The following is a 70,438-nucleotide window of genomic DNA, read 5'->3' as shown; positions in this document are numbered from 1 at the left end:
GAGACAGAAACACTGCAGTAAGAGCTAAGCAGTAGGCATAAGATTTGTCAGCAAAAAAGTTATATAAGAAGTAGAAAAGTAAGGACAAATAGAACAATGGTTTGTGTATGTTACTGTAGAATCCGGGATGTTCGTATGTCTGAGATGTAACACACAACAAAACTCCCTTTGGTCATCAGCAAACAGCTTCGTTTATTGCCTCGGGCACCCATAGCCCATTTAGCCCATTCAAAACTCTCAGATCAAGACATCTCATTGGTCTATCTCTGTGCCCCCAGACTCTGAACCAATACAATGTCTGCATCTGAGGAGAGCTCCCATTGCCTGTGAGCTTCTGTCAGTCAGTCCAGAGGCTGCTCCGTGGAGCTGAGCTGGGCTGCTTATTCGAACTTGATTAATACTGACGCACCAGTGTATTAACGCTTGGCTAGAATGACTCCCTAAGCTACAGAAAAGTATCTCTAGCAAGATATGAGGAAGTTCTAAGCTTAATAATGGAGCTCTGTGCATTGTGTTTTAAGGCTTACAAGCAGGTATAGTATTTGAAAGAAGCAAGCAGTGTTTTAACAAAAGGTACGTGTGCTTATAGTAGTTGGATAGAACTACTGTCAATATGCTTTTGCTTTGTGTGATTGGTCAAAAGACTTTTCAAGTAAGTTGTACTATTAAGTCCATTGCCTGCTGCCAGGGATGTGAGCTGCTGGCATCTTCCCATAGTCATAACCATGTAATGAGACTGATCCTGGAAAACAAACAGCTCGAGGCACGTTCCTCAGCAGTCCCATCCCGTTCGTGATTTGTACAGAGACCCCCGGCCAGCAATGCTCAGCTGAGGACCAGAAGCGACCGGAATAGCCCGGGCACTCCAGCTTCAGTGCAAGGCATCCGGCAGCCTTGAAAGTACAAAGCGAGCACAGGTCGGAGCTCCTCGTGTCCGGAGCGAGGCCGGAGGAGCCCCCACATGCCGCAACCCCTCCCCAAGCACAGCCCCGGGCGCGGCCGGGGCCGCTCCGCCTGCGCGAGGCCGCTGCCGGGCGCTGTCGCGGCTCCTCCCGCGGGGCGGAGCTGACGCGGCCCCGGCCCGGCCCCGCTGCGCTCCGAGCGCGGCCCCGGGGCGGCCCGGCCGAGGCGGCGAGGGGCCGGGGGATGGGGCGCTCCGGGAACGGGCGGACATCCCGGCAGAGGGGAGAGAGACCTGGCAGAGGGAGGAGTGAGCGGGAGAGCGGAGAGATGCTGGGAGGACGGCAGAACTCTGGGAGAGGGGAGGAATCCTGCAAGAGGGAGAAGCCACCGCGGAGAAGGGGGAGATGCCGAGAGAGGCGGGAGAGTCCGAGAGAAGGGGGAGCTCTCGGGAGAGAGGGGAGGACCCAGGGAGACGGGATAGAGCTCGGGAGAGGAGAGACTCCGGGAGCGGGGAGCGCCCGGGAGCAGAGAGAGAGCGGGAGCCGGGGAGATCCCCGGGAAGGGGTGAGCCAGGGAGAGGGGGGACAGGCTGGGAGCGGGGAGAACCCAAGAGAAGGAGATGCCGGGAGCGAGGATAGAGCCCTGGCAGAAGGGCGAGAGTCCGGGGCACAGGGAGGAGAGCCCGGGTGAGGGGTTTGGAGAGAGGGCAGAAGCCGGGAACGGGCTGAGCCTTGGAAAGAGGGGGGAGATGACCGGCTCGGGGAGTCCTGCAGCCGGGCCGAGAATGGGCGCGGGTCAGTGCGGTTCAGGAGAGCGCGGCTGCGGGGCTGGCTCCGGAGCCGCAGGCGCGTGGAAAGCGCTGCTCGGCAGCCCCGGCGGCGATGAGAGCACAGCCCTGCCCGGGGAGGCAGCGCCACGGGCGCCGCTCGGCTTCCCAGCGAGGCCGCGGCACCGCTCGCCTTCGCCGCCGTATCCGCGGCAGCTCGGAGCATCGGTCCCTGCCCGGGCCCGAGGCTCACCTGCGCCAGGTGCACCAGAGCATCGCCTCTGCCTTGACAAGCCACAAGGAGCAGTGCCGGGCAGGGACTGCAGATCCCCATTGGTGGCAGAGAAAAAAGAGCAAGGAATCTTCCGTGGGAGAATATAGGCAATAGGATGAGGTGTCACTGTCAAATGTGTTCAGATGCACTCACAAGGATACTATTGCTCTTGGCTCAACTTGCTCTTAGTTTTTCAGAAGATGGAAAAGAAGTGGGCAGATATAAATCACAAGCTGGTGTTGTTGTGCTACTTCTAGAGTCCCATACTGTTATCAGATTTCTAAAGTCCCATACCTCCTCAGTGCATTCTTATGGCTGCAGATCTTTACAGCACAGACTCCTTCTTCTGCATATTGTTCTTTCTCAGTTCAGGGCTCCTTCAAGACTCTCTCTGACTGGCTAACCCGCCCCCTTTATCCCAGTTATCTTCATTAGTCACAGCTGCAGCCCAATTAAACACATCACAGCTGCAGCCCATCAAGGGCAACCAGGACCTCCCGGGGCAAAGCCTCTCTACAGATATTCAAGTACAATACCTCTATTTTGCTAGGACTCAAAGGCCACCTCTACTATAGCTGTTTGCAATGTCCAGGCACCAGTTATCTGGATAAAATGCTACACAACTGCTGGAAAGCTGGATGCATGACTAATTACCGCTTGCTAAGTAATCTGGACTTGTTAGGGGCAGCATAGTTATCTCCCAAAAGATACTAAGGAGCCATGATTGAGAAAATTCTGAAGAAAGGCTCATACAGCCACTTTTTAATGTAGTTATTGCGGGTTTGATAAATGGAATCTGCTTATATGCCATGAAGGTTTGTATTGTAGGGGTTTTTTTGCGTGCAGGCATGCATGCAAAATTTGGGGATCTAAGATAAAGTCCTTTTATAAGGGATATGGAAGAGATTAACCTTGGGTAAGCAATATGTCAGCTAGAGACAGCCAAGCCATTAGTACTGAGAGGAAGAACAGCCCTGCAACACAGGTGTGAGCTCTGGCTGATATTCAGTAGAAGCAGAACTTAGGTATGATCAGTTAGAAGGTCTTGAAGAGAGAAGGGTCTAATCCTTTGGGGCAGTATTGTATGGACTTTGGATCACTACTCCATTCCAAATGGCTTTCCTTCAGTCACAAGAGGCTTCCATCTCTTCCAGAAATTGCCTGCTGAAACTCTTCTGCTCCCTTCCAAATCAGTTCATTACTCCAGCATAACCCTTGAAGCATGGACAGATGACTCTTCAGCTAATTAGAAAAGAAGGGTATTTATTGCAGCGCTGGACACATGTGAACAAGTTTCCAAAGACACATGAAAGGAGTTGCAGACTCTTGGTCTCTATTTCTACAGAAAAGGTTTTACATTAGGTTTCTAAAGATGAACAATACATAATTATTACCCGCCTGCTTCGTATTTTTATCAGCTGAATATCTATTACAGCTGCACAATTGTATTCCCTTAACAGGGTAGGTGGGATTTTGAAATGAGGGAGTGGTCGTATGGGAGGAAGAAAGCCGTCTTCCTCATGGTGAACTCTTCTCCATGGCCAGTTGGCAAAAACTTTTGATCTGCCGGTCATGGTCCAAGCCTCTCCTAACTGTTCAATTATTCTTAAGTCAAGGTATTTCTATGGTCTCTGCTCCTTCACAATTGCTTCCTCTATCCCTGTCACTGCTAGCTTTACGTTCCTAATATATTTGGTACTCTTTACCTAAGGTGTGTGATTTCTGCTAGCTATATTACTAACTTAGCTTCTTACCTAATTTTAAAATCTTAACTAATATATATATGCAATCTCCTACTATCCCAGTTCTATTCCCAGCTAGCCCCTCGACTCATCTGCACTTTTCAATTATCCTAATTACATTTTCAGCTAAGCCCTTGACTCACCTCAGGCACATCCCTGACTCCCTCTCTCCCAGCAGCTCAGAGCTGCTTTGCACAGCACTTGCTGTGTGCCAGAGAACACAAAGCAGGCTGGCCTGGTGGGCCTGAATATTTCTGCCAAACACTCTGCATCTCACACCTTTGCTCTGGCTGAGTGCAGAACTGCAGGATTGCAGGCGCTTCCTGCCAGAGCTGCGTGAGGCGCTGGCTCCTGCAGACGTGCCCTGCCAAGCTGTCCCTGCCTCACGCTGGCCTCGCTTGCCCTGGCAGAAGTGCCGGGCCTGAAGGAGGCTGCCCTGTGCTCCAGCCTGCCGAGCAGCCCGGCTCCCTGCCCCGGTGCCCAGAGTGCTGCACACACTGCTGACCTTGGCCAGGAGTTGCAGGGCAGCCGGCAGAAGAGGAGGAATCCTCAGCCAGCCCAGCGGCCCTCGGCTGCCCTTGGCCTTTCTCTGCTCCTGGGCACACTCCAGACGGCCAATGCCTCCAGGCTGGGCTGTGCCCAGCACGGCTGCGCTTCCCCTCAGCAGCAGCCAGCTGCCACCTGGGCTCTGAGAGCGCAGGATTCGCCCGCTCCCAGGAACAGGCACCCAGGGCCTGGCTGCTGCCTCTGGCAGCTCCAAGGGCCTCCTTCCAGCCTGCCTCTGCCGGGGCTCAGCCTGCTCCGGCCTCTGCCGGGGCTCTGCTGGGGCTCCAGCCCGGGCAAGGCCGGGCCCGCTCTCACCTCACAGGCGCTGACAGCTCTGCACCACAGGAGACCTTGCTGAGCACCCTCTCTGATCTTTCTGCTTTCTCACTTGAGCAAGGCTCTCCTCCAGCCAAAGACATTGCATTTAGGGATCCAAATCCAAGTGGCAGGAGCCCCAGTGCTCTCCAGTCACAGCTGAAGGCCTGCATCTGCACAAGATGTTTGGGCTGCCCCATTCTTCCTTTGGTTTTTCCTGCAAATGCCATTGCCCTTTCTGCCTCATCTGGAAGTGTCACAGCTGTGCCAAAATGTGTCAGTGGGCCGTATTCCAAAGGCAGTGTGGTCTGGAGATGATGAATGAAGAAGAGTCTTCCCCACTTTCAAAGCACACCAAAGAAGCTATAAATGTCACTTTGCAGCTTTAAGAGCCAACTGACAGCTCAGAAGGAAATGCTGAGCTTATTCACAGGGTGAGAAAGAATGGAATCTTCCAGATGAGTTAAAATTTCAGAAAGTTTATTGATTTACAATACTACTCTATAATCCTGTAGGGTCATATTTACAGAAAAATGGACAGGTACTGAACAAACTAGCCTAACCTTCTGGAACTAAAGAACTAGGTCTTGTTTTTAATAAAGCTGCATCCATCTTTGTGGATAAAAAGTTGATGCTGTGAGGAGAAAGAAGAAGCAGAAGAGTTGCTGACAGACAAAGGAATAGCAACCCAAATCAAATGACCCTTACAGCATTTACCAATTAGATGAAGAAAAGATGCGTGCTTGCCTCAGGATAAAATAGAGCTACCAGTCAAGAGATGCATGGACAAAGCGCAGCAATCAACCAAACAGTGCATTACTATATAGACCTATAAGATAGGAAGTAAATATAAACTATGTTTAGAAGCACAATAAATGGCTTCTCCTTGATTCACATTGAATTGTGCAGAGTCCTTTGTCTTTTCTTCACATAATCCTACTCTAAATTCTACACTACGATCCTACTCTACAATCCTACTCAAAGATGGCTATGTAGTAAATAGTGCTGATGGGATGATCACAGTTTTCACATGTCTATCCTCCTCTTCACTGAGCTGATGAGTGGTGCCAGGGTGGACGCTGGCTTGGCTGATGTTACAAATGGATGCGGTCCACAGGAAAAATAACAACAAAAAACAATCATTACTTTCCCAGCTCAGTGCTTCACAGGCTCAATCAGGATTGCTCTGGTTCTCAGATCCAGAAAGAGGAGCGATGGGATCATCTCCCAGATGTCATGTGCCGGACCTTGCCATCCCAGATAAACCTGGTCCAGAATCCCACTCATCCATTTATTCAGGTTTCTTTATCTTGTTGGGATTTTTGCCCTGCCAGTGCTCTAGAAATGGTGCTTTCTGTCCCTGGGGTTTCTTCCTTGCAGAAACTCCAATGACTCACATAGGTCCCTGTCTTTGCAAGACAGGCACTGTGCTGATTCCCACAGGGAGACAGAGGAGTGTTTGCCTTTCCATGCCCTGCCCCTCGTGTGCTGGATGGCACCTTCCTTCCCAGCAGGGCCAGCCCAGTGGCACTGGGCCCTGCAGTTCCCCCTCTGCCACACAACCTGGCAGTAACCCTGGTGCAGTTCCCGTCTGCTTGGGCATGCCAGGCAGCAGATGGGGCTGGGACAAGTCCCTCCCAGCTGTCCCTGTTTGGGTGCCAGAAACCTCTAAGGGTGGGCTGGGGGGCACAAAGCAGGGCCCCTCAGAGGCTCCCAGTGAGCCCCCCACAGCCCCCCCTGCCCACAGCCAAATCTCTGACTGCTCAGCTGGGACTGGCTTCCTTGGGTTCCTCCACCACCATTTCATGTCTCTGTACCCTGCATTGCTCTGCTTCAATTCTTTTGCCATTAGATTAAACTGAACACCCCACCAAATTACAAAAGGGGGTGACAGAAACAGTCAGAGGACAGAGCACCTCTCCTCTCTGGAAATGCGGAGAGAGGAGGAGTTATTCAGTTTTGTGAAGAACAGGCCCCAGGGAGACTTTATTGCCACTTTCCAAGACTTCAGAGTGGCTCTGAAGAAAGTGAGGGACATCTTTTTTAACAGGGCCAGTTACAATAGGATGTGGGTGAATATTTTTAAACAAAATGGGGATCAAGTCAGAGTAGGCCTAAGGAAGAACTTGCTTACTCAGAGCATGGTGCAACCCTGGCACAGCTTGCCCCAAGAGCTTGTAGCTGCCCCATCCCCGCAACCATTCCGGCTCCGGTGGCAAAGGGCTCTGAGCAACCTGATCTCTGTAAAGATGTCCCTGCTCATTGCAGGACACTTGCACCACAGGACCTTTACAGGGCCCTGCCAGCCCAGCCCAGTCTGGGATTCCTCACGATTTTCATTTGAAGAGCAGCAAGAGTGGAGGTGAGGAGGAAGGGGGCTCATCTGATGCCTTGGACTTGAGTGGAGGAGGAGCCCATCCCTCAGAGCCTGTTTCACCTGCAGCCCCTTCACATTTTACCTGCAGGAGCTCCTTGGCTGACCAGCGCCGCTCCTGGTCTGTCTGCAGGCAGCAGCTCAGGAAGTCGTGCAAGAAAGGTGAAAATAGGTTGGGCTGCTGCAGCTTTTGTCTTCCTCCTGTGGCTATCATGAGTTTAGCCTGCGGAAAAAGGAGACACGAGGCTCCACCTGCTTCTTTCCCATCTGTAACTGCTCTCCCAGATCCCATTGATTAAGCTCCACTCTGCAGTGGCAGTTTCTGCCCTGGCAGAGACCCAGAGATGACTTTCCTTTACCAACCCAAAACCCCAAACTCCGATGCAGCCACAGCTTTTCCAACATCCTGCAGATCTTGGCAGCTGATTTCATTGACTGACCTAGGCAGTGGGAACCACATCAGCAAAAGCACATTTGCTTCTCTGAGGATTCACACCAACTTGAGAGGCTTTTTGGAAGAGAGTCTTTGCTATACTAACCAATTCCAAGGATTAGTACATGAAAGGCATCGCTGCAGTGCTTGTTGGTCCCTTAAGCACAGATGCCTGTGGTGGTTTTGATAGTAAAAGTTTTTAAAATTATTAAATTCGGGGAATTAGAAAGAAGCTAGACTTAGTGGGGCCCTGGAAAAATGTTAAAAACAGACTCTGAAAATGTTAGGCTTTGTGTTTGCCAGATCATGTGAAATTGCACCTGCGTAAGCAGTATATGATAAATGATATAATTGTTAGATGTGATGATTGTTTAGTAATTAAATATAATTATTGTTTAATCGTAAGAAGAATCATGAGAAACTATGTTAGAAGGTTGAGGCGGACCACGAGGAGGCCATGCTTGGATGAAATCTATGTATACAATAGAACAATATAAGTTTAATAATTAACATGAAAATTATATAAGGATAGAATATAAAAACACGTTCATCCCGAACCTATGTTGGAGTCAGATTTGGGTTTGTACCCCTGACACCCAGAGCTCTTCAATAAAAGCACCTGCATATAATCATTCTTGTGATTATGTGTTTCTGAACGCTAACAGTTTCAGTTCAAAACCAAGCAGAAACACTAATTTTGTCTAGTGGTTTTGGTTCACCAATTTAGGATTTCCCCAGTTCTTAGTTTTTCCCGGCTAATGTATTCAAGAGTGTGGTGGGTTTGGTGTTGGTCAATTATCACTATACTTACTTCCTGTTGTGAGCTAGGAAGATAGGATTAGGAGAAAGTAAAACAGACTTAAAACTTTCAAAGGGTATAAAGAAAATGTTATTAATAGCAACTAAAAGAAAGAGTAATAAGGATCAGAATAAACCCTTCAGAACATTTCTCCTCTCCCCACAACCTTTTCTTTCTCACTGATAATGTAAAGAAACAAAACCTAAACTTTCCAGTCCGTTGACTACTTTTAAAATAGTCTTTCTTCAGTTTACTTAGGGAGAGAAGTCCCTCTTGTTAATGTTATGGGGACTTCTCTACAAGAGGAAAAACCAGTTTTCTTGTGGTTCTTAATTTCTTCATCGATAACAGCTGCCTGGGGAACCCTGTTATCGTGAGTCTTCTCCCATTTTCTAAAAGGCTTCCCCCAACTTGTTTATGGGCCATGTTGATCTATGGGGTATTGTTTTAAAGATGAGTTGTTCAAAAGTAAAAGCTTTCATTATCTATTTTTAAAATCATTTTTATCCTTAGGAACAGAAAATCTTCTCCTGGGAGTACAGGACTACTCTTTCTCTGTTTCAACTTCTCATACAATTATAGTTACTTTAATATCTGCTTACTTTAACGTGAAAGCCTTTGTTCAATATCAATTTGTTTCATGTGTTATAAGACAAAAAACTTTTTCTTCATAGTTTCTAAGAGAATTTTAGCTCTAAAATTAAAATATTTCCTCATCCCTCCCATCTAGGACTTAACTTCTTGCTCACTGATGATAATGTTTTCATATTTATTCCTTCACATACTTATATCTTGTTCTTTTCTCTCATTCGAGGGAGGATCAAAGCACTAAAAGGATTCATATTTTACCTAGAGCCTATAAATGGTCAGCCTAACCCCAGTCAGACTAGGGGTTGCAAACAGGAGAAACTGGGGCTAGGGCTGCAGCTCAGATCCAATCAACCAGCCCAGGACTCAACAGTGTCACCCAGGATAATAGAGAGGAAGTTCCTCCTTCCTTCTGCCCGATGGTTGTGAGTAACTTCTGCGGAGGTCAAATCCCAGCCTGGAGCCGGGGCTACTCCCGGGGCCGGTGAGCTCAGCTGGGCCCCGGGCTGGGCGCAGTGTAACAAGTAACCAAATATTACCAAGGCCGGCTCCATCTGGCTGCGCAGCACCCCCCTCTCCCTGCCCAGAAACCGATGTTAGGGGGCCGGCAGGCAGCCTGGGAGAAGCGGGGCCTAACCCCGCGACAAGACCCGCCGGCCTGGCCCCGTAGCAGGGGCCACCTGGCCGTGTCACCTCTCTCCCAACCGGAAGGGAAAGAAAAAGTTTCTTTCATCTTTTAAAGTCTGTTTTTCACAGAGGTGTGTCCAGCTTTCCAGTGGTTAAAAGCTTTATGTCACTTCCCTAAATGTCCCTCATGTAAAACCGTAACAATGCCATAGAACAAACCTCATCAAGCTTTTTGTGCTGTTCTTGAAAACAATGGGAATTGGAAGGAAAGAAAGGAAATCCATCAGTTAATCCGCAGGTTAGGAAACAAACATTTGCAATCTCATATTCAACACAGACATATTAAGATGCCTGCACAAATGTATTGGGATGAAAATGCCTGCTTGGGCACACAGGAGCCACCTGCAGCTCTGTCTCTCAGCAGTCTGAAAATTTCAGCTTCCCATTTTGCAGCAAAAGAAAAATTGTCATGGTCAGAAGAAGGAGAGGTGCCAACCCTGTGGTCACCCTCTCCTCATTTGGCTACTCAAGTCAATGCATGAATGGTAGGCCCATCCCAGAAAGTGCCAGGTTTTGGCAGGCTCTCCACATCACCAGGCTCTGGCTTGGTGACACAGAGAACGTGGCTTGGGCTATGAAAGAAAAATGGTCACTAAATGCAGTGCAGCAGCACTGCACAAGAAGCAGAAGAGACTCTGTGGCCTTTACACCCTCATGCCCAGGTTTCAGGAATGTTTCCCAGTGAGAAGAAACTGCACAGGGGATGCAGTTCCTCTCTATAATCCACTGTTTTAGAAACTTTGTTGGATTTGGGTTTCCTTCCTTCATTTATGGAAAGATAACAGCAGTTCTAAGATGCTTGTTTCCTGTTACTGGGGCCATCTCCACAGACAAAAAAACTGGAGCCACTTATAACCCAAAGGAAAATGTTGCCTGAGAATGGAGTTTGTTTGCATGTGGTAAGGCTTGAGTTCCCTCACTGATGCAACCAGAACTAGAGCAGATGCTGATGTGCTGCAGAGACATTTTGAGGAGGGGACCTTGGTGGAAGTAGTTCCAGCAGATGGCAATGGGATTTTGTCCAATGGCACGCAGGACATGGGACAGGCGAGAAAGACAGTGGGATCAGTGAGTATTGCTCCTTACCATGCCGGGACTTTGGTCCCAGTAAGGAGGTTCTTGTTCAACTATTTCAATTCCCACAATTCCAAAAGACCATATGTCCACTTTGGGGCCATATGGTTGACCTGTCACCACTTCAGGCGCCCATCCACCAAGGAGTCCCGGCTAGTGAGCACTGTCTGCTCTGCTCAGGGGTGAGCTGAGTAGAGAGGCCAAAATCAGCTGAGGAGAAAGCAAAATACTGGTTTTATTTCAATTCTGTGCAATTAGGAAAGCAAGCAAAAGAATTCCCCAGTAGAAGTTTGAAAATGTGCTGTTGAATCTCCTGGCATTGGCGACTTAAAAAATCCCCACGTTTTTTACACTGCCTCCAGCAGCGGCTTTTGTTTTTTGGAAACTTTAGACTTGTAGCTCCCTCCCTCTGGAAGGGGGACACACACAGACCAACACCACTCTTGACTGCTTGTTCCTTGTCCTACCTCTGTGCACGTTGCAACTGTGCCCTCAGCTCACAGCGGGTGTCCCTGCACTGCCACCAGCACCATTTTTGGGGAGCTGGCTGTCACTCCAAGCAGCCCCATACCCACATCCCTGGAATGCTGCACATAACCAAGAATATACTGACCCAGCTTGACAGAACCGTCAGTTCTGAGAAGGATGTTGTCGTTCTTCACATCTCGATGGATCACATCGTTTGAATGAAGAAAATCCAGTCCTTGCAGGCACTGAGAGAGAAAACAGAAAGAGAAGGGCAAAAATAAGTGATGTGATTTCATCACACAAGAAAGAAAACAAAGAATCTAAAAGATTTCCTCTCCAGGGGAATGGGGAGTAATGGCAGAAGAGTAATGGCCACTGAGAGGAAGAGCTTGCTGCTCCAACACTTGCAGAGCAGGTCCTTTCTGAGGAAAGGCACGTCAGCTTTTGAAAGAGCAACAGCACCTGCTGTTGTAGGCTGTCCCCTGCAAACCAGCCAGGATGACTTCTGCTGCAGTGCATGTGCTCAGAAGCAAAGAGCATTTTGGCTGCACTCCTGTTTGTTTTAGCTGAGGACTGAGAGAAATGAGTCTCTCTCTTTTTTTCCTTTGCTGTTTGTTTCAAATCCTGCCACCAGCACCTTTGCTTTTACAGGCAAGGAATGCAGTGAAGACAGGCAAAAGTTTAGCGAGGCAAGATGGAGAACAGCAAATACAAGAGGCAGAGCAAGAGTACAACAGCAGGAGATAAGAGTACTGGCACTGAGTACAGGGAGTGCAGGGGCACTGGCAAGCCTTTCACTTGAGATGCTTTTACTTGCCCATAGCATACCAGCCACACAGAAACAAAGCTTGGCACAGGAAATCACTCCTGTTCTGAGCCCCTCTTTCCCAGAATCCTGCCCAAGGCCTTGGAAGCACATCTCTGACCTCCCAACTTATGGCTGCAATGTCTCCTTCAAAGATGTTAGACTCATTGATGACATCTCTCAGAGTGCCTCCATCCATGTACTCCATAACCAGCCAGAGTTCCTCGCCCAGAAGGTAGCTGAAAGAAGGAAACAAGGGTGTGGAGATGAACATGCATAGCTACCTTGATTTTTTGCTTCCAGGTTTCTTGTTTCAGGTCCCTTGGTGACAAGGGCAGAATAAAAGGAATAGAGATCCCCTCTTGGCTGTGCATTGTTTGCAATCTGTGCAGTCTCAAGGAGAAAGGCACAGCTGTAAAAAAGGAGATATCTTAGATGGCCAGCAAGCAAAAAGTGCAATTTAAAAGAGCCCACATAAAAAACCTGTCAGGCATGGTGTTTCTGGATATAAGCACCTAGTCCTCCTGGAATGCACAGCAATGGCAAAGAGGGGCAACAATCCAAGGGGAATCCACTTTAGGATGGTTCATCAGCACATAAGAAACTTTAAAAAATCAATCCCAAAAAAATGTGGAGGCACTGAGCTTCGAGGATATTGACTTAGGAAGATACAGCTGATCCAGGTTTTGAATAATTTTGGAATAATTTTCAAACTAGGTGTGCCAGAGAAGACTCATGCAGAAAAAATGCAATCTCTTCTCATCCATTCGAGATGAATAGAGAGATCCTAGTAAATAATAATTTACAGCCCTACTTTCTGCCAGTGACCAAGTGGGTTTTTAACCTCTCATGTTTGCCGTATATAAATGCACATTCATGGGATAAGGCCATAAGCACTCACCTGTCTAAATAATTCACAACACTGGGACTCCTGTACCTCTTCATGATCATGATTTCATTAATGGTTAGTTCCTTCCTCCTCAGTTCTTGGAGATTTATTTTCTTTATGGCCACCTAAAATGACATTGAAAATCAGTAACTTGAGAAGTTGGTGGCATGAGATCACAATGCAATTGAGCAAGTGATTTTGCAATGACACAGCTGAGCTGTGCCAAACTGCCTTGTGATGAGGCACTGCAGTCATGAGGAACTGACATTCCAACAGCCCATTTCTCTGCTCCCTTGGGGGCCAGTTACAGGACACGTGGGGCCACTGACATTTTGCCTTGACCACTTGGTAACAGTGGTGTCTCAGCTATCACCCACAAACCTCTGACCACACTCTCTGCTGCTCTTTCTAGGATTCAGAAGAAGTAATCCATGCCTTAATACTCTGTGGATACATCTTGGCCTATGGGCAGGGCTTTTAGGGCACCTTACAGATCTCTCCCTACGTGCAGTTCCCAAGTACAGCACTGCAGGTGGCTAAGGAATTACCAGTAACTTTCAGATGTATTTGCTGGCAGCCAGAAATGAGAATTTAGGACTCTGAAGCTGTAGCCCTAAAGAGCAGTGAGGTGCTCGAAGGCACCTGTGACTGCGGTCACAAGGGTTTTTAGGATGAAGAAGAGACGAGAATGTTGACTCTATGATTAGAAGGCTTGATTTATTATTTTATGATATATGTTACATTAGGATTATACTAAAAAGCAATAGAAAGGAAAGGTTTCTTCAGAAGCTAGCTAAGCTAAGAATAGAAAAGAATGAATAACAAAGATCTGTGTCTCAGACAGAGCAAGAGCTAGCTCTGCCATGAGTGGTCAAGAAATCTAAACACCCACAAGAGATCAATCACAAGTTTACCTGTTGCATTCTACAGCAGCAGATAATCATTGTTTACTTTAGTTGCTGAAACTGCAGCTTCTCACAAGGAAAAATCCTAAAAAAGGATTTTTCATGAAAGATGTCTGCGACAGGCACCACCTTTGTTTTAGCAATGGAGAGCGAGCGAGCGCGTCCTTCTCTGAAAGGAACCGCTGCCCTCCGTGCCTTCCTTCCGAGGAAGGCTGAGGAGGACAAAGTCCCAAATGTATTTTGCAGGCTGGCACCAGTCTGTGCTTCTTGTGCCTTTTCAGCACAGCTCTGCCCAAAGCTCCAGCCACAGCTCACACCAGAGGGGAAAGCCCCTCAAGAGCAGCAGAGTTTGCAGGGCCTGTTGACATTTACCTCTCTTCCTGTGGCATTGATAAGTGCTCTGCAAACATCTCCAAAAGTCCTAGAAACAAACCAGAAGCAGAGAAAGGAGAAGCCATTTAGATCTTGCAGTGAGAGCCAGCCCACACAGGAGATCTGTGCTGTAAATGCCTAAAACCTGCAGGATGCATCTGGTTCTGCCAGAAGGCAGATGATGCATTTTCCTCTCAAGTGCATGGACGCTGGGCCTGTTCCTGAAGTGTTGGGGTTTACTGCCTCAGCTCCTAAAGACAGCTTCCTCTTTTGTCTTGGATTTCAGTTTCTAAACTGTGCAGTTTCTGTCCTGACCACAGAGTATTTCCTTCTGCAAACCAGGGGAAAGAAATGTTCCTGAGAACTGTTATCTCACAGCTATCAGGGAGTAGGTTGCTCTTTCAGGCAAGCAAGATTCTTCTCCCTTTATTACTGTGGCCAGACAATTTAGAGACACCCAAAAATGCTAAAGAAATTAACACAGAAGTGTCCCACACTTGAGAGACAAGGAGACCTTCCAGTTCCTGTTCCTTGATGCAGGCACGACCTCGGCAGCACGGAGGTGTCTCTGACAATGCCTTCTGAGCCCACTCACAAATTCTGAGCAGCACTGAGAGATGGGACAATCTATCCCCAGTATGAACATCTTTGCAGCTTGCCTGACTTTACGCTGGATAGACATTCCACCAGAAAAACACCTGGCCCGTGGTTATGTTGAAGTAACTGTGGTTGGACTCACCCGCTGCCAATATGTTCCAGCTCAGTGTATTTCATCAGGGGATTTTCAATGGGGTTCACCATTCCCTCTGAGGGAAACAAAATGCAAGATGCTGACTTTAAAGCAGGGATCCCAGCTTCCAGGAGATACAAAAGGGCAGCGTCACTGTCTGGGGCTCTGAGCCCTTTGTGGTCAGCTGGGTAACAACAACAGCAACAATAACAGCAACAGGACAGGCAGCCCTGCAGTGCAGATGGCTGGCACAGAGACTGATTTTGTACAGTCCTTTGAAGAGTTCTCTTGTCAGGAAACAAAGCACAGGGAGATGCATTTCCAGGAGAGAAGGAAATCTTCCCCACCTTTCAGCAATTTGCCAAAAGAATGCCTTCCCATTTGTAAACCAGAGCAGCTCATGCTATAATCGATCCCTATGGATCGGTTTCAGCATCAGGACCCTCACCTGTTTATGAGCAGGCTGAGCTCAAAGATGCCCCTCTCCCAGCTAAGGGAGGCTCCAGCCTCTGCAGTCCCTCCAGCCCTCAGGGACAGGGCAGCAACCACAACAATGCTGACAAAGCCCAAGCATGAGCACTGACAGGCACTGATGGGAAGAAGCCAGAGTGAGCCTGAGCCCCGTACAAGCTGTTGCCTCCATTCAGGACACAACAGGATGGGCTTTGAGATCAGCCACACCAAGGCACAGATCAATGCCCTTTTTGTCCCAACAGGTGATGGTAGACACAGAATCCACTGGGCTCCGGTCTCAGCCCCACCAGGTCTTATCTGAGAGCACAGCACTGGCAGCGGTTCCGGGCAAGAAGCAGATTGATTGGGTTGTGCTGCAGAATTACAAAGGACTTGATGTGTTTTCCTAGAGACTGATCTGAGCAGGGCTTGGGCCAATGGGTAGGATGGAAAGAGTGGGAATCAGGTATGGAAAAGTGCCCATGGATCTGAAGAATATACCATGGCTGGGCTGGAGGCTTGTTGCCTTCTTGTGAAGGCCGCGATGACCTGGTTTCAGGGGTCCAGCACTTCGATCTCCTTTTGTGGGATCCCTTGTGGCCAATAACGGACGCTGACACCAATGTGGTGGACGGTTAAAGGCGTTTATTGAGGGGTCTTAAGGGTATTTATGGACTAAGGGGTCTCTCTACGTCAGACAGGGGTTTGGCTATACTTTCTAGGGTTAGTATGGAGTGGAAAGTTACTGGCATGCATAGGTTAGGGGGGCTACACGTCTGGCTACATTCCAAGGGTGATCCTTATCTATGGGGAGGGGGGTAGAAGGATTCCTGTAACTTTCCGTTACAGCCCGAAATCTTCCGAGCGCCTGTCCCTGGCCTACCGCACTTCCCCCCCCTCTTTCACAAATGAACGAGGTAGTCTTATACATAGGCACTGAAATGAGGTAGGAAGTTGAGATCTAACTAGGGAAAAGGGTCTTGGGAAACCTGAGTAAGTTTCTGCCAGGCAAGTCTCTCGTGACTGGCAGCGTTCCCTGTTGAATTCACAGGAATTGTGGCTGCCCCAGGAACAGGATGTTAGCCCGTTCTATGCGGGCCTGAACGAATGAGACCAGCTTGTTCAGCAGACATGGCCCGAAGGTAACAGCTAAAAGCAGTATTGCCAATGGACCTATTAGGGTAGAAATCAGGGTGGTTAGCCATGGTGATTGGTTGAACCAGGATTCGAATCAGTTCTGTTGGGCTTCCCTGTCTTTCTGTCTCTGAGCCAGTCTGTTTCGGAGTTCTGCCATGGAGTCTCTAACGACTCCTGTGTGGTCGGCATAGAAACAGCATTCTTCATTCAAGGCGGCACACAGGCCCCCTTGCTGCATGAACAGGAGATCCAGTCCTCGCCTGTTCTGCAGGACCACTTCTGAGAGTGAAGAGACTGACTTTTCTAGAAAGGAAATGGATTTCTCGATCTTCTGCAGGTCCTTATCGATGGTCATCTGCAGCTGGGACAGTCTTTGGTGTTGAGTTGCTAGGGCTGAGACCCCTGTTGCCGTTCCAGCTGCTCCTAGGCCGAGCAGCATTGCGATAGTTATACCTGTTAATATTTCTCTCTTGTGGAGCCGGTTGTTATTTTCGGAAAGGTGGTACACCTCTTCGTCTGAGTGGTACAGGATCCTAGGGATGATCAGAACTTGAACACAAAAGTCATTAGAGTTATCGAATTTGGCAAGAGACACGCAGGGACTTACTCCAGATCTCTGGCAAACCCACATCCCAGATGTGGATGGGACTACCCACTTATTATTTTTTCTGTCGGGCTCGACTACTTCGGTGCAGATGTCGCCTTTCCGCTTAGCTAGGGTTGCATTGCCGAAGCATCTGCCCTGACCCGTGACTTGACTCAGGGTAATTCCTTTGCGGGGTGTGTCCCATCTGCACTGGCGAGGGGCATCGGCTGTGGAATAGCTGAAAGGGGTATCTAAAGTGACTCCTTCGTAAAAGGGGGGTTTAACATCGTAACAAAGCCAGCAGGAATCGGTTAGGTTAGGGTTAGATTCATTCAGGGATAGAAAGGTGGCTTCTAACATGCGAAGGATTGGGTTCGAGCCTGAGCTGGCTGATTGGCCTATCTGGAAGGCTTCCTCATCGCCAGTCGGGACGTCGGTGACCCTTTTGGGCAGGGCTTTGGGGTAGGTCATGTTTCTCCCTTTCTGTGTGCTTTTGCCTGTGGGAGCATAGGGTATGAAGATCCCCTGCCCCACTATGGGTTGGCATAGATGGGCCGTCTCGCATCCATAGTGGGAGGGGGCTGAATCCCGCACGTCCCCTCCCTCTCAAAAAGCATACGGCTTATTTGCACTATATCAAAAGGGAGTAAATCATCATTGCTAAAAAGACCATCCACGAGAGTGGAAACCACCCCTGAGTTAATTCCTTTTTCTGAAATGGCTTTTACTATTGTTTGAACGTCTTTGGAATTAACGGGAGTATACGTTCTTTGCTGGTTCCCCTGGGGTCCCATAATTCTCACTGGGAAGGCATGCACCGATGCTGCGGATGCCCATTCCGCGCATTCGATTTTGATTTTACCCCAGTCGGTGAGTTCGTATTGGGGCTGGTTCCCGGTTGTGCTAAAAGTTTTAATTGGTTTCGTCCGAAACCGCACTGATTCTGTTTTCTCTGTTTCCGAGTCGCTGCTGGACTCGGTGGGCTCCGCAGAGCGATCTGGGGAGCTGTGGCTCCCTTCAGAGTCGGAAGTCGACTGCCAATATACTTCCGGTCTCTGCTGCCGTTTTGTCTGGCTACGGCCTCGCTCCTCTCTTCGGGGGCGGTGCTGATCTTGCTGGCGGTGCCGCCCCCTGGGCTCGCCCTGCCTCCCGCAGGGAGGGATCTCTCCCATATATGGTGGCATCAGTGGGCGCGGCTCCCGAGCGAGTGCCTGCCCTCTGTTGCACCCCCACGCATGCGCGTCTGCTGGGACCCACGGCTCTCGGCCGGGCATGGGCTCAGCGCTGGTTTCCGGCGCATGCGTGTTCGCGGCTGGCCGCGGTTCTGGGTTCGTCCCGCCGCGGACCGGCGGGCTCCACCCCTCTCCCTGGCCATCCGCGCCATATTCAAACGGGTAGGGCGGCGGATCCCCTCCGTCGCTCGCCCGTGCGCCAGCCCTCTCGATATTTCGGGCTTCTGCTGCCAGCCCCTCCCAAGAGGACCGTGCGAGTCCCTCCGCTTCTTGCGCTAAGTCGGCTAGCGGCGGGGAAGGGTTGGGCGAGGGGTCCGCGGGCACCCCGGGGGGCTCCGGAGGTGGTGTGGGCCCCGGCGGGTCCTCCGAAGGGGTCAGGGGGTCCCCCGGGGGCTCCGAGGGCTCCGGGGGCTTTGGGCTGGAGGAGGGATGGGTCGCGCCCGGCCCCCCCGTCTCCCCGCTCTCAATCGAGTCGCCACCAGGGGGGTTTCGCGTTCCCGCCCCCTCCCCCTGCTGTGGCGCGATTAACAAACAGGAGCGCGCAACGTTCCACGTCTCCTGTTCTTCTAATGCTTTGCGTAGGGCGGCTTCTGCCTTCCCCCACGCTTTCAGGCTTTTGCTGCTGCCTGTGGCTTTTGTGTCCTCTGCTAGCGTGACAGTACATTTCTGCCACACCCCAGGGTGTAATATATCTATGGGTCGAGAAAGGACCCCAATCTCTAGGAGTCTCGTCAAAGCGAGATTAAAATTCCTGAGTTCACATTTGATTCCCCATTGCATATGTATCAAACTTACGACCTTCGCTATCGCTTCCATACGAATCGCGGGTCTCTGGGGCGTCCCCCTTCTTCGTTATGGCCGTTCCGGCGTTGAGTGCTGTCCCCTGGCCAGGAGTACTCCCGTCGCCCGGACTCGTCCCGATCCCGGGTTTCGGCACCACTATGTTGCCTTCTTGTGAAGGCCGCGATGACCTGGTTTCAGGGTCCAGCACTTCGATCTCCTTTTGTGGGATCCCTTGTGGCCAATAACGGACGCTGACACCAATGTGGTGGACGGTTAAAGGCGTTTATTGAGGGGTCTTAAGGGTATTTATGGACTAAGGGGTCTCTCTACGTCAGACAGGGGTTTGGCTATACTTTCTAGGGTTAGTATGGAGTGGAAAGTTACTGGCATGCATAGGTTAGGGGGGCTACACGTCTGGCTACATTCCAAGGGTGATCCTTATCTATGGGGAGGGGGGTAGAAGGATTCCTGTAACTTTCCGTTACAGCCCGAAATCTTCCGAGCGCCTGTCCCTGGCCTACCGCAGAGGCTCTCTCCTGAGAAATGCCTGCAGTACAGTTTTATCTGATCACACCACTTGGATGTGTCTCTTGGACACATCTTGATTAGCATAAAACTAGAAGATTAAATAAAGGTTATTATAAAAGTATCTGTTTTTTTTCTTTGGGGGCACATGGAAAACACCTCGTGCTCTCTATTTGTCCTGTAACCTGATGTTCTTTCAAAGTAGTTCTTTTTGACAAAAAATAGCATTCTCATGAAAACAAACTGCAGATGTAGTAATGGTAACAGTAACAGTCATAAAAATGACATCGGCAAGACATGTGGGGCAGAAGGGCTCCTTCAGGATGGAGAAAAACAAACTCCACCAAAAACAGGCCACAAACCAACAAAAAAAAAGCAAAAAGAAAACCAAAAACACACCCTCCAAAAAACCAAAACCAAACCAAACCAAACCAAACCAAACCAAACCAAAAAAAAAAAAAAAAAACCAAAAACCAAACCAATAAAAAATCCCCAACCAAAAAGACAAACTCCAAAGCCAGTCCATTTCTGTGAAGATTTTTTGTTCTGATGACTGGTTAGAAGTCAGGAGTGTGAGGAAAATTTAGGAAGCTAAAAATTCTGTTCAGTTTGGCCATAAGCACACAGGACTTGCCTAGATCATTTGCTAGGTCACAGCCTTCTGCTGATCCAACAACAATCCCTGCTTCAGCATTTAGTGGAGAGGGAAGCTCAGGCAAACCCAAGCCAGTCCAAGGTGCCCTCAGAGGCAGCAGGAACACCCAGAGCGCTCTCTCGCTGCCTCGGAGCACAGCAATTCCTCTGGGGAGTCCTAAATGGCCCTGTGACACCAAACTCAGAGGGAGCATCTGGTACAGCTATGCTGACACCTGCACACAACACACTGTCCCTCAGACAAGAAACACCCCAGACGTACCCAGCATCTCCAGGTACTTCTCCTCAGTCTCCTGGTTTGGAGCAGCCATGCTGCTCTCAGCACTGGAGATGAACAAACTGCCCGAGCTCGAGTTCCCAGGTTTGACAATAGAGGTTCCTCGAGGTGATGCTGCTGTGGCAGCAGCTTTAGTGCCAAAGCCCGTGTAGATGTGCTCAACCTGGAGCATTTCTGGTGGGCACTGTTCCTGTGCCTCATGCCGACCTTGGGGCTCTTCATTGCCAGAAATTCGCTGGAAGTCTTCGCAGGCTGCTCGGTGAGATGTCAACACTCGCACCTCAAGTCAAACAGAACAAGGCAGTCAGAGACTCCAGCTTGTCCCTGTCAGCCAGGAGTCATCAGTTGTGAGGAACAGGCCTGTTCCTGCTCTCCTCGTTTCTTGAGGTGTTTTTACAGTGGAACATGGTGACCCAGATGAAGGATTGAAACAAGGTGTCTGTATCCCTTGTCAGTCTGTTCTTTGCCTTTCCTCAGAGTTGGATGACTGCTGGCCAAAAGGCCAAAGGACAAGTTTCACTGTCCAGGGCAGCAGTTGAGATTCAGCGCACCAGGAAATGTCCTTCAGAGTGACTGTGATACACACTACAGCAGGATGGCACTCAGAGGCATGGCCCCACTCCCTGCTGCTCTGCAGTGGAAAGGCAAGAAGGGCAGAAACCACCAGTTTGGTGATGGCAGTGGCTACCCCTCTTTCACTCACTTGCTTTTCTAGAGCCTGAGGGAGGTGATTAGATTTCTCTCTGATGATTTTCATGTCTTCCTCAAGCTTCTTCTCCCATGCCTTGATCCTAGTGTCAGTTTTCTGCAGCTCTGCCTGCAGGTATTCCTTGAAGTCCTGTAAACAAGGAGGGAGAGGACGCCTTATGAGTGGAGTGGCTGCCATTCTTTCACTCACCTGGTTTTGTTGATCGCCCCTCTGCTGATGGAGATTCTCCTCTTGAATTCTTCTCATGTCTTCCTTGTTCCTGCTCTTCACTGCCATGACGGCACTCTGAGCTTCGGGCAGCTCTGCTTGTGGCTCTGCCTTGATGTTCTGTACACACAAATGCAGAGCAAGTGACTGGGAGCTGCCATCAAGCTCAGCTTTTTCCTCTTTTAGCCTCAAAATCACATTTATTCAGCTCCTTCTTTCTGCTTCCCTCCCCACATCTGCTTCCAATGTAATTCTCCTGTCCCAGTGCTGATCTCTGCAGATTCCAAAGCTCTGTCCTTCCAGTGCCTGTGGGACTCCTGGCCTCCTCAGTCCCAAGAGCTCTGCTTTATGCCCCTCTCCCTGCTCTTCCCTCTGTCACCTGGCCAGTCAGGCTTACCTGGCCATTCTCCTGTGGCTCTTCCACCTGCTGCCTGAGCTGCTCTTCCTGCTCTCGGGCTGGGAACAGCTCTCCCTGAGTCTGCCATGGCATCTCTGATGAAGCAATCTGCTCCTGCTCTTTCTCTAGAAGCACCTGCACAGAAAGCAAGAGAAGATGGGTGTAGCATTGTGTGTCCTGTATGGGTTTATTGTAAAGTTGGTTATTTTTTATAATTAAGATTTTGATTCGACCCTTGGTTCCCTCCATGTTCGCCCTCATAATGGTTTGTTCCTCCTGCCAGTTAGCTATCTGTCATTGTAACCAACCCCCTTTCATTTCCAGAAATTTCTGTGTCAATCTTCCCTTACCTAACATATGATTTGTCCCCTGAGCCTTTTCCCTCCCCAGGCCATTCCTATTGGTTCAGTTGTGTCCCTCGCTCCTCCCCTGGGCTTTGTTCATTGGTCCCTCGTGTCTCTTTCCGTTACAGCTTTCCCCTTTATAAGTGCCTCCCTAACGGTTTTCCCCTGACACCGTTACTGGCCCCACCTGGGTCGATAAAGCGCCTCGGCATCCAAACGCGTGTCCACTCATTCCTTCCTTCGCCTCAGCACTTTGCAGTTCTGCTCTCGCCTGCGTCACCATGCCGCAGACGGAGCCACTACTCGGGGTTCTCGCAGAGAACCTGGGAGTGGCGGGATTCGTGATCTCCACCGGTCACTCTGGGAGTGGCTAGCCAGACCCATCAGCTCTTGTGGCCGTGGGACGAGACTGCAGATGGGTTTCAACTTCCCATACAACGTTTGTGGGCTAAGACTCAAAGACTGCTGGGCTCACAAGTTCCCAAAGCACTGTGCTGCTGCTCTCTTGGGTCATTCTCTGCCCGTGGGGAGGCACAGATTCCAAAGTGACCCTGGCCCTACAATCAGGGGCCATCTGGGACTGAAGCTCCAACAGCCTCTCAGGCAGCTGAGGTTGGGAAGGTGTGGCATTTCTCAGGGGTCTGCTGAGGGCCTCCCTCTGCTTCTGCCATGTCCTGTTTGTCTTTCAGTAGTGACTGACACCCTGCCCTGTCCCACAGCTCCATCCTGCCTCTGCAGGTGGCTTCCTGGGTGAGCTCACTCCTTGTGAGAGACACTTCTGAAGTTCATGTTCTCTTCAGGCCTGCACCAGCATTCCTGCCTTTCTGACATCTACACTCTTGTTAGAAAACCTGGTCATTCAGGAGATGAGGATGCATGCAAATATCTCTGATGGAGGTCACAGAGCCTCTATGGCCACCTCAGTATATGGAAGAGGACCAAGGTGTTTCTTCTCCCTCTTTTGTCAGCTGAGAATTCTGACCAGCAGAAACAGAGACTCTCCTAAGGCCCCATTAACGAATGCACTTACACAGCCCTGGGGATTCCAGTGAAGGAAACCATGTGTCACGTATGGCAGGGCATGTATGACCAGAGTCACCAAACACCACCTAAACATGGAATTGTTCCACCTCTCTAGGACAGGCAGAAATTTAAAGAATTAATTGGAGACTTCAGGGCAGAAGAGGCTGAAGGGGGAAAACAACTCAGAAGGGAAAAACCAACATATCTGGAGGGGGAAATATCTCTGCCTGCTCAGAATTGGTTGAGGGAACATGTCTTTAATCCTCTCCTGAAAGGGATGCTTTAGGTGAGCTTTGCACCTCCAACTGCCTTGGACCAGAGCCAGGAAGACTCAATTATGTAAATGTTACATAGATCGATAGGTAGGAAGATAGACAGATCTCACTACTATAATCTCTCTTTACTGTCCTCTCTCTGGCTACACACATCAAAACTTGGTAGCCATTGCCCTGATCAGCAGCAATCCTGAGACTGCTCTCCTGTTGCTAAAAAACCCACACTTTTGGGGAATCTGGAGTGTGCAGGTCCTTATGGAAAGTAATCACACCCAGAACATTACACTGGGAACTGCACTCTTTGCGCATCTGCGCTTGGCCAAGTTCCCTTAACTCAAGCACACTGATGGTGCTAAAGTGGCTGGAATCAGAAAGGCAGCCCAGTCCCCCAGAGCCCTCTGATCTCTGAGGAGCAGCTAGAATGCAAAGCATTGATCTCCTGCTCAACTCCCAAACACAACACACATGGATTCCCTGGGCTGTAGAAAGTCACAGGCACTGTTAAACTCCAAGTAATCTTTAGGGCCATGCATGAAAGCCTGGAAACACAAAAGTTCCATTTCCATTAAGGTCCAAAAAGGGTGCAGAATGCCTTCCAGAGCTTGATAAGAGCAGGAAACATTGTGCAGAAGCATCCCTGCTTGCTGGAAAAAGAGCAAATGAACTGGGCTTCTCCTCCTAGGAAACCAACAAACCACAAGATGCAAGTGTCACCCACTGCAGTGCCTAAAGCCCTTGGATGCAGTGAGGGGATGTTTGGTGGAGAAACAGCCCTTGTGCTGAGCACTGTCATGCAGGGACTGATGGAAGTTTGCCTGAAGGTCCCTCAAGAGCCTCCCATTGTCCAGGCTAAAGCTCCCTCAGCACCTCCTCACTGGCCTTGTGCTGCACCCCGTTGCCCAGCTCCCCAGTCCTTCTGTGCACACGCTGCAGCCCCTCAAGGACTTTCTGCTGCCCAGGGGCCCACAAGTGCACCCAGCACTGCAGCTGTGGCCGCAGCGCTGCCCAGCACAGGGCCACGCTCACTGCCCTGCTCCTGCTGCCCCACTGCTGCTGACACAGGCCACCATGCCCTGGGCCTTCTTGGCCACCTGGCCACGCGCTGCCTCATCTTCAGCTGCTCAAGGCCACCAGCAACCCTGGCTCCTTTTGGCCCACGCAGCTCCCCCGCCCCTATGGTGCCCATTTCACTTCAGATACAGCAGGCACCATTGCAAGATGTCTTTCTGGTTCTACAACCGCATCTTCTAAGGAGATGTCATTATATTGATCAGAATAGAATCCTCAGTCACTTTGACTAAATTGAAATGGGCTAATTCTACTCTATGGGAAATTGCTCTTAGTTCAGTATTCCCCTCTAGGTGCTGCCAGGATGCAATATTCTATCTGCCAAAGTGCGTTGGTAGTTTTTCAGGGCTCTGTGATGGAGGTTAGGAACTATCCACTTATGCCTTTGTTACTTTTGTTGAAGGTATGAAAATGGATTTTCTTTCGGTCTCCCAACTGGCCCTCTACACTTTACTGCTACTGGCCAAGCTGAAAGCTGGATCTACAATTCTCAAACACCAGGAACATGAAATCTCCCTTTCTGACTCACCTCAGGATCAGCATTGCTGAATACATGCTTCAGGTGACCTGTAGTGGGCAGGGGAAATTAACCAGATGCTGTGAGAAAACTGCTTGGGCTGCTGCATCCAACAGAACAAGTCAACCCAAACAGAGATGATTTCCCCTTTCACAACTTCCGTCCAGGAGACACGTTTCATTCGCACAGCCAGCAAGAGATCCGGACAATATTCTTGCTCGCGCCTACACTTTGGTCTGTTTAGCCAGTAAATGAATACAACATGACCCAGAAAATGCAGGTTCTTCTTTAACACCCAATTCTCCATCGAGGGCCAGGGCATGGAAAGGTAGACCATGCTTTCTGTCCTTCTGGAAATCAGCACAGTGCCTGTATTTCAAAGGCAGGGCCCTATGTGAGTCAAATGTTTCCTGAAAGGAAGAAACCCCAGGGACCGGAAGCACCATTTCTAGAGCACTGGCAGGGCAAACATCCCAGCAAAATGAAGACATCACAACAAACACATGAGTGGGACTCTGGGCCACATTTGCCTGTGATGGCAAGGTCTTGCACATTGGGGATGACTGGGGAGCAGATGGTCCCATTGCTCCTCTTTCGGGGTCTTTCCAGGAACTAGATGAATCCTGATTGAATCTCTGAAACACTAAGATTGGAAAGTAATGGTTCACTGTTCTTTGTTGTTGTATTTTTTTTCCCCGCTGGACAGCATCTGTTTCTAATTTCAGCCAAGACAGCATTCATCCTTGCACCACTCACCAATTCAGTCAAGAAGAAGAAGAACCCTAACCCTAACCCTAAACCCTAACCCTAACCTTAAATGCTAACCCACATTCCCATGCTAGCCCTAACCCTAACCCTAACCCAAACCCTTACCCTAACCCTAACCCTAACCCTTACCTTAGGAGACGAGAACATAAGGATAATGTCAAGATGTTATCTCTGTTACCAATTTAGAGTAGGATTGTAGACTAAAGTTCTTGAAGAGTTTTGTAAAATAGAATTATAGATTAGGGTTGTAATTAAATAAAGTTTCTGAAACATCAACTCATTTGGAAGATTCTCCTCCTTCTGGAGGAGAAATTCAACATTTCCTTCTGAATTACCAGTTGTTTTTTATTGGTGCTAAGTCACACTTATGGCTTCTTTTGTAAGGTTTCAAAAGTGAGGAAGGCTCTTCTTCAGTCATCCTCTCCAGACCACACTGCCTTTGGAACACCACCCACTGGCTGGTTATGGCACAGCTGTGGTTTTTCCAGTTGAGGCAGAAAGGGCAATGGTATTTGCAGGAAAAACCAAAGGAGGAGTGGGGCAGCAAGGACATCCTGTGCAGATTCAGGCATTGACCTGTGACTGGAGAGCATTTGGGCTCCTGCCACCTGGATTTGGATCCCTAAATGCAATCTCTTTGGCTGGAGGAGAGCCTTGCTCAAGTGAGAAAGCAGAAAGATCAGAGAGGGTGCTCAGCAAGGTCTCCTGTGGTGCAGAGCTGTCAGCGCCTGTGAGGTGAGAGCGGGCCCGGCCTTGCCCGGGCTGGAGCCCCAGCAGAGCCCCGGCAGAGGCCGGAGCAGGCTGAGCCCCGGCAGAGGCAGGCTGGAAGGAGGCCCTTGGAGCTGCAAGAGGCAGCAGCCGGGCCCTGGGTGCCTGTTCCTGGGAGCGGGCGAATCCTGCGCTCTCAGAGCCCAGGTGGCAGCTGGCTGCTGCCGAGGGGAAGCGCAGCCGTGCTGGGCACAGCCTGGCCTGGAGGCATTGGCCGTCTGGAGTGTGCCCAGGAGCAGAGAAAGGCCAAGGGCAGCCGAGGGCCACTGGGCTGGCTGAGGATTCCTCCTCTTCTGCCGGCTGCCCTGCAACTCCTGGCCAAGGTCAGCAGTGTGTGCAGCACTCTGGGCACCGGGGCAGGGAGCCGGGCTGCTCGGCAGGCTGGAGCACAGGGCAGCCTCCTTCAGGCCCGGCACTTCTGCCAGGGCAAGCGAGGCCAGCGTGAGGCAGGGACAGCTTGGCAGGGCACGTCTGCAGGAGCCAGCGCCTCACGCAGCTCTGGCAGGAAGCGCCTGCAATCCTGCAGTTCTGCACTCAGCCAGAGCAAAGGTGTGAGATGCAGAGTGTTTGGCAGAAATATTCAGGCCCACCAGGCCAGCCTGCTTTGTGTTCTCTGACACACAGCGAGCGCTGTGCAATGCAGCTCTGAGCTGCTGGGAGAGAGGGAGTCAGGGATGTGCCTGAGGTGAGTCAAGGGCTTAGCTGAAAATGTAATTAGGATAATTGGAAAGTGCAGATGAGTCGAGGGGCTAGCTGGGAAGAGAATTGGGATAGTAGAAGATTTCATGTTTTAGTTAAGATTTTAAAATTAGGTAAGAAGTTAAGTTAGTAATACAGCTAGCAGAAATCACACACCTTAGGTAAAGAGTACCAAATATATTAGGAACATAAAGCTAGCAGTGACAGGGATAGAGGAAGCAATTGTGAAGAAGCAGAGACCATAGAAATGCCTTGACTTAAGAATAATTGAACAGTTAGGAGAGGCTTGGACCATGACCAGCAGGTCAAAAGGTCTTGCCAACTGGCCATGGGAGAAGAGTTCACCATGAGGAAGACGGCTTTCTTCCTCCCATACAACCACTCCCTCATTTCAAAATCCCACCTACTCAGTTAAGGGAGTACAATTGTGCAGCTGTAATAGATATTCAGCTGATAAAAATACGAAGCAGGCGGGTAATAATTATGTATTGTTCATCTTTAGAAACCTAATGTAAAACCTTTTCTGTAGAAATAGAGACCAGGAGTCTGCAACTCCTTTCACGTGTCTTTGGAAACTTGTTCACGTATGTCCAGCACTGCAATAAAATCGCTTCTTTTCTACTTTTCTATTTAATTAGTTGAAGAGATGTCTGTCCGTGCTTCAAGGGTTATGCTGGAGTAGTTAACTGGTTTGGAAGGGAGCAGAAGAGTTTCAGCAGGCAGTTTTTGGAAGAGATGGAAGGCTCTTGTGACTGAAGGGAAAGCCATTTGGAATGGAGTAATGATCCCAAAGATGATACAATTGTATCTTTGTGACTGAATTTAAATCAGAATGATTATAGATAACTTCATGCAATCTGTCTACAAATGTATCAAAGTCTTCATTCTTCTTTGGTCAATTTGTATAAAAGGCATGGTGTGTAACTTATCTGGAAGTGCAAGGGTAGCATTATGTGCTAGTTGTTGGCTCATCTGTAAGACTTGATCAATGCTCTTAGCCTGAGCAGTGGCAGTAGCCCAGGGCCCCTTGCCAAGTAACTGTTGTGCTGTTAAACTATACAGAGGATCACCCTGCACTCTGGGTCTTGCTGCTTCTTGAGCACACTTTTCCTCCCAGCTTTTATGAAACACAACCTGCTGATGGGGTGGCATTCTAAGTCTTATTAGGGTATGCACATCAGCTGGAATTGTGTTAGATGGAAAAATATACTGCAGAAGTGACTGTGCAAGGTGGGATTTTCAACCAAATTGTGAAATTGCAGCTCTCAACTCTTCTAAAATCTTCCAAATGAAAGGTTCTCAAAGTCTACTTGCAGCATTAGTTACTACAGGAAAAGCTTCTACATCATTTGAGAGAAAAGTCCCTTCTACAATAGCTTCTGGAAGAACTTTTTTCTACTTTCATTTCTGAGCTGCTTCTATTTCAGGGTCACGTTCCAACTCTAATTCCACATTCTTTACACCATGAGAGGGAGGATTTTGTTAAACCGGCTCAAATGCTGGCTCAGAGACAGAACGGAGGAGTTTTGGCAAGATTATGGCCATATTCAGCCGATGCACAATCCAGCCTGCTTGTAATAATGGACAATGAACACGTTCACAAAGAATGAATTATGGACATATTCAGAAATGGGCTCGGTATATCCTTGAAAAAGATACAAGAAGAAGATTCATCAGGACTCAGCAAGTTTGTCAGCAAGCTTGGGAAAGTGAGCCATGGGTGAGCCAGACAACCACAGTAAGACATGTGAAAAATTAGATGATCCAATCAGCATTCTATTTTAGACACATGAACAGCTAGGATTAACCAATCATGTATTAGCTAGAGACACGTGGATAGCAGAGATTTATTATAAATCTAGTCTTTTAAAGGATAATAAATTTGGCTTCACTGGATCATATTGGTTATGGTGTGATGTCCCTGAACCTCTGCTTCCCGCATTTCTGGTGGAGAACGCGGGCAGACCCAATGTCGTTGCACCAGAGGGACTTGAGGACGGCAATTTGGCTGCTCTGCAGAGGATCGGAGCCAGCCTTCAAGGAGCCGAGAAGCCGGTGGAAAGTACCTTCACTGCCCCGGTGAGAGGAAAAGGTTACTGGAACTCCAGTCGTAGATGACTTGAATCTCACCCTGATCAAGGTGAGCAGCCAGAGAGGAGGTGGTGTGAACATTAAAGGGAAGGTGTTCAGAAACTCCTCCAACATATCCTCTCTAAGAGCGAACAAAAGTATGATGCTTCCAGTTATGAAGAGACTATTTCACTGGGCTTGGGACCATAATCTCATAGCAGGAGCACAGGTTGCTTTTGAGATTTTGACATGGGAAGCTGTGGGGCGAATGTTGTGGGACAGTATTGCATCTGGCGGGAGTGAGGCAAAAGAGGCGTCTAAATATGCTACTTTGTAGAAAACTGTCATAGAGGTGTTGCAAGCCTTAAAGGCAGAGAGGAAAGCTGCTGCTGCTGCGGCTTGCGCAGCCCTCGCCTCTGCATCGGAACAGCCTCAGGCATTTCCAGTAACTTCAGTTCAGCAGCTGTTTTCTACCACCTTAGATATTCCCTCACGTAGCCCGCAAGCCCTCAGCTCAGAATCGAGCATTACACCCACTGCTCCTCCAGCTCAGAGCAAGAATGAAGAAGCTGCTGCCTCTTCGGGGGGGGGGTTAGGTTGCAGAACAAAGGACAGTTGCACTCAGAGTTACAAAGCTGTTGATAAAGGAAGCTAAACATGCTGTAAGTTCAAAGGATAAGGAAGGAGATGTATTATGAATAGTGCTTCTATCGAAGAGGATTTAAAATCTTTAGTAGACAGATTGCAAAAAATTGGTAATTCAGCAAAAGGATTCAGTTGTCCCCAAAAGAGACTATTCTTTTGAGAAAATGGACTTGCCAATGATAGTAGGTTCGGACAGACATCCAGGGAAGCAGTTACCAACCTCTCATTTTGTCTCTGAGCCAGCATTTGAGCCGGTTTAAAAAAATCCTCCCTCTCACACTGTAAAGAATGTGGAATTAGAGTTGGAACGTGACCCTGAAATAGAAGCAGCTCAGAAATGAAAGTAGAAAAAAGTTCTTCCAGAAGCTATTGTAGAAGGGACTTTTCTCTCAAATGATGTAGAAGCTTTTCCTGTAGTAACTAATGCTGCAAGTAGACTTTGAGAACCTTTCATTTGGAAGATTTTAGAAGAGTTGAGAGCTGCAATTTCACAATTTGGTTGAAAATCCCACCTTGCACAGTCACTTCTGCAGTATATTTTTCCATCTAACACAATTCCAGCTGATGTGCATACCCTAATAAGACTTAGAATGCCACCCCATCAGCAGGTTGTGTTTCATAAAAGCTGGGAGGAAAAGTGTGCTCAAGAAGCAGCAAGACCCAGAGTGCAGGGTGATCCTCTGTATAGTTTAACAGCACAACAGTTACTTGGCAAGGGGCCCTGGGCTACTGCCACTGCCCAGGCTAAGAGCATTGATCAAGTCTTACAGATGAGCCAACAACTAGCACATAATGCTACCCTTGCACTTCCAGATAAGTTACACACCATGCCTTTTATACAAATTCACCAAAGAAGAATGAAGACTTTGATAAATTTGTAGACAGATTGCATGAAGTTATCTATAATCATTCTGATTTAAATTCAGTCACAAAGATACAATTGTTTAATATGTTTGCTTTTGACAATGCTAATGATAAAAGTCGGCAGATTTTGGGAACATTAAAGAAGGGAGCTGATGTTTCAGAAATGCTGGAACTTATGGCTAGAACTACAGAAAGACAAAAAGCCGCCTATGTAGCTGCTGCAGTACGGGATGCAGTGAAGCTTTCTAAACTGCAAAAGAGAGCCAAAGGAAACCACATTAGGTGCTTTGGATGTGGTAAAATCAGACATATTAGGAGTCATTGTCACTCTGGAACTATGAAAAAATTTTCTTCTATATGCAAAAAAGATAACCACAACACTAAAGAATGTCGGTTTCAGGGAAAGAGGCCCTGGAACGTGCCATCTCCGTGTGTGCTGAGAAAAATACAGAGAGCTGCCTGGATAGCTCAACCTCCCACGGAGGAGGAGAAGGACTTTGCTCACCCAGATCGTCAACTTCTAAAAGCGCCAGAGTGGACGTGGAAACCGCAGTAGATGTTGCCATCATGGACTCTGCTGTACACCTGATAGATACTAATGTAAAAGGACCCTCAGGGGATGGGCTTAGTGGTTTTCTGTTAGGGAAATCATCTGCCAGTGAAAAGGAATTGGATGTAATTCCTGGGGTTATTGATGCAGACTATCAAGGGGTTGTTAAAATTATGGTTAGAACATTTTTCCCTCTTGTATCTATTCCCAAAGGTTCACCAATTGCTCAACTTATTCCTTTTAAGTCTTGTGTCCCCTGTACGGACTACAAGGAATGGGGAACGGAAGCTTTGGTTCCACAGGTAAACAAGAAATATATTGAGCCACAGACATCACAAGACCTAAACCAGACAAACAGGTAACCCTGACACATCCTAACGGTGATTTTATTACAAAGAAACTCATAATTGACACTGAAGCAGATGTAACCTTCATTTCAAACACAATATGGCCAAAACATTAGGCATTGGTCAATCCTGCCTTAGGCATTGCAGGTGTTGGAGGGACTCAGGCAATTCAGATGAGCAGGGAAGTAATTACTTTTACTTTCCCAGATGGAGTGAATGTATCTACAAGGCCTTATGTCATGCAAACTCCTGGTACTTTACTAGGTTTGCTTGGTAGGGATCTGTTAGGCCATTTAAAATCCACCATTGTTACACGGCCTTTTTAGCAGCGGCCACTGGAAGGCAGCCAATCCTCAAAATCAGCTAGACCACTGATACACCTGTTTGGATTGATCAGTGGCCGCTGTCAAAGGAAAAGCTGCCCATAATCCAACAATTAGTGCAAGAAGAGCTGGAGGAAGGGCACATAAAGGCATTGATTACCCCTTGGAACACTCCAATTTTTGCCATCCCGAACAAGAGTGGGAAATGGAGGTTGTCCATGACTTATGTGCTGTTAATGCAGTCATGCTAAGTACGGCTGCCTTGCAACCTGGTCTTCCATCTCCTACTATGATACCTGAGTCATAGAATCTATTGATCATTGATCTCAAAGATTGTTTTTTTACCATTCCCTTGCATCCAGAACACACTCCTCATTTTGCATTTTCTGTTCCATCTATCAAGAAGGCAGAAGCCTACAAAAGGTATGAATAGATTTCTTTGCCCCAAGGCACGCAAAATTCCCCTACGATGTGCCAAATTTATGTGGCTTGGACATTAAAACCTGTTCAGCAGCAATTCCCTGAGTATATCATCTATCATTACTTGGATGATGTATTAGTGGCTGGAAAACACTTAGACTCTGTTCTAAAAGCCATGACAATTATGCTTGAGGAAAGGGGTTTGAAAATTACTTCTGATAAGGTGCCATCTTCTGCTCCTCGGAAATATCTTGGGTGGCAGATTGATCAGTCTGTAGCGAAGCCACAAAAACTCACCATTACAACTGAGATGGAAACTGTACCTGATGTGCAGAAGTTAGTAGAAAATATTCAATAGATAAGACCTATTTGTGGGATAACTAATGAAGAACTTGGAGCACTAATACAGTTACTAAGTACTTCGTCTTGAGCAGATGAATGCCAGATCCAAGATAAAAAACAACAGCAAGCCTTAGATCACATTGCCACAAAGGTTGCTACCTCACATGGACCTCCTCTGCTTGAAGATGTTCCAGTTCAACTGATGATCATCACCCAGAACAAAGAAGATGACAATTATGCCAAGCATCCTTTCACCTTGATTTATCAATAGGTTAAAACTTAAGCTAATCCTTTTGTTATTATAGAATGAGTATTTTTACCTGTAAAACAATCTAGAAATATTACCACTCAACTAGAACTTTTGGCTCATTTGACTATGAAGGGCAGTGAGAGAACATTAGAAATCTAGAGACATGAACCACATTCAATTGCTGTAGCATTAGCTAACTAATATCTTAACTAGAGAATTAAGCATTCTGTTTCTTTACAGATAGCTTTGGCTGGATATGATGGTAAAGTTCACAATACTTATCCATGGCACCGGGTCTTATCTTTAGTGGAGCATCAGCGTCTGGAGGACAGACCCTGGACATTTGACTGTCCAGTGTCTGGGCAGACAGTATTTACAGATGTAGGTAAAAGGCCCAAAAGGGCTGCCTGCACTTGGCAGTAAGACAAAGTGTGGAAAAAGCATGTCATTTTTGGAGAGGTAAAAGATATATTGCAGACAATAGAATTGAAAGCTGTGATTTGGGCTTTTGAAAATTGGAATATTGAGGTCATTACCATTGTTTCTGATTCACTTTATGTAGATGGCTGTGTCCAACGCCTTGAAAGAGCAGTGCTTGAAGAAATGAGTAACGAGCATTTGTATTCCCTTTTAAGCCCATTGATTAAAACCCTAAATCATCGACAGCAAGAGTACTTGATTACTCATGTTCGTGGTCATCAAGCTCTCCCTGGTCTGTCTGAAGGTAACGCTCGAGCTGATCGGTTAGTAGCCACTGTCTGGCCAATGCCAAACTCTGATAAATTTCAGCAAGCCAAAACTTCCCATGCATTTCTTCATCAATCTGCAAAAATGTTAGGTAAACAATTTGCTATTCCCCTTACTGATGCTTCTGGTATTGTGCAATACTGTCCTGACTTGTCAACCAGATGGCATTGGTTTAGTCACGGTGTTAACCCTAGGGGTACTCAACCCTTGCAATTATAGCAAATGGATGTAACTCATGTAGCAGAATTTGGTCAGAAAAAGTTTGTACACGTTTGCATTGATACCTATTCTTGAGTTATATGAGCTACTCCCTTAACAGGTGAGACGTCATGTTGAGAAACATTTGTGCAATTGCTTTGCCATATTAGGTATCCCCTTAGCAATTAAGACTGACAATGGTCCTGCTTACTGTTCCTTAAGATTCCAACGTTTCTGTAATTTGTGGGGTATTCGACGTGACACTGGTATTCCTCACAATCCTTCTGGACAGGCAATTATTGAGCGTGCCCATCAGACATTCAAGGGCATGCTGCAAAACAAAAAGGGGGAACTCCAAGGTTATCCCCTGAGGAAAAAACAGCTAAAGCCATTTTTGTGCTTAATTACCTTAGAAGAACAGGAGATAGGGAAGATCCACCTATTCTTGTGCATCGTGCCCTCACACGTAATCCAAGTGAGGAATTGCCTGACGGCATTCAGGTCATGTTCAAAAGTCCAGAAACAGGGGTGTGGGAAGGACCAGCTACAGGCAAATTAAGAGGAAGAGCTTCTACGTGCTTACTTACAGATAAAGGCATTCGTTGGATTCCAGCCATGTGGGTGAAGCCCTATCTGAAAGCACCATCCTCAACCCATGTCGTGCCCAGAGGCGGAGAGTCGGCAAAAGCACCGATTCCAGACAGCCCTGAATCCAATTCTTCGACAGCCGACCGCTGAACAACGGTTAGAATATCTACCAAATTTGCTGGACTATGCAGAGGAAGTACTAGCAACATAAGCTTAATACACACGAGTTAGATGTAGACAGACTTCTTTTACCTTCACTTCCATCACAAGCTGTAAATCAGATAGAAAATGCTTGATATCTGCATGGTTGTGCATGTAAGGCATGGCTTAAGGTTCGTTGTATAAAGCGTCACTTAAAAACTTGGCGACAAGTTTGTCAAGAACATCATTTAGCAGTGGTCCGAGGGAAAAAGCAAAAATTTAAGCCTATTAACCTAATATGCAATAACTGCTCTTACACACTTAACACTATTATCCCAAGAATTTGGCATGAGCTAAATTTTTAAGGCGTAACTCAAGAAGATATCAGAGTTATCTCCAAGATGTATCTTTGATAGAAATACATAAGCAAAGATTGTTACTGTGGTTGCAGTTTAAACTTGCTTTAATTGCTGTAGTAAACCAAATTGTACTAGAGAGCAAGATAATAGCTACTGAATGGAGAGTAAGAATAGCAATACCACAAATACATGACTTTAGAGATTTTGAGTGAGAACAAGCTAAAGCAATTTGGGCAAAGCGCAGGCGTGATGGATGACAAGGGCAACAATGGCACCCGCCTGGCAAATATTAACAATGTTGCTTAGTGGAGTGATTAAGGAAACGCAGGGAGTATACAATAGAGAGCAGCGAGCTGACATGAGGGTTACATAGGCTACCAGAACAGGGCAGAATCTTTCTGTTTATCTCTAGCTACACCTTTGCATCCATTTTGCACCTGTTTAATTGGAATTCCCTTAGACTCAATGGAAGAATTCGGAAATTGGACCAGAGCTCACATTTATGGCAACTTAAGTAAGGCCTGGTCCAATTGGTGTACTAATCAAAATGGGATGATCACAGAAAATTGGTGTGAAACACAAAAAATCCCTAGAAATCCTTTAGGAGTTGAGGCATTTACAATCGCTCAAGGTTTAAATACTACAAGCCAGTGGCCGCAGGAATTGGATATTTTGGGATCAGTGCCAGGAAATTACTGTTTGTTCTTTGAGTACCACAAGGGTAAAGAGCTGATTAGGGAGAAATCAGGAAAACACGGCGATGGTAGCACTTGGATATCTCCTCTTTCTTCCTGGTATCACAATACCACAGCATACTGTGCCAGTTGGACATGGTCTGTATCCCTAAAACAAAAATCTGCAAGGATGTAACCTCCTGGAGTTTTCTCATTTGTGGAGATAAAGCTGAGCCTGTGATTCCTCAGAAAGCATTAGGAGCACTGTGCTATTTTGGGAAATTGACACTGTTTGCCCCTAGCATTCAACAGATGCTTGACATCAGGCACAAATTCCCTGCAAAATATCTTCAACAACAGGGCTCTGCTCCCTGGCTGGGAACAGCCCAGTTTTGCTGCCCTGAGCGCAGGCAGGAAGGAGCTCAGGCATGTGCAGAGGCAGCGGGCAGCTCGTGTTTGGAGGGGCCCGGGGCTGCGCGCCTGGAGCGACGCGTGGAAACAGCCTCGGGGGAAGGAAGATGAGCTCCAGCTGGAGTGCCTGTGCTGCAAGGAGCACAAGCAATTCAGCCTTGCAGGGTTTCTTAAGGGTGTGTTGGTGTTGCCCAGGAAATGTACACATTTGGAGAAGTGCCCTTGGAAGAGAGGGGCTTGATTCCCAAAGAAACTGCTTCTCCAGGAGCCCCCAGTGAGATAGGTGCAAGTGTCTCCATTTGATTCCCTGTGTTTCCTTCAGTCATTGAGGCCCCTTGCACTTGGCAGAGGGGCAGGGGAAGGATGTGAAGAGCAGCTTTGGCATCTGCCTGGGCCTGCAGAGACCAAGCCAAGCACCTGCAGCAGGGTTTGTTGCCCACCTTTGAGCACAGGTCTGAGCCGGATCGTGTTTGTCCAGCCGAGTGCCCCAAAGCTCTCTTGGGGAGCTGTGAATTCATAGGCCTTGATGCACACATTCATGCCATCTCCCCTATCTGGTGTGCCTTAACTCTTGGCAAGATGTGTTTGCCCCGTGCTTGCTGGAAGCTGCTCTGCTCCAGAGCCAGCAGCGAGCTGGGCTGTGCTGGCCAGGCACCATGGAGAGTCCTTCCCTGAGCACTTGGCTGGGCTTGGTGTGTCCCGGGCTGTCTTAGACACTTGGGGCAATGGATTTCTTCCAACCAGAGGCATTTTGGGCGGGGTGGGGGTGGCCCCAGAGCACTTGGCAGTGCATCCAAGGGCCCTTGCTGACATGGCGCAGCACGGTTACCATGGAACGGAATGGAACAGGACCCTTTGTGACATGTGGTGACATGGGTGCTGGCGGTGACGAGGCAACGCCACAGTGCTTGGTGGATGTGACGAGACAGGACGTGCCAGAGCTGTGCTGTGAGGAGCCCCACACAGCCGGCTCTTTCGTCGCTGACCCACAGCTTTTCCAAGGCGTTACTCCTGCGGCTGGCCTTGTGGCCAGACTGCAGGACTTCCTGACTCGGAGCTTTTCCCAGGCATCTGCCATCCCTGTGGCTGGTGCCCTCGTGGCCAGGCCATAGGACTCAGTGACCTCCATTGCTCACAAGGAGCCTCCTGTTATTGTGGCAGGAGGCCTTGAGACCAGAGTGCAGGACACGCTGTCCTGTAGCCTTCCTGAGGCCTCTCTGTCGCAGGCACCTGCAAGGCACTCGCTGATTCAGACCTTTGCCCAGGCATCTGGCTCAAAGGTGTCCTCGAGGTCAGAAAGCGGGATGGCAGGCAGAGTGCTCAGCCTCTTCAAGGTGCTTCGGGGGAAGAAAAGGAAAGGCCCTGCAGCCTCCCCAGCGCAGCAGCCTGCAGAGCTGGAGCAGTTGCAGCCACTGCAGGACGGTGAGTGGCAGAGCCGGGCTGCATGGCTGGTGCCTGCGGCCGGCCTGGCCCCTGTGGACGAGCCCGCAGACAGGATGGAAGAGGGGCTGAGGCTGCCCCCAGCGGCCCTGCTCCATCCCCTGGCCACCCGGGCGCTGTTCCTGCCAGGGCTGGGCCGTGTTCTCGGGCCTTTCCCGCAGCCCCTCAGCTCTGGCTGCACTCGCTCTTTGCCAGATGCGGGCAAGGATCGGACACGAGAGCAGGACCCCACTCGCGGCCGCTTCCACAGAGCAGCGCAGGTACCTGCGGCCATCCCCACCTGGGCCGGGCCTGCTGGCACTGCTTGGCCCAGTGCCGCACTTGGAGCAGGCCACGGAACGTCCCTCTCTTCCTGCCCTTCCTTCTGCTGCAGATACTGCGGAGGTTCCTGTGCTTTCGGTGCAGAAACACCAGCGCCACAGCAACCCAGGGCACGGCCGAGCTGCGGGCAGAGCTTGATGTCAGCTCAGCCTCCCCTGAGCAGGCAGCAGACTCTGTCAGGGCAATGGCTGAGGGCAGGCCGGAGGCTGTCACGGCCCTGAGTGAGGACGCAAGGACGCAAAGCACGTGGGCCCTCTCAAAGACCAACACCAGGCCCACTTGCACTGCGGTTCCTGCTCCCACTCAGCATTTCTTTTCATCTCAGCAGCAGGTAAGCAGCCTGGGGCCAGGGCTGAAGGCCTCCCAGGATCGTGTGGCCCTTAAGCTACGTCTGCTGGGCCCTGCCAGCCACTGAAGCCAGCAGAGTAGGGTGGGAAGGCAAGCACTTCTTGGGGGAAGCTGGGCAAGTTGCCCCCTTGCATAGCACTCCAGGCATTCCCCATGCCTCCTCTAGGTGTCAGCCATGGTGAGAGACATTCACCAGACACTCGTGTCCCGTCTCACTGTGGACGCTGGGCTGCAAAGGGACATTCTGAGCCTGGCCCAAGAGCACCCTGCTAATGTGGTGATGAGCCTCCTGCGCTGTGCCCCAACCTGTGACAGGTACAGAGCACAACTGCCTTGAGAGCTCGGTGCTCAGTGGCCCCTAGGGCCCCTCCCTCTGTCCAGCCTGTCCAGTGGGGTCTGCCAGACAGGCGGACAGCTCCAGGACCCTGGGGCCCCTCTGTTTCCTGAGCCTGCTGCCATGCCTCCCCCCCCCACCCCTCAGGGCACCAGGGCTCTGTCACCCGGCCCCACCCAGCTGCCCGGGGCACGGTACTGACGCGCAGCCCTGGTCCCACAGAGCTGCTGCACTGATGTGGAGAACCATCAGCTCCTCGGGATCTGCAGTGCAGAAGGTGCTTCCAGCACTCCTGTCTGTGATAGAGGACAGGCCACATTACAGCATGTTCTTCTACAGTGGGGATAACGAGGCCATCTTTGCCCTGGCTGTGAGTTTCTAGAACTGGCCTTTGCTCACCCTCAGGTCACCTCTCCAGCAGCTCTCCATGCTTTCTCCCTGTCCTGCACCTCCCTGCCTCAGGCGCTGGGCCGAAAGCTGGGCTAGGGGCAGACTCAGGGGGAGCAGGCTGGCTGCTCCCACTGCATCTCCCCTTGGGCCCTGCAACATGGACACCTGGGCACTGACTGCTGCCTCGGGGTGCTTTCTCCTTTGCAGGCAACTGTGGTGCTGTGGAAGACTGTCCACATGCCCGAGTGGCATGAGGCACTAGTCCTTCATTCTGCCCGCCTGTTTGTGGCTCTGCTCTTCCAAGTTTTTGTCACCACAGAGCAGATGCCAGAGGAGGTTGAGAACTTCTGGAGAGCATGCCGGGAGGAACACTGCCTTCCCACAAAGCCCAACAGGTCTTGGTCACCCTGTCCTTCCCATGTCCTTGTGGCCAGGGCCAGTGCTCCCAGCGTGACCTGGCCTTTGCTCTGTACACAGGTTTGCAGTGCAGGCCATGAAGGCTCTGCTCTGCCTACTGGACTTTGAGAAGAGGCTGGTGGCTCTGGAGCGCAAGCGCCTCTGGGACACCCTGCTCTGTGCCGACACCCGGCACCATGCAGTCGGTCTGCTGGCCAGGTGAGACCCCCTTCTCCCCCCCGCCGCCAGCGTTTGTGCCCCGTGCCCGGAGTGCCCCACGTAGTCCCTGTGATTGTGGGCGAGAGGGCCTTGTCAGCGACGGGCGACCAAGCAGACTGGAATAGGCTGGGAGAGGAGGGTGCCCAGGAGCAGCTGCCTCCCAAAGCATCCACGTCCCCTTGCAGGGTGCTGGAGAAAGATCACACCTCTGGGAGTCAGTCCTGGCAGAGGTTTGCCTGCCTGGCTCAGGGCTTTTCTGCCTTTTTCCCCCTGCCAGGGAGATGCGCCATAGCTTGACCCCCTTGTGTTCCCGCATCGCCTTGCACCTGCTCAACCTGCTCATTGGGAAGCAGCCCTGCTGGGATCTGCCTGCCCTGGCCTTCTTTGTGGAGGTGAGCCTGATGGCCAGCGCTGCCTGGCTGAGCTGCCTCCCAGCTCTCTGGCCTCTCGTAGCTGCAGCCACCTGGGATGCTGCCCGCGCCTGCTGCTGCTGCCTGGGCCCGGCCCTGTGCGCTTCTGGGCTCCTGCTGGCCAGCTCCCCTGTCACTGCCCTGTGCCTTTCAGCTCCTGCAGTGTCTGGACTTGACCAAGCACGGTGCCAGTGCCCTGTCGGTTGTGTCCAGGCACCTGCCGAGCGAGTGCAGGGACAGGCTGCGCCTGGAGCTCAGAGGCCTCGTGGTGCTCAGCAAGGAGCCCTCGCTGGTGAGAAGGGGAAGTGGCTGAAGCTGCGCTGACAGCGTGGGGCTGGCCAACGCAGACCTTTGGCCTTGGCTGGCCTTTGGCAGCAGAGGCAGCTGCTCCCAGCTCTCCTGCCTCCCACTTCAGCTGCCCGAGTGCCCCAAGCAGCTGCTGGTGCTGCGGCTGTCCTTGGCTTCACAGCACGGCTCTTGCACACAGGGCGGAGGAATACGCGGCCTCTATCAACACCTGCTGGAGCAGCTGGCGGATCCTGATGCAGAGATGGTCGGCATGATCCTCTCTGTGCTCACACACATGCTCCAGGAGAAAGACCTCAAGATACCCAGCGCCACCGCCCTGAAGCTGGCTGAGCCACTCCTGCCACACTTGGAGAATGTAAGGCTCTGTGTCCCCAGCCAGCCCTCAGCACTGGACACTGCCCAGAAATGTTGTGCCTCGTGCACTTTTGGGCCTCTGCCCTGATGGGCCTGGAGTAGTTGGTGCTGAGGTCTTTTCCTTTCCTCCAGGACAACAGCCACGTGCAGCTGCTCTCCATTCAGCTCTTCTGCAAAGTGATGGAGCTGGTAGTGGAAGAGGGGGAAAAGCCTCTCACGAGAATTGTGAGCCAGAGCCTGCTCCCTCTCTTCCTGCGCTGGCACGATGAGAACCGGCGTGTGGCAAAGGTCAGCTTTTGTGTGACGCTGCTGCATCCCTGGCAAGGAGCTGGGCTGCCTCCTGCCCTGGCAGCTCGCAGGCTCCAGCCTTCCCTGGCCTTGGCACAGGCATGCGGGTCCGGTGCCCTGGGCTCTGGTGCCACCTGCGGCTCTCTGCTGCTCTCCAGGCCTCTTTCCAAGCCCTGCTTTGTGCGGCCCGCTTCCGGAGGAGGAGGGACCTGGAGGAGCTGCTGACCAAGCAGCAGCGGATGAAGTTCGCCGAGCGCCTGGTAAGGACAGCCCAGGAGCCCCAGCCGCAGGCTGGAGAAGCCCCCCCTGCCCCCCGTGCTGGGGCTGGCAGCTGTGCCCCTGCCCGGCGCCGCAGCCGGGCCCGCCAGCCTGCGCCCCACACGCCGCTCCCTGCCCTGGGCCGTGCGGGCCGGCTCGGCCGCTGCTGGGCGCAGGGAGCGCCCGGCCGAGGGCAGAGCCCGCCCCAATCCTTCCCTGTCGGTGCTCCCCGCAGCTGCTGGAGGACGAGAGCCGAGCGGCCGAGCACCTGCGCTGGGCCCTGCCCTTCCTGCAAAGCCCACAGAAGCGCCTGCGACAGGCGGCCGTCAGGCTGATCGGTGAGCCAGCAGCCCCGCGCCCCTCCCTGCCCCCGGCCCGGCTGCTGCCCCGGCTACAGCGGGAGCCGCGCCCGGGCCGCTGCAGCCCTGCCCGCCCTCGGCGCTGCCGCCGCCCTCCCGCAGCCGTGCCCTCGGGCGGCAGCGTGCGGCAGGGGCCCGGCAGCAGCCCTGCCGGGGCAGGAGGGCGTGCGGCCGCAGGGCTGCCAGCGCCCGTGTCGGGCAGCTGTGCCGGCTGGCGCCGCCACGGGCTCTGTCTTGCCAGGGGTCGCCGGAGTGCTCATGATGGGGCAGAAGGAGGAGCTCCAGGTCCTCAGTCAGGGTGAGTGGGGGCAGCCGCGGGGGTGCCAGCGGGGGCCGCCGGGGGCAGCTGCAAATCCCAGCTCCGGAGCTACAATCCCAGCCCGAGCTGCCGAGGGCTCTGCTCCCTGTGCGGACGGACGAGGGGCGGCGGGGACAGAGCCCGGAGAGCTTTCAGGCACACGTGGGGGAGCCGAGGCCATAACCTTCCGGCCCAAGCCCTTGTCTCCGGCTCCCTTCTGGCCATAGCAGAAGCCGGCTGGGATGGCCCTGGCAGGAGTGTTTCCCTGGATTCCTGCAATCCGGCCTCTAACCGTGGCTCTGTGCTTCTTTTTTCCAGCCCTTCAAGCCCTGAGGGAATACGAGTGCCCCTCCTTCATCAACCAATTTATCCAGCTGAAGTTCGAGGCAAGAGCTGCCGAACTTGGTCTGCAGGATCAGAAGAATCCGTGTCCTTCGGCAACCCCCAGTTCCCAATGAAGATGAGACCACCTGCAGAGCACAGGGGACCAGCTGGAACTCCAGGCACAGCTCTTGTTGGTCACAGCTGAGCCTGTGGGAAGCTCCTGTCATCTCCCTCGCTGTTGGCAGCTCCTTCCCTCCCTTCCTCCCTCCAGCCCCCAGGCCCTGTCCATCCCCTTTTTTGCCTCCCAGATCACCCCTTTGCTTTGCCTTCCCTTAATAAACAGTTTGGCTTTGTCACTTTACCCACGTGTCTGTGGAGCTGGAGCGGCACAAATCCTGAGCCCAGGAACACGCAGGGCCCTGCTGCCGTTCTCTTCCACGCTGTGTTCTGTGCACGGGCAGAGAGGAACAAGGGCAGCTCAGGCTGCAAAGGTCCCTGTCCTGCTGCTTCAGTTGCACAGCACCATGGAGTTGAAGGTCGTGCTGAGCACGCTGAAGGGAACAAGCACCCTGGGTTTTAGAAGAGCCAGCTTGAGGATGCTCTGAAGCCAGCTGTGAGGGATTCCACAGCATGCATCTATGGAGGGCAGAGGAGCTTGCAATGCTGGAAGTTTTTCCCAGAGAGCTTCCTGAAAGCACAGCAATGCTCCATCCCTACACAGGGACAGGAAGAGGGCAGAAGCAGAGACTGTCATGGCCTAACAGTGAGCTTTGCGTGTGCCTAAAAGCAGCAGCAGCAGCAGCGGCAGCAGCAGGGAGTGGCTGAGCCCCAGAGGCGCGACTGTCCCAGTGGCTGCAGCGCTGTCGGGCAGTGCCTGCAGGCTCGGTGTGGTTCTGGCAGCTCTGGTGTCCCCACAAGTGAGGAATGGCAGCCCCTGCCTCAGGCCCAGTCAGAAACCCAACCAAGTGAGCCCAGAGGGAGGAGACCCTTCCCACCTCTCTTGGGCAGGGCTGCAAAACAGCCCCTGCATCTTCCTGCCCCTCTGTTTGGGATGTGCTGAGCCCAGAGCCCGCCAGCTTGTGTCCTGCTGTCCCAGGAGCGTTCTGGGCGGGCAGGAGAAGAGGAGAAGTGCTGCGTGCCTGGCAGAGCATCCTGCAAGGGGCTCACCAGAGCCTCCTGTGGGAACAGGCTGCAGGGCGCAGAGGTTTTGGGACATCACACCATAACCAATATGATCTAGTGAAGCCAAATTTATTATCCTTTAAAAGACTAGATTTATAATAAGTCTCTGCTATCCACGTGTCTCTAGCTAATACATGATTGGTTAATCCTAGCTGTTCACGCGTCTAAAATAGAATGCTGATTGGATCATCTAATTTTTTACGTATCTTGCTGTGGTTGTCTGGCTCACCCATGGCTCACTTTCCCAAGCTTGCTGACAAACTTGCTGAGTCCTGATGACTCTTCTTCTTGTATCTTTTTCAAGGATATACCGAGCCCATTTCTGAATATGTCCATAATTCATTCTTTGTGAACGTGTTCATTGTCCTTTATTACAAGCAGGCTGGATTGTGCATCGGCTGAATATGGCCATTGTCTTACCAAAACTCCTCAACCTGCAAAATATCTTCACCAGTTCCCCGCTTTTATTTTTGCACAAACTAGACTGATTTAAAAGCACAGCCAATTATTTTTTGCACACAGCATAGTAAGCAAGGCACTATAAGCAGAATTGAAAAAAGAATACAAAGTATCATAATGCCAGAGCGTACTAAGTCCTTGAGTCAGCCTGTTATTCCCCAGAATTTTAGCCACTCATCAAAAGAATTCTAAACGACTGCCCACTTTTTCATATTCTCCTTAAGCAATGACAGTTTCTTGTCAATATATTCAGAGTGGTCAGAGAGATTCATGCAACAGATCCCTTCAAAATCTTCACATCCGTCTCCTTGTGCTAGCAACAAAAAATCTAGAGCAGCCCAATCCAGTAACACAGCGTGGCATATGCTACCTACATCAGTTGGTAAGCTCATTCAGTATTGCAGATGTAATGTTAATTTGTTTTCCTGTCCAACAAGCCAATCATTTGAGTTGTGTAAGGGCCTTTGATGAAGCTACTTCTGGTGTAAAAAGTGATGCCAGTATAACGAAACGTGTATTCTACAATTCTACATTATCCTTACAGTCTGAGCCTAATTACATTTTGGGTGTTGGAATTTGTGCCTGATGTCAAGCATCTGTTGAATGCTAGGGGCAAACAGTGTCAATTTCCCAAAATAGCACAGTGCTCCTAATGCTTTCTGAGGAATCACAGGCTCAGCTTTATCTCCACAAATGAGAAAACTCCAGGAGGTTACATCCTTGCAGATTTTTGTTTTAGGGATACAGACCATGTCCAACTGGCACAGTATGCTGTGGTATTGTGATACCAGGAAGAAAGAGGAGATATCCAAGTGCTACCATCGCCGTGTTTTCCTGATTTCTCCCTAATCAGCTCTTTACCCTTGTGGTACTCAAAGAACAAACAGTAATTTCCTGGCACTGATCCCAAAATATCCAATTCCTGCGGCCACTGGCTTGTAGTATTTAAACCTTGAGCGATTGTAAATGCCTCAACTCCTAAAGGATTTCTAGGGATTTTTTGTGTTTCACACCAATTTTCTGTGATCATCCCATTTTGATTAGTACACCAATTGGACCAGGCCTTACTTAAGTTGCCATAAATGTGAGCTCTGGTCCAATTTCCGAATTCTTCCATTGAGTCTAAGGGAATTCCAATTAAACAGGTGCAAAATGGATGCAAAGGTGTAGCTAGAGATAAACAGAAAGATTCTGCCCTGTTCTGGTAGCCTATGTAACCCTCATGTCAGCTCGCTGCTCTCTATTGTATACTCCCTGCGTTTCCTTAATCACTCCACTAAGCAACATTGTTAATATTTGCCAGGCGGGTGCCATTGTTGCCCTTGTCATCCATCACGCCTGCGCTTTGCCCAAATTGCTTTAGCTTGTTCTCACTCAAAATCTCTAAAGTCATGTATTTGTGGTATTGCTATTCTTACTCTCCATTCAGTAGCTATTATCTTGCTCTCTAGTACAATTTGGTTTACTACAGCAATTAAAGCAAGTTTAAACTGCAACCACAGTAACAATCTTTGCTTATGTATTTCTATCAAAGATACATCTTGGAGATAACTCTGATATCTTCTTGAGTTACGCCTTAAAAATTTAGCTCATGCCAAATTCTTGGGATAATAGTGTTAAGTGTGTAAGAGCAGTTATTGCATATTAGGTTAATAGGCTTAAATTTTTGCTTTTTCCCTCGGACCACTGCTAAATGATGTTCTTGACAAACTTGTCGCCAAGTTTTTAAGTGACGCTTTATACAACGAACCTTAAGCCATGCCTTACATGCACAACCATGCAGATATCAAGCATTTTCTATCTGATTTATAGCTTGTGATGGAAGTGAAGGTAAAAGAAATCTGTCTACATCTAACCCATGTGTATTAAGCTTATGTGGAGTTGCTAGTACTTCCTCTGCATAGTCCAGCAAATTTGGTAGATATTCTAACCGTTGTTCAGCGGTCGGCTGTTGAAGAATTGGATTCAGGGCCGTCTGGAGTCGGTGCTTTTGCCGACTCTCCGCCTCTGGGCACGACATGGGTTGAGGACGGTGCTTTCAGATAGGGCTTCACCCACATGGCTGGAATCCAACGAATGCCTTTATCTGTAAGTAAGCACGTAGAAGCTCTTCCTCTTAATTTGCCTGTAGCTGGTCCTTCCCACACCCCTGTTTCTGGACTTTTGAACATGACCTGAATGCCGTCAGGCAATTCCTCACTTGGATTACGTGTGAGGGCACGATGCACAAGAATAGGTGGATCTTCCCTATCTCCTGTTCTTCTAAGGTAATTAAGCACAAAAATGGCTTTAGCTGTTTTTTCCTCAGGGGATAACCTTGGAGTTCCCCCTTTTTGTTTTGCAGCATGCCCTTGAATGTCTGATGGGCACGCTCAATAATTGCCTGTCCAGAAGGATTGTGAGGAATACCAGTGTCACGTCGAATACCCCACAAATTACAGAAACGTTGGAATCTTAAGGAACAGTAAGCAGGACCATTGTCTGTCTTAATTGCTAAGGGGATACCTAATATGGCAAAGCAATTGCACAAATGTTTCTCAACACGACGTCTCACCTGTAAGGGAGTAGCTCATATAACTCAAGAATAGGTATCAATGCAAACGTGTACAAACTTTTTCTGACCAAATTCTGCTACATGAGTTATATCCATTTGCTATAATTGCAAGGGTTGAGTACCCCTAGGGTTAACACCGTGACTAAACCAATGCCATCTGGTTGACAAGTCAGGACAGTATTGCACAATACCAGAAGCATCAGTAAGGGGAATAGCAAATTGTTTACCTAACATTTTTGCAGATTGATGAAGAAATGCATGGGAAGTTTTGGCTTGCTGAAATTTATCAGAGTTTGGCATTGGCCAGACAGTGGCTACTAACCGATCAGCTCGAGCGTTACCTTCAGACAGACCAGGGAGAGCTTGATGACTACGAACATGAGTAATCAAGTACTCTTGCTGTCGATGATTTAGGGTTTTAAGCAATCAGCTTAAAAGGGAGTACAAATGCTCATTACTCATTTCTTCAAGCACTGCTCTTTCAAGGCGTTGGACACAGCCATCTACATAAAGTGAATCAGAAACAATGGTAATGACCTCAATATTCCAATTTTCAAAAGTCCAAATCACAGCTTTCAATTCTATTGTCTGCAATATATTTTTTACCTCTCCAAAAATGACATGCTTTTTCCACACTTTGTCTTACTGCCAAGTGCAGGCAGCCCTTTTGGGCCTTTTACCTGCATCTGTAAATACTGTCTGCCCAGACACTGGACAGTCAAATCTCCAGGGTCTGTCCTCCAGACGCTGATGCTCCACTAAAGATAAGACCCGGTGCCATGGATAAGTATTGTGAACTTTACCATCATATCCAGCCAAAGCTATCTGTAAAGAAACAGAATGCTTAATTCTCTAGTTAAGATATTAGTTAGCTAATGCTACAGCAATTGAATGTGGTTCATGTCTCTAGATTTCTAATGTTCTCTCACTGCCCTTCATAGTCAAATGAGCCAAAAGTTCTAGTTGAGTGGTAATATTTCTAGATTGTTTTACAGGTAAAAATACTCATTCTATAATAACAAAAGGATTAGCTTAAGTTTTAACCTATTGATAAATCAAGGTGAAAGGATGCTTGGCATAATTGTCATCTTCTTTGTTCTAGGTGATGATCATCAGTTGAACTGGAACATCTTCAAGCAGAGGAGGTCCATGTGAGGTAGCAACCTTTGTGGCAATGTGATCTAAGGCTTGCTGTTGTTTTTTATCTTGGATCTGGCATTCATCTGCTCAAGACGAAGTACTTAGTAACTGTATTAGTGCTCCAAGTTCTTCATTAGTTATCCCACAAATAGGTCTTATCTATTGAATATTTTCTACTAACTTCTGCACATCAGGTACAGTTTTCATCTCAGTTGTAATGGTGAGTTTTTGTGGCTTCGCTACAGACTGATCAATCTGCCACCCAAGATATTTCCGAGGAGCAGAAGATGGCACCTTATCAGAAGTAATTTTCAAACCCCTTTCCTCAAGCCTAATTGTCATGGCTTTTAGAACAGTTACAGAGTCTAAGTGTTTTCCAGCCACTAATACATCATCCAAGTAATGATAGATGATATACTCAGGGAATTGCTGCCGAACGGGTTTTAATGTCCAAGCCACATAAATTTGGCACATCGTAGGGGAATTTTGCGTGCCTTGGGGCAAAGAAATCTATTCATACCTTTTGTAGGCTTCTGCCTTCTTGATAGATGGAACAGAAAATGCAAAATGAGGAGTGTGTTCTGGATGCAAGGGAATGGTAAAAAAACAATCTTTGAGATCAATGATCAATAGATTCTATGACTCAGGTATCATAGTAGGAGATGGAAGACCAGGTTGCAAGGCAGCCGTACTTAGCATGACTGCATTAACAGCACATAAGTCATGGACAACCTCCATTTCCCACTCTTGTTCGGGATGGCAAAAATTGGAGTGTTCCAAGGGGTAATCAATGCCTTTATGTGCCCTTCCTCCAGCTCTTCTTGCACTAATTGTTGGATTATGGGCAGCTTTTCCTTTGACAGCGGCCCCTGATCAATCCAAACAGGTGTATCAGTGGTCTAGCTGATTTTGAGGATTGGCTGCCTTCCAGTGGCCGCTGCTAAAAAGGCCGTGTAACAATGGTGGCTTTTAAAGTTTCTTTGTAATAAAATCACCGTTAGGATGTGTCAGGGTTACCTGTTTGTTTGGTTTAGGTCTTGTGATGTCTGTGGCTCAATATATTTCTTGTTTACCTGTGGAACCAAAGCTTCCTGTTCCCCATTCCTTGTAGTCTGTACAGGGTACACAAGACTTAAAAGGAATAAGCTGAGCAATTGGTGAACCTTTGGGAATAGATACAAGAGGGAAAAATGTTCTAACCATAATTTTAACAACCCCTTGATAGTCTGCATCAATAACTCTTGGAATTCTATTTCATCTCTTTTTACTGGCAGATGATCTCTCTAACAGTAAAGAACTAAGCTTATCTTTCATGGGTCTTTTTACAGTAGTATCCATCAGGTGTACAGCAGAGTCCGTGATGGTAACATCTACTGTGGTTTCTACTTCTACACTGGCACTTCTAGAAGTTGACGATCTAAGGGAGTAAAATCTTCTTCTTCTTCCGTGGGAGGCTGAGCTATCCAGGCAGCTCTCTGTATTTCTCTCGGCATGCTTGGAGAGGCTGCGTTCCAAGGCCCCTTTCCCTGGAACCGATATTCTCTAGTATTGTGGTTATCTTTTTTGCGGATCAAACAAAATTTTTTCATAAATGCAGAGTGACACTGACTTATTTGAATATATTTCATGCAAGATATATGCTTAAATTCCACTAGTTCACCCAGTGTTGCTTGCCACAGACCATAGTGACAAGAAGTGCTCTACAGACTTTGGACTTTTGAACAGCAATGTTTTGCTGGCCCAACCTAGGACAGTCCTAGCACTCTGGAGAAAGGGTAAAATAATTCACACTTGATTTTGAAAGCCTGGAGCAATGGAAAAAAAAATCATCCTGAATCAGAGAATGTTCAAGAGAAGCATACTGGGAGGCACAAACTGAATGAAACAATAATGTCTAAAACCAGAATGCTTGAAGCTGTGGAAGGAGAACGGGGAGATTTGCCTTGCTACCAGATCCCAAATGTGCTGTGGTTCCAGTAGCCCAATTTACAACACTCTTGGGAAGAATGAGAGAGCCACAGAGCAATTAGCAGTGCTCAGACCTGCTGGAGAGCACATGAGGTCCTATCTGAAAACCACATGCAAGTTTGATTTTTGTAAATTTACTCTGGAAAAGTAGAGAAGAGTTTAGTGATAACAGGTAGGAGTTTAATTCTAGCATCCCTTTTCCTATTCCCTCTGCTCTAAGAGACGTCAGTTACTTTTTCTCTTGCAAACAGAGAAGGGAGCCTTTTATTTCCCCCCCTCTCCTGAGGGGTGAGATATAAACCCCCTTACAGCACTTAGTAGACTGATAATGCAGAAGCTGTATAAAAGAATCAGGTGATATGACACATTGAAAACAGGAGTCAAAGAAACACAGATAGCATTTTTCAATAGTACCAGTTCAGGATAAATTTCCTTTTCGCATGAGTTCCTCCCATTCAGAGCTGAAACTGAGAAAACAATCTGCCAGTAGAGAGGTCCCAGCTGTGTCAAGGTTCCATGACAACTAGAAGTCATGACTGGCCATGCCTCCACAGATGTGTCTCTGGGCTTTGCAAGATAGCAATGAGATCAGAAACTTATAAAAAGGGCCTGCCATAAACTGCTGCAGCCTGCAAATGCCTCAGGCATTTGTTGGGGACAAAGCAGCTCCTGTCACCCATGGCTAGTGGGACTTTGCTGCAGCACTTTTTGGTTGCATATTTTCTCATGACTGTCACCTGTGTGGTGAAGGGTTTTTTTATTTATGCATTCATCATTTGTGTTAAAACAGCAATAGTAATGCAAAAATCTTCACTAGTAATGCCAATAGAAATAACATAAACTCCCCAAAAGAAAACGTTAAACAAGAGCAGTGTTACCAGCCAATTCACAAACCTTTTCTAACAGTGGAAAAGTGAAAGGTTTGTTGTGAAAAGTATTGATCTTTTACACTGTTGAAACTATCAATACCACGTGCTGGGGTTGGAACTCTCCAAGAAACAAATATTGATTTCCCTCTTTTCTGATGTACAAATGACAGACAATGGCTGAACGAACTCTGAATCTTTTAATTGTTTTGAGGCCAACAGATTCTGTTAGTATTTAATTTTTATTGTTTCATTGTTCTGCTGTTTTCTGCTGCCACCCCCCTACCCATCTTTGAAACCTTCGAGGGGAGATACTTTGCTTTTTTTTCCTTTTTTGTGTTAGAAAGACAAGTGAAGGAGTAGTTGAAATTAATGTAGTATTCCCTATACTGCAGTTCACTGTCCAGTCTGATTCATCTAATTTTAGTATTACCTTCAGGAACATTGTAGCAATTTATTTGAAACACAAGGTACTAGTGATGATATAGCATTCTTATTTTTTAAAAACAACACACGTTCCAGAAAATCATGCTATAAAATAAATGTCTTCTTTATAATAGTGAACTGTGGACATTCCATCTCAGTATAAATGCTACAAACAGAAATCCTGCTTCAGAATCTTTAATTTCACCAATTTTACAACAAATATGAATGGCAAAATTGAAAGAGAAAGACGGAGGAATACATAGGCACATGTGTTTCTATTGATCCAAATGCTAAGCAGAATTTGGAGCAAAATGAAATGGATTAGAGCAGAGTAAATTTTTTTTCTTTAATTTTATTTTATGGAATAAGCATTAATCTTCAATACCGGGTATATGTCATGTAAAGCTTAAAAAGTAGTTATTCATTGTCCTGAAGATCACCCAGACACAGTAAATAAATTTCATTTTTTTGGCAAGAGATCCAGGCGTTCACGCCATTGGTGATGGATCTTTCTCAAACACTGTCCTGTCTCTCATATAGTAATGAGATTACCTTGCTTGTTTTTGCTTGTCACTAAAGCCAAGCACACAGTTTTATTGAATGTATTGTTTCACTTTTCTGTTGCCTTAATATTCCTAGTAAAATATGATCTTTCTTTCCATTGGTGTCTGTGTCCTTTAAAACACCCCTGTCAATTGACAGAACAAGGGCCTAAGACCTACTGGGATCAACGTTAGATTTGTTGAAGTTGCCTAAGCAATGGTTTGTGCCACTCATTTTTTTCAACAATAGCCCAAGTCTGTAGAAAAGGGGAACTTAAGCAAGTATCTTGAGTTTCCTGAAAAGAACAAAATTCTTGGACAGCAAGCAGCATTCCCAAAGAGCTAGCAGCAACCTGAAGATACCTTGATGAACGGATTAGTGAGATTATGAGCCACGTTTGCCTGTGATGGCAATGTTGCCTTTTTCCCAACCTGGAAATGAAAGTAGAGATAATTTTAGTAAGGAGATAATATTAAAAATGGATCTTTATTTGGAAGTTTTCAGGGGCAGTTATGGAAGATGTCCACAAAAGCCCACTCCCTCCAGAGATGAGTACATATTTGTAGGTTTTAGGAAATTAGCGTAATTGATAAAAAGCACTAATTAGGACAACAAGTGGTGATGCAATTCCCCCCCAGGTCAAGTTCCTTCTCTGGAGTCCCCCCTCTTGGCACTGGCTGTACTTTGTCCATTAAAATGCATCTCAAAGAGTTGTTCTTGTGTGCCAGGAAGAACCAAGATGGCACTGGGGCCTTGGACCCCCCAGCGCTTGGAGCTCTGGAATTTGTTTTGTCTTTCTGCTTAGGGAAAGGACTTGGAAAAGTATTGGGAAAACTGGTGACTAATACAGTAGGATACAGAGCTACAAACATATATGCAAAGAATATAGAAAACATAGAAAAAAAGGCAAAACCCAAATGGCATCAGCAAGGTCTTGGGCATGAACACGTATGTCCAGATGGCCTTCTCAGCCCTATTTCTGTGTATTTCTGGGAACCAGAGAATCCTGCTTGAGCCTCTGCGGAGATGGATTTGGGAAGTAAAAATTCGTTTATTTTTTTCTCCTTGGGGCAGCTCCTGTTCCTAACATCAGCTAAGCCTCTCTCCACCTGATGCCTCTGTTGCAGCAAAACAATTCATGGCAGACAGAAGACACTGACAATTCCAGGGACATGGCTTTCTCCAGTGCCAGCTGTGAGTGGGAGTCGGAATAAAAACTCTGTAAACCACAACTCCACTGGAAGATTCCTTTCCTTTTCATTCCGTAAATAAGCTCTACATTCCCTTCTGAATTGTCAGTTGCTTGTTAAGGATGGGAACTTCTCTTTTATGATTTTTTTTCCTATGGTTTGGAATTGGATGAAGGTCTCCTTCATTCGCAAACTCCAGACCAAACTGCCTTTGGAATATGGCCCATGGGCAGTTTTTGCCCAGCCATGGTACTTCTAGATCAGAAAGCAAAGGCAATGGTATTTGCAGCCAAAACCCAACAAAGCCTGGGACAGCCAAAACATTCTGGGGAGACACAGGCCTCCAGCTGTTCCTAGAAATCAATGGAGTTCCTGCCAAATGGTTCTGTAGCACTAAGTGCAATCTCTTTGCCTGGATCAGAGCCTTGCTCAATGGAAAAAACAGAAAGATCAGCCAGGGTGCTCCCAAAGGCCCATCACATCGTTTTTATTCTGCTCATCTGGCTTAAGTTTGCAACTCAATGTGTGGCTGCAGTTACACTGATGAGGAGGAAAGAAAAACAAAACAAACAAACAAACAAACAAACACCAATAAAAAAAGAGCCTCATGGCAGGGCTATGACGTTCCACAAGAGGAATCACTGGTGTGCATTTCATGGACCTCTCTCAATCCTATTAAAGTACTGTAGTCCTGGTTTAAAATAGAGAGGTATGAAACAACTTTGGGAGACAGAAACTAAAATGGCTTATGGGATTTTTTTTTTAAGAATGAGGAAAATTACTCAAAAGGTGGTTTTTTGTAACATTTTAAAATATACTACATAAAAATTAACAACTGCAATAAGTAAGAATTAAAAAAGTAAGTTCTTTGGTGTACAAATAATTAGAAACACAGAAATGTGAAGATATGAATGCATATTTTCATAAAAATATGAAATTACAGACAAAAGTCTCTGATGGTAGAGACAGGAATGTGACATACACACACACTGAGTCCATGCAGCAACAGCCAATGCTTATTGAATGGCTGTGGGAAATGGATTTGTGAAGAATTCTCACAACCTGACAGAAAGCTCACAGTCTTGTACACCTGTATGCAAACACTGAGGTAAGGTGTGCTGACTTAGGAAGGCCATGGAATAGAGATGACATTGTGGAGAGAGAGAGAGACTGAACTAGAAACAAGTTTCAACAAGTTTCAAAATATGGTCCTGCAAAAAGACTAGATATTTTAGAGAATTAGAACTGTGAAAGATGCATTGTAGCAGGACCATGTGGGGAAAAATAGAGGTGATTTGTGTTAGAGTTAATAGCAGCATTGTGTGGCAAAAGCTAATAGGTTGAAAAACATTTATAAGGTATTGTAACCAGGAAATAGGTTGGCTTCTGCTGGAATGGCATTGAGTTTTACATCTCTTGTGTCTCACTATTCATCGAGACTGATAATGGAATCAAATCTTTTTAAATGCCTTCCAGTTGCCCATCTCTGCAAAAGCTGGGAAAACCAACAAAAGGCACCCTCTTTTATAGGGGCTTCAAATTTCCCACTCTTACCTAGCTGATTGGACAAGGGTCTTAGCTCCACCAGCTCACTGGCCAATGATATGGGTGCATTCATGGTTCAAACGGGTTGGCTGAAGTCCCCTGTTTGAACTTGAATCCAGCCTATCAGTAACACACCCGGGGACTTGTTTGCTTCTACTATCCAATGGATTAGGCTGGTTGAGTTGCTGTCTTGTTATGCCACATCATCTGTGCAGCTTTAGGCCACCTATAGCTGTCACAACCACAAACTACATACACTTAACTATAATACAAAGGTTGGTACTTTAATTACTCCTTTTTTAATTGTACTTTAATTAGGTCTTTTTACATTGCTGGATTTTTTTTTCTTCTGAAGAGAAGCTAGGATACTGCTCAAGAAAACTGTCACATCCAATAATTAAATTCCCTGATTTCTTCTGGTGCTGGGTAAGACCTTCAGGCTGAAAGACTTGACTGAAGGCAAAGAACTAGTTCTGTGTGGTTTTGTTGACTGAAGACCCAGTACCAGTTCTGCTCCCTGTCATATGGGAGGATGCACCCATTGATGACCCAGTACTGTTTCTGGTTGGTGTCAGGTTGGTGAATGTGTCCCTTGATGACCCAATGCTTGCTCTGCTTGGTGTCCCACTGGAGGGTATGTTGCTTGCAGACAAACTGTAACTTCTGTCAGATATCGCATGGGAGGATATGTCCATTGATGATCCAAAACTTGTACTTAGGTTTTGGGTCATCAGTGGACATATTGGACAGTCTGATGTCACACTGGAGGGTATGCTGCTTGCAGACAAACTGTCACTTCTGTCGGATATCCTGTGGGAGGATATGTCCACTGATGATCCAAAACCTGTTCTGTCTGGTGTCACACTGGAGAGTGTGTTGGTTGCAGACCCAGGGTACGTTCTGTCAGATATCTCATGGGAGGATATGCCCGCTGATGATCCAAAACCTGTTCTGCTTGGTGTCACACTGGAGAATGTGTCGATTGGAGACAGAGTGCACATTCTGTTGGATATCCCATGGGGGGCACACGTCCATTGATGATCCAAAACCTTTTTTCTCTGGTATCACAATGGAGAATGTGTCGGTTGGAGACAGAATGTACATTTTGTCACATACCCCATGGGGGGACATGTCCATTGATGATTCAAAACCTGCCTTCTCTGGTATCAGAATGGAGAGTGTGTCGGTTGGAGACAGAGGGTACATTCTGTCAAGTGCCCCATGGGAGGACATGTCTATTGATGATCCAAAACCTGTTCTGCTTGGTGTCACACTGGAGAATGTGTCGGTTGGAGACAGAGGGTACATTCTGTCAGATATCCCATGGGAGGACATGTCCATTGATGATCCAAAACCTGTTCTGTCTGGTGTCACACTGGAGAGTGTGTTGGTTGCAGACCCAGGGTATGTTCTGTCAGATATCTCATGGGAGGATATGTCCACTGATGATCCAACACCTGTTCTGTCTGGTGCCACACTGGATGATGTGTCGGTGGTATACAGAGTGCGCGTTCTGCGTGGTACCACACTGGAGGGTACAGGCACAGTTCTGTCTGGTGCCACAGTGGATGTTGTGTCGGTTCCAGAAACAGTATAGGTTCTGAGTCTAAGCTCTCCCCTGTGTGCTGGAATAAAAAAAACAGAAAAACAAATCAAGAGCAAATCTACGTTTCCTGTTAAATACCTCTCACAAGGGTATGTATGTGAAGTACTTATAACTGTTTGCTTCTTAAGTGCTTATTTGAAACACACGGCACCTGATTATAGATACTAATCTTTAATAGACAAAGGACATTAGCACTAGTATCCTGCCCTCAGAAGGGTTGGAAAACAATGGCACTTTATTTGAAGTGCTACACAATACTTACAGAGATCTTTTATCCCTCATCATTATAATTCCAAGGCTGTGTTTTTTAATCAAGTAAACAAACTTATTCTACAGTCTCCCTGTCACTGTTATTGGGGAACACTTGCCCTGTTGGCCACAGAAGGGATTTATTTGTTTTTGGATATATTTCACTATTAATTGAAATCAACACTTAATGTTCTTCAAATATTAGTCAAGCATATTGTTGCAGGCAACATTTTAATTAAATTACTCTAATATTCAAGTATGTTACAACAGTCTGACAAGTTAAAAGTTCACATAACTAGAATACTGAGTATCAAACAATTTTTGCATAGAAAAGGCACTTTCTTTACCAAATAGCATGTGTGGGCTTGAACTAACGTGTTTTTGTAAACTTTGTCCTAAGTTACATAATGTGATTTATAATATAAGTTTCATATTGTTATTATTTTAAACTGCATGATTTGTAATATTTAGTTACAACTATTACTTGTGTAAGCAAAGACACATGACAAGGAGAGCATTTGTACTAGGATATGGGCATTCCTTGGCTATGTAGTAATGTTGGCAAGTGATGCTCAGTTGATTAAAATCAGGTAAGAAATGCTACTACTCCTGTAAAAAATTAGTTTCTGGGAGACATCACTGCTTGGTGTATTATAGACACTTCCAGATAAGTAAACACTGTCAGTATGCTTTTCTGTTTTGCCTGTACTGATATCTCCATTCTTTCATGTCTGCCATCATCTCAGTAGCTGGAAAATTCTCTTTTGTGGCATATGTTGGTTTTGCATGGGTTTATTTTTGGTCAGGAGGGAAGAAGCCAGCCATGAAAGTGGTATTTCTGTGAGGAGGTGCTAAAAGCTTCCTCCATGCCAAGCAAAACCAATTGCTGTCTCCCTCTGAGAATAGGCACACTGCTAAGTCAATTACAAAAGCTTGTAATGCCTCTATGGTAATTTATTTATGAAAGACAAAACCTTGGGAACTCTCTTTTTCTTCCTCGGAGAGGTGGGTAGGTGCCAGGGTCTTCCTGCTCCAGGGCTGGCCATGTGGCCAGGACGGCGCAGCCAAGATGGGCACAGCCAGGCTGGCGCCATGTGGTGCGGCTGTCTCGGTGTGGCTCACAATGAGCTTTATTTGCTTTGCTTAGCTGCTTTTAGCCAGCCATGCTGCCAACAAAGAGCCAGAAGTAGTGGCAGTGGATTTTTTTTCCCCTTTTTGGTGCGCCACATGAGGAGAGGCACTGAGTGGAGCTGGCAGCTGGCGCGTCCCGCATGGCGCCGGCGGGAGCCGTGTGATCAGTGTGAGGGGCATGGCGAGCAATTGGCCAGGGTGAAGCCTGCATGGGATCAACCTTTCAACGCTGCAGAGGTCTATAAAACTTTTCAATTGATAGAACTTGAGAACAAATGAACTTACGAAGACTAATTCTCTCCTGAGTCAGAGAAAAGGAAAAGGGGAAGACATGTGAGGAGAACAACATGGCGACACTAAGGTTGGTGCAGAAGAGGGAAGGGGAGGAGGAGGTGCTCTGGGCCTCAAAGCTGAAATTCTCCTGCAAGCTGTGGTGAGGACTATAACACAACAATCTATTTCCTTGCAATTCATTAAGTGCGTGGGGGAATACAGAAATCACCTGCAGCCTGTGAGGAAAAGGTGGTCATCCTGGAAGGTGTGGATGCTGAGAAGCTGTGATCAAGTGAAAGACTTGAAAGAGAGAGAGAAGCCTTGCTTCCAGAGATAGAAGAAAACACCTTTGCTTTCGTACTAGAACAGCTTATCCTTGAAACAAAACCCCATGAACCAAATGGCCCATGAAAAAACAGTTGTGGGAAGACTTCTTTGCCCTTGGGAGTGACTCATGTTGCAGCAAACTTGGGTGGGGCTGCTACTCGTGAAAATTAGAACCACATTGGAAAAGTTCACAGAGAACTGTCTCCTGTGGAAGAGACTCCACGGCATAGCAAAAAAACACCTCTCCCTAAGCAGACTGAAGAAAGACTTTTAGAAGTGACAAACTGACTAAAAGCCCCATGTTTTGTCTCCCTCTGTTGTTGGTCGGAAGGAAAGAAGGGCTATGGAAGGGTTTTAAATCTCATGATTCTTTTTAAATTTCATTAATAGATTTTTCTTTATCTATTTTAAAGTTTTGAGCCTGTTTTGCCTTTAAAGTCTTTTACTTCTAATCCTTAACTCAGCCCATGAGCTTTTTAATTGTTCTTTCCCCTTCCTCTACTCAACTGTGGCAGAGGAGAATAAGTAAAGGATTTTTTGTAGGTGCACTTGCTTTTAATGCACTGTAGGTGCATTGGCTTTTAGCCAATGTCAAACCCATGACACTATCAGATTTTACTTTACTTACTATCACTGTGAGAACATTCACATGTTTCAAAGCAAATAAACCATTCACTACTAACAGTACTAAGAAAAAGTTACAATTATTTGAGGTCCACATTTACTGAATTCTGTCCTACACTATTTCCAAGAAAAAAAATGCAAGACAGAGGGTGACAAGAAAAAAGCCCAGTCTGACAAATTTCTACAACTTAGAGAAAGCAAAGTTTAAAAAGCAAGGAAATGCAAAGAACTGCAATGGCTTAGGGAGAGGTGTTTTTTTGCTATGCCATGGAGTCTCTTCCACAGGAGACAGTTCTCTGTGAACTTTTCCAATGTCGTTCTAATTTTCACGAGTAGCAGCCCCACCCAAGTTTGCAAGGAAAGGCTATTACAAAAACATTAATGGTTTAAAACAGAAAGAAAGGAAAAAGCCTTTAAAAAAATTTAAAATAGTAATGAAAGAAAAAAATGAAAAACCAAATACCCATCCACCTGCCACCAACACTCCCCCAAACCAAAAAAATCCAAACAACCAAGCAACCAAACACAAACAAAAATAAAAATAACCAAGCAAATGGAGACCACTAGAAAAAAAAAAACAACCTACTAAAAATTACAAAAATTTTAATCCCTGTCTTAGCTATCACCATCCCCTTCCTCTTCTAAAAAACGTCTCTGAACATTTCTGTTTGTGCTAGTTTTAATGCTACATTATGGAATGCTACATTTACAATTCAGTGTTTTGTGCATTTACAATTAAGTGTTGTTGCGTTTGCCTACAGCAGCTGTGCAGCATGAAGGGAGATGCTGGCTGGGAACCCACATCCTGTCATTGCTTGCAAAGCACACTTACCAGCAGGAGCAGGAATAGGAGCAGCAGCTCTACCAGATGCTTGGGGTGAAATGTGAGGCTGAAGAAGATCTGTTTAGTAAAAGTAAGTTTTAATAAGCAAGGAAATGCACAGAATGGAAATAGTTATGGTTACAAGGAAAGGTGATTACAAAATGTTAATGGTTTAAAACAGAAAGACAGGGAAAAGCCTTTGGTTAAAAAGCAAGCAAGCAATTAAAAGAAGTAAAAAAAGAAAAAAATCAAAAATCAAATGCCCACCCACACACCTCAACCCCTCCCCAAAACCAAAAAATTCCAATCAACCAAGCATCCAAACCCAAACTAAAACCAAAAAACCCCACAAGGAAATAGGAGCCAATAATAAAAAACACTAATCCATGTGTCAGCTTCCACCATCTCCTCTCTCTTCTGAAAACAGTCTCAGAACATTTCTCTTAGCACTAGTTTTAATACTCCCTTATGTTTATATTTAAGTATTGTTTGCCCAGAGAAGCTGTGCAGCATGAAGGGAGATGCTGTCTGGGAACCCACATTCAAGTGACTTTAATTGCTTGAAAGGCACAAAGCACACTTACCCACAGGAACAGGAGCAGCAGCAGGAACAGCAACAGAAGGAGGAGGTGGAGGAGGAGGTGGAGGAGCAGAAGCAGGAGCAGGAGGAGGAGGAGGTGGAGGAGGAGGTGGAGGACCACCTGCTTCAGAGTCAATGTGGCAGTGTGAAGATTCTGTTTGGAGAAAGTAAATTGTAATAAGCAAGGAAATGCACAATACTGGAATGGTTGTGTTTGCAAGGAAAGGCTGTTACAAAATGTTAATGGCTTCTAACAAAAAGAAAGGGAAAAGTCGATGAAGGAAAGGAAAGGAAATTGCAAGGAAAGGAAAGGAAAGGGAAAGGAAATTTCAAGGAAGGGAAAGGGAATTTCAAGGAAAGGAAATGAAATGTCAAGGAAAGGAAATGTCAAGGAAATTTCAAGGGAAGGATATTTCAAGGAAAGGAAAGGAAATTTCAAGGAAAGGAAAGGAAATTTTAAGAAAGGAAATTTCAAGAAAAGGAAACGAAAGGATATTTCAAGGAAATTTCAAGGAGAGGAAAGGAAATTTCAAGGACAGGAAAGGAAATTTCAAGGAAATTTTAGGGAAAGGAAATTGAAGGAAAGGATATTTCAAGGAAATTTCAAGGAAGTTTCAAGGAAAGGAAATTTCAAGACAAGGAAATTGCAAGCAGATCTCAAGGCAAGGAAAGGAAATTTCAAGGCAAGGAAACGAAAGGATATTTTAAAAAAAGGAAAGGAAATGAAATTTCAAGGAAAGGAAAGGAAATTTCAAGGAAGTTTCAAGGAAAGGAAAGTTCAAGAAAAGGAAAGGAAATTTCAAGGAAAGGCTATTTCAAGGAAATTTTAGGGAAAGAAAGGAAATTTCAAGGAAAGGAAAGGAAATTTCAAGGCAAGGAAATGAAAGGATATTTCAAAGAAAGGAAAGGAAAGGAATTGCAAGGAAATTTCAAGGCAAGGCAAGGAAATTTCAAGGAAAGGACAGAAAATTTCAGAGAAAGGAAAAGATATTTCAAGGAAGTTTCAAGGAAAGGAAATTTCAAGGCAAGGAAAGGAAAAGGAAGGCAAGCAAAGTTCCAGGAAAGGAAAGTTCCAGGAAAGGAGGAAGGATAATAATATTAAAAAAAAAAAAAAAACAAAAAACAACTCAAAAACCAAACACATACCCACCCACCACCACCACTCCCCAAAACCAAAAGAAATCCAACCAACCAAGCAACATTCAAACTACAACAAAAAAACCCCTAATCAAATAATGACCAATAGAAAAAAAATACAGCACTAATTTTAAGTCCTGTGTTAACTTTCATCACCTTCTTTCTCTTCTGATATATGTCTCTGAACATTTCTGTTTGCACTAATTTTATTGCTTCAATATGTTTACAATTAAGTGGTGTTGTATTTGCCTACAGAAGCTGTGCAGCATGAAGGGAGATGCTGGCTGGGAACCCACATCCAAGTGACTGTAATTGCTTGCAAAGCACACTTACCATCAGGAACAGGAGTAAGAGGCACCAAAGCTGCTTCGGATTCAAAGTGAGCCTGTGAAGATTGTCTTCCTGTTCTTAATGCTTCAATTCTGGCAGTGCCAGTGAGTAGAGATCCCTAAGATGTCCAAACATGTTCTTTAAATAAAAGTAAAAGGAATCATTAGTGCCAGGCAAGCTACACTTAAATGCCAAATAGCACACATCCACATTTGTTACAAAAGACAGAATTTTTTTTTAGCAGAGAAATCAAATACAGTTTGGAAGCCAGGCAGATTCTTAGTCCCAGGACTTGAACATCAAAAAGGTCTAACAATGGATTTTGTATTTCTTCTAGAATGTTGAATAATGTAATTGAGGAGCAGGGAATGAGTCCACACCCTAGTTAGAAGATGCTGTGATGTTTTCAAGTATGCAGTACAGCACTGATCTCTTGATACAATTTTTTCATTTTATTTAAATACAAGACTCACTGCAGGTTCAATTTTTGTTCACAAAAAATTACCACATAGTTTCAAGCTAATGTTCACACTTCCAAGATGAGTCAAGTTACTAATCCTTCCACTCCACAGCAAAACAATTAACTTGCAGTAACAAAAGAAACATTGTAAACCTACAGACCTCTGAAAACAAATAATCCGATTGCACTAGAACTGGAAAGATGTAGCTGTTTCCATGGATGTAGTGGAATAATGTCCCAATTTTGTTATATTGGTTTAGATTGATGATAAAGTTAGCAGGACAAGAGAGCACAGATGATTTGGCAGTACTGGTAACTTTATATCTACCCCAAGTAGTCTCAACTAACCGTTGAAATTATTGGTCTTCTTTACAACGCATAATCATATTTTATTTGTTATAATTTTTCCCTTCAGATAGTATGAAATTGGACTTTTGAATGTAAACCTGTGATACAGACAAAAATTAACCTTGTACCACAAACAGGGATTTACAAAGGTTTTTCAGTTTTCCTTTTCAGTTTTCACATTGCTGATCTTCAGAATAGATGTTAACCCAGGTAAAATCAACCGGGTTGTTTCGTTGTGGTGTCTAGGAAACAGCAGTGGCAAATTAACCCATATCACATCTTTTTTCATGAGAAAAAATCTCCAAAATGTCTTGGTTCTGTGGTTCTAGTCCTAAAAGAGGATTCTTGAAGATTATAAGGCCTTTAATTTAAATATGCACATCGCAGACTAACTAAGGCAGTTCTAGAGGATGTGCCTGCAAACAACTCCACTGCTTTCAATGACAAGTGTCCCTAAAATGATTCCTAGCTGCTTACCTCACTCAAGATTACAGGACTGCCCTTAATACAGTTTGGCATGGAGTAAAACTAAAATCCATTAGGTGACCTCTGTCTATAAAAAGGCAAACTTTGTAATAAAACCTCAGTAATGAGCTTGGAAAGGAATCAAACAGGAACTAGAGATGAGGGCAGAGGAGAGAGAGAGGGAAAAGGGTGAAAGAGAGATGAGGAAAGGGAGAAAGAGAAAAAGGGATGGAGAAAAGGAAGTTCACAGTGACACCGACTGTGCGCCATTGCTGCTGTTTGTATATGTATTGAGTTACCAAGTGCACCTGAGGCTGCAGGTGAACAAGAACTTCACAGTTCTGCCCCACCAGCGAGCTCCCCAGCACATACTGTACTATGTTATTTATACCACAAGCACTCTGTGCAAATATGAAATGCAACTTTTTGTGTTTATGATTCTCTTCTGGAGAGAAAGAGGGAACAGGCTGCAGGTGCTTCTGCAATCATTGTGAGGTCAAAAAAGAATGGGAGTTGGGATGGGACTTAAAAAAAAAAGCAGCATCCACTACCAAATTAGAAAATAAGGATTTTAAAGCTGGTGATTGCCACAATGCCTCCTGTGGAAAGATGCCACCCATGGGACCTTTTGTGCAGCTCTAAAATGGATCATCACTGTACTGGGGAAATATTTGTAATTCAACCGTTTGACAAAAAAATTCATCTGTGCTAATTAAGCTTCATGGGAATCTCAAGGCATTATATATTTCATATTTCCATATTTTAGTGTGGAAACACGATAATGCACACATAATTTATGTCTTTATCATATTGAAATGTATGTATGCATGCAAGAGGGCAACAGTGAGAAATTATAATCTGCCTTTCTTGAATGTTTGATTTTGTGACCCCGATCCTGCAATTATATTCTGCATTAGAACACAAAATCTACAATCAATTGGGAGGAATTACTGCAGAAGCTTACACACTGTATGCAATACTTACCCTGTCTAAGTTCCTTGCACTTTACTTGATTACCTACTCTCTCTCTAATTCAGACAGAGAAGTACAATGAAAGAAATATGTACTCACTCTGCCTTTCCTTCTCTCATTAGGAAAAAAATTCTGCTTTAGCACTAATGTATTCTGCACAACTACAAAGACTAAGGGATAGTTTCTGTAGAAGACCAAACTTAAAAACAATAAGGATGCATTGCATTGAATCTGCATTCAGAGCTGAAAATATGGCACATTATTGGTAAATTTCTCTTTTTTTTCCACTCATTGTTTTGTCCTAAAAAAATCAGTATTTTGAAATGTGCAAGTCTTTAAACCTACAGAAGCAAAATAGCTTCTATATTTAAACATTCTAAATAGCAATCTCTTTTAAATGAGGAATGCTCTAAACACCACAGTTAATTCTAGAACCGTGGGTTGAAAAAATCTGATACTGACCAAGAAGGAGCCTGAAAATCTCATCTTTTTTGTTTGGTTGGTTTTGCTTTTTTGTGGGGATCTTAGTTTTGGTTTTGTTTGTGGGTTTTTTTAATTAGTCTTGTGTATATTAATGGGAAAAAAAGTGAAGGGGATAGAGGGATATTAATTTCCAAATATATATACTTCTGTCCATGTTTGTTTTCCCATCCATTATTTAATACTGTAACTGCAAAACTGAAAGTTGACATCATCTCTGAAATACCATGTGCAAGAGTATACATGGAAATTCTTTCAACTGTTGACTGCAATACTTTTGAAGCTTTTTGCTCTCCACATGCTCAGAGCATAATCTGTCTGCCTGTTACAGCTCAGATGCAAAAAGGAAAGAAAATTAAAAAAAAAAAACAACAGGATTGGTTTTAGACTCTAACCTGGAATGATGCAGCCTCTGGCCTGTCTCTCATTGCTTCCTCTGAAAGGGTCTTCAGGCTGGGGAGTGGCATGGCTGATGCCACAGCCTCGTCTCTGACCTAAAGGGAAAATAGCCCAGCATCAGTGGTAATTCTCCTTCAGACACACCAGCGGGGGTGAACGGTGTCCCCTTGAGCCCATTGAGTGGACTTGCTTTGATCACTGGACCTAACATCCATGGATAAAGTACAACTGATTGAATTTTCATTGCAAATAAATCTCTCATTCACAGTGCTGGGAGAGAATGCTACCAAAAAAAGAAAAAAAAAAAAAAAGTACCCTGCCCTGAAAAGAGAAAGGCCACGGACATGGCACGACGTATCTATTACTGTAAGAACACAGCAGTTGCTGCATGACATTCACTTCCAAAGTTTGAAAGAAGCCAGTATGAAGATGGTGGTGGCACAAAGGAAATTTTTTATCAGCACAGTTTGCTGTAGGTGAAGCACGCAGTTTAGGTTCTGTCACTTTCCATGAGCATTAAAGGAAAGAGACTTGAAAAAGATATCTGAAAATAAAGTTAAGAACAGTTTTGGTGAATACAGAAACTAAAATAAAGAAGAGATTCCCATTTTGCTAGGAATGAAAGATATAGTAAGGGAAATGGACACTCCAAGGTAATGAAAACATCTCTTTTGTTCTGTGCTGCTGTAGATTAAAAGCAGTTATAAAACCACCTACCATTAGAGCTATAGTATAATATGAAAATATTCCTTTCTCCTAAATAATTAATATGTATAGCTTTGTTGGACCTTCAAATAGTCTTATACCAGGCCACACTTGTACAAGTCAGAGAGAAAACTTGAGATCATTATTAAATTTAAAATGAGCTTTAAAAAAATACCATGGAAGGTTCTGACCACAGATTATGACTTCCTGCATTTTCTTTTCCTATTAATAATTTTCAGAGGTTAAAGTAGCAGACACAAAGCCAAATGTTTTATGGCCACCAAGTATGTGATCTGTCATTATTCAGTAGAGGGTTAACCACCACAATTGCTAATTTTTTGTATGCTGCATTAGTCTTGACAACCAGAAATAGTGCTCAGCGAGGGAAGGCAAGGGAATTTTGTCATAACTTCTACATTTAGAACAAGGTGTGTGTATACTGCAAACTTGCATTTTATTCCACTATAGTTTTTTAAGATGGTAGAAGTTGAGGGAGGAAACTTCAACTCTAAGGAAAGGAAGTTGCTTTGCAACAACTTTTCTCCTCCCCTGAGAATAAACAGTTCTAAGAGTTTGGCATGTTTGGAACACAAATCAGAGGGAGCACTTCAAATTCCTACCTCATTCAGGGCAGCCTCCACAGCTTTTATATGATTAATGATCAACTCTTCGTCTCTATTATAAAAGAAAAGAAAACAAAACAAAACAAAACAACAATGGAGTAACTTTATAGAACTGAAGCTCTTCCAATGTACAAATTAATCTTCAGCTACTTTATGGTTTTGATGTCTTGTAAAATAATTGTTGATAAACTGTTGAAATTGTTGATAAATTGTTGATAAACTCCAATGCAAACCCTAAAAATAGTTCATATTGGTGCATTTGGTGCATTTCCAAATGAAAGATGCGTCTGTTGAGGATAAGCAATTAAAACTGATCTAATTATATGCCTATCAAAACTATCATGGCTTGGATACAGAGGTCATTAAAAGTCTCTAGCAGGATGGTATTATATTCTTGTATTGGAAAACACTGACAGATTCTGTTTATTTCATCTGCTTTGCTTATATGCTCCAAAGGGAGAAAAAAACCCCTATTTGTTGTGAAGAGCTGCTAGAACAGCGAAGGGAAAGTTGTCTTTGTTGATTTTCAGTTGCTATATACAGAAAAAAAATGCCATTTTTAAAGTCTCTACACATGAAAATAATCTTTTCTGGATATATGTGTGGCCACAAAGAAGAATGTCCAAAATAGATTGGGGTGATTACAATGGAAAGGGCAAGCGTTCTAGAACAAATCCTTCTGCAGGTGACAGCTGCTTTGATCAAATCCTACCAAATAACATTTGTCATTTTAATTAGCTTGTTAAACATTTCATTGAGGATTATACAAATTGCATTATTTCCCTGGTGCATAAAGCCCTTACAGTTTCTCAGATGTTCGTCTTCAGAGGTCAAATGAACCCATGTATGACTAAAATTTTTTTAGATCCTAGCCATAAAACAATATTCATAATACATGCTTCATACTATGCTAAGTATTAGAAACAAAGTCTGCAAAGTTGTTTTATTTTAATCTCGCCATATGGCCTAAGAATAGGTTAGTAATAAGCTCCTTCAAGTCAAGGGGGCTCCTTTTGACCACCAGTCTTTTCAAAACCAGTGCCTGAGCCTTTCCTGCCACTCCAGGTTATGGTGCAAGTGGTGTGGGGATTAGGTCTAAATCCAAAACTCCCTGAAATCAGCTGGAAGATCTGTCTTGTACCACAGGAAAGGCGAGATCCAAAATGGGTTTCAGTCCCTTTGGCAGTGAAGACCTGTCCCCTAGCTGATGCTTCTGTATTTACTATAACTAAATGGTATCTGCCTATAACAAGATGGCGTGGAAACACAGAGAACAAACAATCATTTCTTAAATAAACAAAACTTTAAGATCTGCCAAAGAGATGTTGTCAGATCAGTAAGATCACACAGGTCTTTTGTTTGCCAGTTCTTTCAGCACCCAGAATTTGGAGCACTATTAGGGGATAACTGCATAAAATGTATGACCTAGTATTTTGAACTAACACTTTTGTTTTTAGAAGATTATGTCTGAATTTCAAAAAAAAAGGAGACAGATGTACTTTTCTCTTCTAACCTTACACTTTCCAGGGCTAAAACCTGCCCATGGAAGTAGGAATTTAAATTTTTATACATTTTAAGTGACATCCCCCAGGCCCCAGGGCTCACATTGCTCCCTGTTGGATGGCACGTTCTGCCTCCTGGAGAGTCTCCTGCAGCTGCTGCTGGTCCTGCTCTGTGTCTTTCAGGAGTCTATTCTGGTGATCCAGAACTTGGTCTCTTCTCCTCAGCTCTTCTGTTGCATTAGAGAGGCTCTGCCAGCAGAGAGCAGAGTTGCTATTTAGCCCAAAGAAACCTCACTTTATGCCACTGGCTACTAACCAACATGGAAGACAAACTGATTGTGAAGTACATTTGGACCACTGCATCCTACGGTTTTATGAATTTCCTAGCAAAAGCATTAATGACTCAGAACCACCCCCCCCCCCTCAGTTTTTAGTATATTTGCTATGTATAAATAAGTTTTAGAAAACAAAATTAGCGTAGGTAAAAAGCCCAAATCAAACCCCCACTGAAGACTTTTTCCTTAATTGTTGAAAATAAAACATCCATAGCTTAAGAAAAAAAATGGAGTCTTTGAAGTGTTTTCTCAGTAGCCTAAAATTCTCAGCAGACTGAGTAGTGTGTGTATTTACTCCTCTTATTTCATTTATACAAAGATTGCACTATTTGGCTTGTTTAACAGAAGGTGAAACTCTGGTGACTGTTCCAGAAGAATAACACTACCATCAGAGGTACATTGGAGAGCTGGCTTCTATCTTTGTTGGTACATGAGTGCAATTCCAGTGTATTACTCAGCTCCTGAATTCGTCGCTGGTGTTCTTGTAAAAGCAATTGTGCCTCATGCTCACGCTGCAAAGCATTATCTAACTCCCCCTGTACATTGTCTTGGTTGATTCTCTGGAAAGAGAAAGAAGTTGTGCCTGATTCTGTAATTATATTCAGTGCTTTCCCTACCACTAAGTGAGTTCCACTTGCAAACCTACCAAATTCCAAAACAATTGCATGCTTAGGATTAGTATTGAGGTTTTTTTAACATGAAGACAGATCACTGGACAGTAAAATGGCAGACCAGTTAATTACTGTGATTTTTATAAAGAACATTCATGTAAAGTCTTGGCATTCATAATTCTTGTCAAAGTAGCACCCTAGGATGCAAAACTTCAATATTTAGAAGGAAAAATACGCAGATCAATGTTCAAAAACTTAGTGGATAGCTTATTAATCCTTGTAAACACCTTTGTGGACTGTTCTTCTCCTCCAAAAACTGTTCCAGATTGAGGAAATAATTCTTCAAGGAAAGTCGTCATCTACGTTTCAACTACAATCTAAAATGCAACAAGTTTCGTCCAACTGTCCCAAAACACTAAGGGAATAAAACCTGTTAAGAACAAAACTGAAGATGACTAGAGATTTTTGAGTTAAAAAAAAAATCCATTTTACTAGCTAGGAACAGGAAGGACAATGGGTGAGACATCATCTAGCAGATATTCTCTGCTTGGAAGTGTTTGGATTGGGACACCCTGACAGGTTCTACCAACTAGGCTTCACGTTAGGGAACCCACAGTGTCTCGGTAAGTCAATCAGCAACAGCAAAAGACTCAGGGGAATTTTGGGCATTTGTGCTACTGACAATATCGGAGAAGGCTTTTTCTCCCCCTGCCAAAAAGTAACTTCTTCAGGGAAACAGACCCAGGAAAATTTGAACTGTTTTTATTATAACAACATCCATTATTATGTTTTTCATCAACATCCATTTGGAGTTAAAACTGCTACATTTATATTTCATGAACTTCTCATGAACGTACTTTTATTGAATACGTTCATTCCAGCTGACTTTACTCTGTGGAAGTGAAATCTTCTTTTAGGATACATAAATCACATCAACATTTCCAACAAATGGGAGAACCTGCATTGCTGAAGACCAAACTGTCATTTATACAGGATACCTCCTTCTACAAATCAAAAGGAAACTCCAGTGGAAAAAGGGTATTTCTAAATACATCTGTCTTCTAGTTTAGTGACATTTACTGGACAAGTTTTCTGGAAAATTCTATTGAAAGGAAATCAATTTTATGCTTGTTTTCCAAAATAAAACAAATCAAAAAATGTGTAGAAAGGAGAATCTCTTTTAAGCAAGAGAGTCTCCAAGTCAAATGTACTTACACGCTGAAGTTCATTTAATTGCTCTTGCAGTCTGCAGGCTTTTTCAGCTTCTTTTTGCATCTCGTTGAAAGCCCATCTGCATTCTGCAAGCTGCAGGTGCAGTGAGTGGGACTCTACCTCTGCTGCATGAAGCCTTTGTAAAAATCCAAATATTTCTTGCCGCAAGATTGCTATGTTTCTCTGTCAGCAAACAAAAACAAGTTGATGGGCTATAAAGTCTGCTATTTTAGCAAGCAAATGAATAATATTTAAGACCCAAGAAAGTGAAGACAAAACCATCATTTTTTCCTCTATCTCTAAAAGACATACACAAAAGTCTGAACCTGTCACCTACCAAGGGTTACTGCAAATTCTGTTTACAAAGAACTACTATTTTCACCTAAAGTCTACTATAAAATATTAGGAGAGAAAGTGTTTGTCTTTTCATTTTGGTTAAAGGGAAGAAGGTTATCTTTACTGAAAGAAAGGATGGTAAACATGAGAAAATAGAAAACAATAATAAAAAGCAACCTTAACACTTACATCAAGCCAAAAGCAAATTTGTTCTTAGAAGCTACTACAGATCTGATAGAACTTGAAAAAAAAATCTTTTACTTGGATACACTAACCTGTTGTGGTTTGTTTCAGGTATGTTCTGTTTCCCCCACGTTATGATGTTAATGGTTCTGCCTGCGTTCCCCTCCGTTCCACAGTTCCTTGTCAATCTCCCAACCCCTCCCCGGTTGCCCCAGTTACCGATGTATCTTTTTAATTCCCCGCCCCCGGCTGCCTGCCAGTCACCCGGCACTCCTGCCTCTATCTCTAGAACCTTCTAGCCAGAGCGTCGGGTGATTGGTTCAGGGGCCGGGGGCCCTCCCTCCGTTTGTTACAATTGGTTCTCCTTTTATGTCTGTCACCTATGTATCCCCCTTCCCCAGACTCGGATTTGTTCATGTGTTGTTACCACCCCTACCTCCCACTCCCTTTAAAACCCAGTGTTTTCCCCCCCCCACTCACCCCCACCCCTCGGCGCTTTCCTGTTCCTGGATCGTTTGGGTACGCTTGGTCCCTCCGGGGGCTCAATAAAGCCGATTTTGCCACTAGCTGGAGAGTCGCTCTTCCTCCTGCGGAGTGCAAGTCCTGCACGGCAACGTCCCTTTGGCTGAAGGCGGGCTGGCCGGCTAGCCTGGGCGTTCACCATCTGCCGGCCGACTTCACTAACCCTCCTCCAGAAATCCTTTGTCAATAAACTAAAAGACCTATTCACACTCTAATGTGTGACAAATCTACTTCTTAGTGTCCATGTAGTAGTACTTCATTGT

General features: G+C 46.3%; 2 protein-coding genes across 5 annotated transcripts; one reads left to right on the top strand and one right to left on the bottom strand.

Moving 5' to 3' along the window:
- Window positions 1–40,713: 40,713 nt before the first annotated feature.
- On the top strand, window positions 40,714–42,378 carry LOC143692026 (uncharacterized). Its single transcript, XM_077171485.1, has 5 exons — window positions 40,714–40,830; window positions 40,989–41,090; window positions 41,324–41,426; window positions 41,689–41,745; window positions 42,064–42,378. Exons 1-5 carry the CDS (start codon window positions 40,723–40,725, stop codon window positions 42,201–42,203), a joined length of 510 nt encoding a protein of 169 aa, XP_077027600.1. The 5' UTR covers window positions 40,714–40,722; the 3' UTR covers window positions 42,204–42,378.
- Window positions 42,379–50,442: 8,064 nt separating this feature from the next.
- LOC143692160 (uncharacterized) lies at window positions 50,443–70,012 on the bottom strand. 4 transcript variants are annotated; one of them, XR_013180012.1, is made up of 11 exons: window positions 69,746–70,012; window positions 69,138–69,317; window positions 67,698–67,871; window positions 67,080–67,225; window positions 65,472–65,526; window positions 64,143–64,241; window positions 61,026–61,140; window positions 59,560–59,709; window positions 58,985–59,053; window positions 53,952–55,567; window positions 50,443–51,638 (listed from the first exon to the last, which is right to left on the bottom strand). XR_013180012.1 is itself a non-coding variant. In XM_077171732.1 (10 exons), exons 2-10 carry the CDS (start codon window positions 69,195–69,197, stop codon window positions 54,855–54,857), a joined length of 1,581 nt encoding a protein of 526 aa, XP_077027847.1. In that variant the 5' UTR covers window positions 69,198–69,317; window positions 69,746–70,012; the 3' UTR covers window positions 52,871–54,854. The 4 variants fall into 4 exon arrangements, 3 of the variants coding, with proteins under 3 accessions (XP_077027847.1, XP_077027849.1, XP_077027848.1); XM_077171732.1 differs by lacking the exon at window positions 50,443–51,638 and having other exon boundaries at window positions 52,871–55,567; XM_077171734.1 differs by lacking the exons at window positions 50,443–51,638; window positions 67,698–67,871 and having other exon boundaries at window positions 52,871–55,567.
- Window positions 70,013–70,438: the final 426 nt, after the last annotated feature.

Source organism: Agelaius phoeniceus, chromosome Z (genome assembly GCF_051311805.1).
Source record: "Agelaius phoeniceus isolate bAgePho1 chromosome Z, bAgePho1.hap1, whole genome shotgun sequence".
Classification (NCBI taxonomy): Eukaryota; Metazoa; Chordata; class Aves; order Passeriformes; family Icteridae; genus Agelaius; species Agelaius phoeniceus.
Note: the sequence above shows the minus strand (reverse complement) of the source record. Positions and strands in the feature narration are given on the sequence as shown.

What these genes read in the sequence shown, in the direction of transcription:
- LOC143692026 (XM_077171485.1), top strand. Translation starts at nt 40,723, where the DNA reads ATGGAGCTGGTAGTGGAAGAGGGGGAAAAGCCTCTCACGAGAATTGTG. An exon ending in AGAACCGGCGTGTGGCAAAG is followed by an intron (nt 40,831 to 40,988) that starts GTCAGCTTTTGT and finishes GCTGCTCTCCAG; the next exon opens with GCCTCTTTCCAAGCCCTGCT. An exon ending in TGAAGTTCGCCGAGCGCCTG is followed by an intron (nt 41,091 to 41,323) that starts GTAAGGACAGCC and finishes TGCTCCCCGCAG; the next exon opens with CTGCTGGAGGACGAGAGCCG.
- LOC143692160 (XM_077171732.1), bottom strand. Translation starts at nt 69,197, where the DNA reads ATGCAAAAAGAAGCTGAAAAAGCCTGCAGACTGCAAGAGCAATTAAAT. An exon ending in AATTAAATGAACTTCAGCGT is followed by an intron (nt 67,872 to 69,137) that starts GTAAGTACATTT and finishes TTCTCTTTCCAG; the next exon opens with AGAATCAACCAAGACAATGT. An exon ending in TGCTGCTCCTGTTCCTGTGG is followed by an intron (nt 59,054 to 59,559) that starts GTAAGTGTGCTT and finishes TTTACTAAACAG; the next exon opens with ATCTTCTTCAGCCTCACATT.